Genomic DNA, 72,089 nt, shown 5'->3' with positions numbered 1-72,089 from the left:
GATAATTAATTTTGCCAATAAATCCTTAAAAACAATTTGAGTAACGAGAGGTCTGGTCAATCTACTCTGTGGGGAGCTGAAATATATATATATATATATATATATATATATATATATATATATATATATATATATATATATATCCTCGCTCAGTCTCCACTTATATATAGAAGTGCCTAGGGACGGCTAGAGATGTATTTGCTTCTAAAGTATCCACTTACTTATGCCGATACACGGCTCAATTTGGTCAGAAGCGCTGCCAACCTAACGGTAAATTTTAAATTTTAAATTCTATGTTGGTCTTTAAAATCATGTCATATAGACGAAAATACTGTAAGACTCAACGAATTTGTATGTATTTACATCTGAAATGCACCGTTACAAAATGGCACTCATGTTATGAATTGTAAAGTTGGTCCCTTCTTGATTTCTATGCTTCACGATTACGCTTTTAAGCATGCCCCTTTTGATGTGTTATTGACACCGAAGAAGGCTATCGCCGAAACGCGTCTGTTTTGTTTGCTGTAAGCCGTCAATAAAGAACGACTTCAATGTCCCCCGTGAGTGCGGTAATTTCTTCAACAGGAGAAGAATATTGAGCTATAATATATTAGCGGTTTCCACTACCGCAAACCGCAACCGCCCGAGAGTGCTTCGTATGGAACAGTGGAGACTGAGCGAGGATTATTCACGAGAGCACCGTCGCAACTGCTGGGCACAACGCATTCTGAACGCGGACTGAATGGAATCTAGGATTTCGATCGGCAACGTAAGAATGCAACAGCGGACTGAATGGAATCTAGGATTTCGATCGGCAACGTAAGAATGCAACAAATGGTGAGCTGTGCAACTTTATTTATCGTTTAACGGCAGCGTAAGGCGGCAGGGCGCAGTGGGGGACATTGAGAATCATAAAGCACGGAGTACAGGGACTTTTCAAAAGGCGGCATGTTTTGCGAGTCAACACGCCGCGAAGCGGCCAAAGACATTTTCAGAAAACATGGGGGAGCAGGAGGTGCTAAATTACCGGATCCCGACAAACCCAGAGACAAACTCAGTGAAATATTGTGGAAGTTAGAGCGACTATATGAGCGAGAAACCCGCAAGTGGTGGGAAGCCACTAGCTTCCAAAGCTACATAGATGAGAAGAGAGTACCGAGGGGGCTAAGAGTCTACACGGTCCCATCTTATGAGAACCCGGACCCTCAACTTCTCACTGACTGGGCAGAGCATACAGCACATTATTGTCAAGGAACCCTGGAACTCCTGGTCAAATACGCTTGGAGTGACCGGGATAAAGCTCTGGGTGAAATAAAGCTGTTGGAGGAAGACCTGGCAAAAGAAGATGAGAAAGACAAAGTAGAAGAACAAAGAGTGCAAATGAAGACAAGACTGTTGAAGTATGAGCAAAAAATCAAAACAAGAAAGCAAGAAAAATGTATTTGTGATGAGAATGATTATATCCAAGGAAGAATCCTAACCTTTGCCCGCAAATTTGACGGTCCGAGAAAGGAATTAAGTCTACGATCCAAACAGCCAACATCTCAAAGAGTGGAGACCTCGGAATCTGACCTCACAGGGAATGAGTCAAGTGATGAGCCATCAGGAAGAACAACAGAAGGGAGGAAGACAACTACCCCTTTTCACGACAAATTCCAAATAATCCGGCAACAAGAAAACGGGCAAACGGCAATAGATGCAATGAATCTTACAGTGGTCAATCTAACTGATAAGTCTCTCACGGATAATGAAAAGAAAGTATTAAGTCTGGGCTTAACTTTTTGTCCAAGTAATCATCTTGAATACACTCAGACTAGAATCGATCTTTTTTGCTTTATACGCAAACTCAAATTACACAAATATTTCAAAATAAGACCCAACATTAGAGACTCAAAAATCGGAGCAAGAATAACAGTCACGGATATACTCACGGGGAAAGATCTGCCAGCCATCGAACTATTGGAAAATTTGAGATCAGAAGGAAATGTAAACCCTGAAACTATGACAAGTATGGCAGAGAGAACAAGGAAGGTTGGCATAGAACAGGAAAGGGAAGAGAGCCCATTCAAACCTACCTCGATGTTTAATCCCCAAATGCCATTTGACGCTATTGATGTTTTCTCAGACACCATGGTTAACGATCTTTTAAAATTCAGATCGAGTAAAAATATGCATTGGAAAGGGAGCAACATAACGATTGCAGAACAAGCGGCATTACAAGACCTAATGAAAGATACGTCAACAATAATCAAACCTTCGGATAAAGGTGGGAACGTAGTATTACAGACCAGGGAAAGGTACTGTAAAGAAGCACTACGACAACTTTCGGATGGGAAATACTATGAAAAAACAACCAATGAGGCATACACTCAAAGCATCAGGAGATATGATGAACTAATCCAAAAGTGGTATGCGAAATCCATGTTGGGAACAGAAGAACATATCTTTCTCCGGAGTAACAATCCAATGATACCCACCTTTTACCATATTCCCAAATTGCACAAGGACAATATAGATCCGCCAGGCAGATCTATAGTGTCCTCTTTGAATAGTTTGACAGAACATCTATCTATGTTCATTAACCATTTTTTGTTCTTTCACGTAATGCAACTCCAATCATACATCAAAGACACTAAGGATTTTTTGAACAAGATAACTAAGATGGAGTGGGACTCAACCTATCTGTTAATGGTATTGGACATAACTAGTCTATACACATGCATAGAGCATGAACACGGCATCAGGGCTGCGAAAACTTACCTAGAAAAGCGTCAACTACGATATGTGGAACATAACGAAATGTTGATAGAGTTTTTGGAGTTCTGTCTGGAGAATAATTTTTTCCTTTTTGAAAATCAACATTACAGACAAAGATCAGGTACGGCGATGGGCACCTGCTTCGCACCCAGCTATGCAAATTTATTTGTGGGCTGGTGGGAGGAGCAGGTGCCCAGAACCTTTACCGGACAAAACAGTGGGAAAGTGGTGGAATGGTATCGGTACATCGATGACCTATTTATTGTGTGGCAGGGGACAATGGAATCAGCATATAGCTACATTGACATCCTTAATGACAACCATCTCAATTTGCACTTCTCGGGTACAGTGAGTCCGGTGGCAGCGGACTATCTGGACCTCCGAGTGTTTATTGATGGAGGAAGAATACATACTGCACTATACCGTAAATCCACTGCAGGCAATTCAACTCTGTTTGCCACCAGCAACCACCCACCCAAACTTATCCAAAGTATTCCATATGGGGAATTACTTAGATTGAAAAGGAACAGCACTAGGGAGATTGATTTCGAGGCGGCTGCCTCGGATTGCGTAGCTAGATTTGCTGTGAGAGGGTATAAACCTCAGACTCTTGAGAAAACCCTGCAGAAGGTAAGAAAGATCCCCAGAGATAAACTTCTGATGGAGAAACCCATACAGGATGATAATGATGGCAAGGGGAAATTCCGGATGGTTACCCCCTACTCCTCTGAGGCAAATCATCTAAAACGTATGCTGAGAAAAAACTGGCACATCTTAAAAACCGACAGTGTCATTGGTGAGGACATTCCAGCTTATCCTCTAGTAACCTTTAAGAAGGCTAGGTCACTACGAGATATGCTGGTAAAAAGCCACCTAGAAAAAATCCCAGAACGAAGAAGCACTTTAAAAGAAATGAAGGGATTTTTTCCCTGTAACCGATGCAAAGCATACTCAAACAGCAGAAGAGTTTTGTCATACAATATACCAGATATAGAAAGATCAAGGAACATAACTAAATTCTTAACCTGTAGCACTCCTTTTGCCGTATACTGCCTGATGTGTCCCTGCGGGTTACGCTATATAGGCAGTACCATACATCAACTTAAAATCAGGATCCTAGAACATCTGAGAGCCATAGACAAAAAAGATGCTGCATATCCTGTGGCGCGTCACTTTGCAGAATGTCACCAAAGTGACAGAAATCAACTACAGTATTTTGGCCTTGATCAGGTTCCTGTGAATATTAGGGGTGGCAATAGAATACGCAGATTAAGGAGACTGGAGTCACGGTATATTATAGATCTAGGGACGAAGTATCCGAAAGGACTGAACAGTGGGGAGGAACTGGTAGTCCACATAGGCCTGTAGATGACAATAGCTTCATGTAGAAAAGAGTTGGGCTATATATTTGAAACCTGAATATGTATTGTTTTCCTGCAACCTGTTGATTTCTGAAAATCTGTAATCATGTGATCATATATGATTAAAACAAATGTGTCATTGACATTAGCGTAACAAGAGGGGATGAAAGCCGATACACGGCGTGATTTGCATATATATAGAAGTGCCTAGGGACGGCTAGAGATGTATTTGCTTCTAAAGTATCCACTTACTTATGCCGATACACGGCTCAATTTGGTCAGAAGCGCTGCCAACCTAACGGTAAATTTTAAATTTTAAATTTTAAATTCTATGTTGGTCTTTAAAATCATGTCATATAGACGAAAATACTGTAAGACTCAACGAATTTGTATGTATTTACATCTGAAATGCACCGTTACAAAATGGCACTCATGTTATGAATTGTAAAGTTGGTCCCTTTTTGATTTCTGTGCTTCACGATTACGCTTTTAAGCATGCCCCTTTTGATGTGTTATTGACACCGAAGAAGGCTATCGCCGAAACGCGTCTGTTTTGTTTGCTGTAAGCCGTCAATAAAGAACGACTTCAATGTCCCCCGTGAGTGCGGTAATTTCTTCAACAGGAGAAGAATATTGAGCTATAATATATATATATATATATATATATATATATATATATATATGAACTACGGTTCGCTCACGGGTCCTTTCAATATCTTTATTGGCAGCAATTATCAAGGCATGACGTTTCGGTGTTTTGCCTTCTTCAAATTCCATCAACTGCCTTCTACAATGTGCATTACAAATGAACGGTTGAAATACCATATCTCCTTTCCTCATTGGTGGACTCTTGGCCAATGAGATGAGAGGGCTAGTTCTTAAAATTTATTTTTTGCCATTCCATCACATTTCCGACAACGTAACTCTTTCCACGATCTCATTAGTCTAAATATGGGCTACAATTATGGATATTAAAGGCAAGATGAACAAGAACGCAAAAGCACAGTTAGACCAACTAGAACCGGATATCCAATGACTAGAGGCAACCCATATCTCAGACTCAAAGAACGCAGGGGCACTTACAGAACTCACAAAGAAAAAATACGAATTCAACAGAATTCGGAGCGAAAGAGCGGGTCTGTGGATAAAAAAAATTAAAGCAATAAACCTTTGCGAGGCCAATAAGGCTGGGAAGATCCTGGCATCCTACCTAAAACACAAACAAAGACAGTACACCATCTCCACAATCACAGACTCACAAAACATCACACAAACACAACATAAAGAAATTCTACGCACATTTAGTGTATTTTATCAGGAGCTCTACAATAAAGACCAAACGCTGGATGAAAAGGGCTGCACGAATACCTTAACAGACTAAACCTCCCAAAAATAACACCAGAAGACGCTCTCACCCTAGGAAAAGAGATTAGTTCAGCTGAAATTGGGATGGCAGTTAAGTCCCTCAAAGCTAACAAGGCACCCGGGCCAGATGGATACACAGCCACTTTCTATAAGACTTTCATAACACAGCTACAACCAACTATGAGAAAAGTTTTTAACCATTGCGAGTGGGAAGGGATGGTCTCAAATACCATGTCCGAAGCGAATATTATAGTTATCCCCAAAGAAGGCAAAAACACCCAGATCCCCCAAAACTACAGACCTATCTCTCTAATTAACATAGATTGTAAGATATATGCAAAAATCCTGGCATCAAGGCTTAATAAGGTTCTTCCACAACTTATAAGCAACTCACAATTTGGCTTCCTCAAGACACGCATGTCGCACGATAACACCAGACTTCAATGCCATATTCTTGAGAGAGCGGCCAAGTCGATCAAACCTGCAGTGACCATCACACTAGACGCAGAGAAGGCTTTTGATAGGGTATCGTGGCATTTCCTAGAACAGTGCATGCGGGCTTTCAACTTGGGTAACTCCTTCACAAGGAAAGTTATGGCACTATACGATAAACCTACGGCTCGCATTGTGGTCAATGGGGCTGTCTCTGAGCCCTTCACTCTACAAAGAGGGACAAGGCAAGGTTGCCCCCTGTCCCCCTCACTATTCTTACTAGCACTAGAGCCTTTGATTAAAGACATCGAGACCAATGAAGAGATGAAAGGCTTCACCATCAATGAGGTCACAATCAAACTAGCAGCCTATGCGGATGACATCCTTGTTGTCACGGAAAGCCCTAGACCCTCTATCAAGGCCCTCATGGAATCCATAGACAAGTATTTGGCCAACTCCGGTTATAAACTTAACAAAGACAAGTCAGAATGCAAACCACTCAACATACATACCACTAGGGACATATTGGGGGATTCGGGTCTCGCTTGGCAAACCAGTTTCGTAAAATACCTGGCCATTTATTTTGGCAATGTCCTTAAAGACACACTGGAACAAAATGAAAAAATAATGCTGGACAAAATAAAGAAGCTGCTGGAGGGCTGGTCACCTACATTCATTACGTGGTGGGGAAGGATTGAGACAATTAAAATGATGGTCACCCCAATGGTTAATTACCTGGCAAATATGCTCCCTCTAATTCTCACTGACGACTTCCATCGCAAAATAGATAAGATGCTGAATAACTTCATCTGGCGAGGCAAAAAAGCAAGGATAAGCCTTAAAAAAACTAAGACTGGGGAAAAAACTAGGAGGATTAAACCTGGCAGATTTTAAGACCTTCCAAACGGCCTTTTTGGCAAAACAGGGTAGCTACTGGATTCTACCAGATCAGGAGTACACACCAGCCTGGCTGCGAGTAGAGAGAGCTATGCTAAACAACCTCGAACCTTTAGCACTACTAACAGCCAGTAAACATAAAACTGTAGTAAACCCAATGCTCAAAAATACTAGAAGCGCCCTACTGAAGGTAGACCAGAAGATGGAACATAGCGTAAAAAACTCGAGATGGGAATCAATATGGGCAAACAATAAGATAAAATATAAAGGCAAACCGCTCTCTATGGACGCGTGGAGGAAAACCGGAATCTCACTCCCTATTCAGTCAGTCAGTCAGAAAACTTTATTTCGGCAAAATTGCCATAAAAGTGCAGACATCACATTTAAAATGAATCAACATATATAACCAATAGTCTTAAAACCTCTCATAAAACAATAATTTAAGTCGTTGTATGTACATAAAAAGTAAATGATGTTTAGCACAGAGATACAGTAAAAAGATACATGGCTTGCAAAAAATAGGGAAAAGGCGTTACAATACTAGGTGTTTTCTTGTTACCCACATTGAGAAAAGGTATTTTGCAGTTACTGTGACGAATAGGGGTGAGGTATCAGATTTCATTACCCTGTATAGGTCTCTATAATTTCTTACACCAAGATTTTTGGCTAGTTGAATGATCCATTTTTTGCGTGGGTTAGTGTAAGCCTTGCAAAAAAATAATACATGGGCCTCTGTTTCTTCATTCAAACTACACCCTGGGCAAGAACGAATTATAGAACCTTCCCATTTATTCGTCCTGGAAAACAAAGGGAGGGATCCATGCCTAAATTGGATGTAAAGTTTCTTGGCAAGCAATGGTTGGATCAAATCCAATACGTGCTCAAAGCTATAATTTAATTTCATTTCGAGGAATACACTCCCTATTCAACTCGAAGAGGGAGGCAATCCCACCACTTTCAGGATGTTAAAAACCAAGCACAAATTACCAGACATTGAACTTTATAACTTCCTAAAAATCAAAACAGCATTGTTCAAATCGAGACTCTCTGCTACCAAGCCGTCAATCATCCAGTATATGTCCAACCTCAAAAAATTGGTCACCAGGTTTCACACATTTATAGACTCCTACGGCCGAACACATCTAAACTTAACAAGAAGACACGTAAATACTGGGAGTCGCAACAAGGAGTTACACTGAGCGAGAATGAAACCCAGGTTCTATGGTCCTCCCCCACACAAAACAGGATAACCCCGGTACTAGCGCAGACAAAATTCTGGATACTACACAAACTGCACTGGACCCCAGCGCGCCTGGTGAACCTAGGCTTGAACACCAATGACCAATGCTGGAATTGCAATGGCGGAAGGGGGGATCTGGCCCACCTCATATTTCACTGTCCCAAAGTCAATTCATACTGGGAGAAGATCTTTGCCTTTTTAAACGACTTGTTAGGATGTTCCCTCAAAACTGAGTTTGCAACCCTGGTAACAGCCCCTATTAGTACAGAGACAGCCCCACAACAGGATAGCGACTTACTTGATCTTCTACTAACAGCAGGTGTAAAAATGGTTCTAAGTAATTGTAAAGACACCTCCAAGGCATCGTTTAAGGGATGGCTCAACTGGGTGACGTACCTTAGAGGTGCAGATATGGTGGCCCTTCGGGACTCACCATGGAGACAGCCCGCCAGGAAAATATGGGCATCTCTGGACAAATACCTAGACCCCTATGAACCACCCAGAAGATGTCTAGTATTTCGACCTGGATACCAACCCTTTTAGACAAAGACGAGCAGGCTTCCTCTCACTCTGCTCTGGCCCCTTCTTCCCTGTCCCTATCAGTGCTTCATGTGATCTTTTACGAGAACAGAGGGTGGATAGCAGCCTAGAAATGAAACAAAAAATTTGTATCTCAACTAGTACATCCAACATGAGCTGCCCTGTAACATTATGCGATACAAAGTGCAGGTTTTATGTTTTATGTTTAGTTGTATTTATTTTGTATGGCTTTCGTATATGACAAAACTCAATAAAATTCTATTGAAATAAAAAAAAAATTATGTAATCTTTTATATCTTCAAAAAAAAAGTATATATATATATATTTTTTTTTACAAAACTGATGTCCCGTACCGGTAGTGTACCAAGCTCCATCAGCACGCAAATCCTATCTGCCATATTGCTAAACTCATAAATGATGTGCGATTTGTATCCGACGGGTTCGTGGCACCGCGTCCCGCATAACATCATATACATATGAGGTCGTGCCAACTGCTACTTTGGTATGTGATGGGTACGCAGTACCAAGCCGCACATTACGTCATGTACGTATGGGGTCGCGCCAGCTGCGCTTTTAGTATGCGACAAGTGCACGCAGCCAGGACCTGTGTTACGCCACAGAACAATGGTGTTGCACCTGGTACGCCATTCCCTCATTTTCTTTTTATATGTCTCAAAACTATATCTAAATAAGTTTAACCCCTTCGCCGTGGGAGTAATTCCCCCACGGCGCAGGGGGGAGGGGGGGCCGCGGCGCCGCGGTGCTCGTGATGAGCCCAGCTCATCATGAGTCACAGTGGAGCTGTGCTCATGACGAGCTGGGCTCGTCACGACCCCGCCCACTGATTAATTCTCGCGCACAGGCAGGGAATCAATCACGCGTTGGCGGGCCGCGGCCGTTATGACGAGCCAAGCTCATCAAGAGCACAGCTCCACTGTGACTCATAACGAGCTGGCTCGTCATGAGCATGGAAGGGGTTAAAGTGTATATAAGAGCAAGCGATAATCTAAATTATTTTAAACATTTATATATTTCTAACTGTAATACACTTATATTATGGTAAATATATTTTCTCAAAATCGCGTCGGGTACGGTCTCCTTGCGTGCTCGGTGCGCGATTGCCATGTGACCTAAAAAAAGCATTTGATTGGTTCATAACATTCCTCCTTGTAACAGTTGGAGGACCCCACCCATTTTAGTCATTCTCTCTACAGCGATTGATGAGCGACACCTCTTCTGCTTAGAGAGCTTTTTTGAAAAGTTTTTTGCTGTGTACACATATCTTATACTACACACAACATGCAACGATCATCTTGATCAGTATTCATGGTCTGTACAGTAGCCTTTCACGTGTGATGGCCATGCATCTGAAACGTTACATCAAAAAACAAATGTGTGTTACACGATACCCCTGGTGTGTGTGCGCATTATTGTGCTGCCTTTCGGCCTAGGTATTGGTGGCTCGAAGGGGTATCATCAGCCACGGGCAGAGTGCACATCCTAGATCACATGTGACAAACAGTAAAGAGTAATGTATAGATTTGTGTTGCAGTATGCTCTGTTGTCAGGCTTTACCAGTATAGTAGTGTGTCATATGTGAAACTCTCAGATTCACGTTTGACATGCATTGCTTGACTGTAATGAGCATTCTCATTGTGTATGACGTAGCCTCACTGCTGATTCTCCCTCAATCCGAGCACATTCACATGTGTGCACTGCACGATAGCAACATTTTCAATAATCCCACACACCATTGACATGCTTATCTGCGCATATCCACAAGCTTGACAACGACATGTCATGTTGGCCATTCAATGTTTTCGGACAGCATCTCATTAGCGATAGTTGCTGCCCTCCCGGTACATGCTACATTAATGGTAAATTGCAGATTGTGCGATGTCAAAACTTCAATAGGGACACACACATAAGTACAATTCCTGGCCAGGCAGGAACTGAACAACGCCCAGGTCCCTGGACTAATTATTCAAACCCCTACGCTGGCCTGGCGTATGCAAGCCCATCCCACTTTGCGTACGTATAAATAGGATAACGACGATGCCACATGTCCCAGTTCTTCCACACTGCCTGAGGAAATATGGCCGCATCCACGTCGCATATCACAATGAGCAATAAAAAAAGGGATCCATGAGGTATACACCATCCTCGCAATCGAAACTCTATCTGAATTGTGAACCCTGGTGGCCGTTGTGTTAGGACACACAACAATGACAGCAGGGGAGCAGTGGGGCCTGGGTGCACAGGGGCTGCAATTGAGCACAGTGCTGCGGGAGGGGTGGGGTGCATCAGCCTGGGTGCACAGGTGTGAACAAGCGATGTTGCTGTGCGTAATGATGTGATCGCTGACCTCATTCAGTCACATCTCTGTCTCCTTTTAAGGACCTGCTGGACCATACTGTAGGCCTGAGCCAGCGGGCAGCACTTCCCTACAGACACGTGGCGTTGGCTTTTGGGGCACTTTAGTGAGCTGATTACTAAGTGTACATGCACACAGGCTTGCACCACTGCATTACACGCACACATTATGCTTCTAGCATGCGCTCTGTTCCTTTGTATGTGAACGTTGGCATAACATATTATTATTTAACCCTGTGTACTCTCGTACACTCCAACTCCTCTTTGAACCACGATTACCGCTAACAGTTGATAGATCGTACTTCAAGAAGGAAGGATGCACTCAACTGGTGTTCTCTATTAAGCTTGAAATAAACCTTCATTTACCTCAAGACATTTCCAGCATTATAATATTTCTCCCTTTTCAGACACTGAGTTAGTTGCACCAAAAACGTCGGAGCAGGTACTCAGCCCGTGATGATGCCCTGGGTATTTTGACGTCTTCCATCGTGGTATCAAGACACCGTCCCCGACGGGAGACCTGCTGTGCCACCCTAACAGAGGCACCCCGAAGTTGGAGCTCGCACCGGCACGTCGTTGGACACATGGTGGTGGCAGGTGAGCAGTAAAGCCTCGGTGCGCAGGAGCTGCAATTGAGCACAGTGCGGGTGGAAGGGGCTGGGGTTCAGAAGCCTGGGTTCACAGGTGCAGGCTAGAGATGTTGCCGTAGATAATAATGTAATCTATGGCCTCATTCATATCTCTGTTTCATTTTAAGGACTTGCTGGACCGCACTCTTTCTCGCTGACCCCAGCGTCCCAGACACACGGGTGATGGGAGGTGAACAGTGAGGGCTGGGTGCAGTCGGCCGACACTCTGTCTCCTCCTCCCTCTGTTCATTTGACTCTCCCTCCCCTTCTCCCCTTCTCCCTTCCACCCACTCACTCTCTGTCCCATTCTCACTTTCTTCCTTTCATTCTGACTACCTTTCTTTTTCTCTTGGACATGGCATACATAATTATGTTTCTTTATTGTCTTGCAGGTTTTGTATGCTGCTTCCAGAGGAGTCCCACCCTCTTATTTCATGTTATACTGTTGTTTCTTCGAATAAAGTTGCGTTTCCATTTATTTGTGTTGTTTTAATAAAGGTTATTGTTTTTACCAATAAATAAGTGAGTGTGTGGGTCTTCTTTTTTTGCCAACACTTGTCTGTAGTTTATTGTGAAAATCGGCGGTTGATAGGAGGTAATGAGGGAAAACATTTGTAATTTTGCGGTGCACCCACCAAATATAAACCAACAGACTATTACCTAAATGAAGCCTGAGTAATTCTACAACTGCAAGGGTTCTATGAGTGTATCACTTTATAACACCAGGAGTACTGCCCGCATGATTACAGAACCAATAAGGCACTGCCTAGGGTTACCGAGGCTTCAGGGACTGGCGAGGCCCACCCTTTATATTTAAGTAAAGCCCCAGAGGGTGGCGATCCCCAGACTTGAGTTGGCCTCAAAGCCCATGAACAATTAGTAAACAATACCTGGGGAGGTGGCGATCCCCTAGGCTGCGAAACGTCTCTGTGCCCTCCCGCGCCTAACTTGCATGTGAGATTAAGGTCCCCAATGCTGCAGAGACCCCACATTATAATAATAGGATTGACCCCGGAACATTACCCAACAGGGGGCTCATTTAAATTAACGGGTGAGACCCCGCTTCATTTTTTTTTTCCATTTTTACCATCCGGATCTATTTTATTGAAGCGATACAAGGTTTTCCTCCTCTCGCTTCAATGAGGCAAAAACGATTTGCTATCACAGGGTGGAAGCCATGCTCCCTCCCTGTAATAGCAAACATAAATGTCCCACGGATGCACACCCCGGGACATTGTATGAGCTGCGCCTGGGAGGTGGCGCTCCATAGGGCCATGATGCATTGGTTACTGCATAACTATAGAATTAGTATAAACGCATACTAACACTACTTGCACATGTGTAGTACAGTGACCAGAGTATAGCGAAGAGGCAGAGGAAGCCCAAAATCAAAAAAATATATCCTACCAGAGGTCGGATGACATAGTTCGATGAGCCGACGACCCTGGGATGTGTAGAAACAGCTTCATGAAGAAAATGGGTCTTCAGCAGAATGCAAGGAAGCTCGAAATATTGGTGAGTGCTGCCTTCTTTTTACCTTCTCCCGCTTTTCGCCAAATTTATGTAGTGTAGTGAAAAGGCAGACAGCAGTGGATCCGATAAGTAGATTTATTGCAGGAAAAGAAGACAGCTTAAACAGCCACCAACAGGAGCAGACAGCAAGGCAACCGTCTTCTCCAGCACCGTGTATAAACTCCCCAAGATTCCCCTCATGACAGCCATACATTCTTACATTACATACTTACATTCTAGTAGCATTACATACTAACATTCTACAATGACTTACAATGGAATACTACACAGAGCACATGACTTTACAGCAATGAGCTCATGGTTTCATCCACGAGTCTTGAGACTGGTAGGGGTGAGTAGTTCGCTTCCCACTCCCTCTATTGTATAAGCACAAACTAATAATACTTCCACAGGTATGCTACAGCACCCAGAGCACATAACTTTACAGCAATGAGCTCACGGTTTAGGTTCACGGTTTAATACCCGAGTCTTCAGACCAGTAGGGATGAGTAGTTTGATTCCCACTCCCTGTATAGTATAAACGCATACTAACACTACTTACACAGTTATACTACAGAGGCCAGTATGCTACAGCGCCCAGAGCCCATCACTTTACAGCAATCAGCTTGGTTTGATCCCTGAGTTCTCACAACGGTAGGCGTGAGTACTTCGCTTCCCACTTCCGCTATGGTATAAACGCACGGTAGGGGTCAGTAGTTTGCTTCTGACTCCCTGTATGGTATAAACGCCTACTAACACTACTTGCACAGGTATGCTACAAAGACCAGAGCGCATCACTATACAGCAATGAGCTCATGGTTTAGGCTCTCGGTTTCAAACCCGAGTGTAGCAGCATCTCATCTCAGCACCATGTCACTCTGAGCAACACCGCACTTTCAGACCGCTAGGAGTGAGTACTTCGCTTCGCACTCCCACACAGAGGTTACAGTGCTCCTATCCTCCTGTTTCCTAATCTTTTCGCCCTTTTTTCCCCTTACTCGTTTCAACGGAATCACAAAATGGCTGCCAACACTTCCTAGTTGCAACAACTCGCAGCCAATAAGCAGCAAGCTCGTGCTCGTAACGCCTCAGCCAATCAGATGGCACAATTCCCAAATATCGATATCTGTAACTTTCGATATTTCTCCAAAACTACTAAACGGATTTACACCAAATAAACAAAAGCATGCTATTTACACTAAGACCCTTCTCCGTGCCAAATGTGGGGTAATTCCGTTCACCCGTTTGACCTGTAACCTTGTCTAAAGTTTCCTATGGGAATTGCATGGAGAAAACAGGATATATATATATATATATTCACTGAAAAAACCATAGGTTTCACACATGTTATAGTTAGCGGAAATTTTACTGATAAAAAACCAATGAAATTCCCCCGTTATAGTTAGTGCAGGCAACTATAACTCACGCGACCGCAATCCTCTGCTGATGCTAATACTGTATTTAGACACTTATTTGCCCATGTCTTCTTCCATTAAATTTTAGCTATACATATATTACAATTATATTTTTTTCATAAAGACGCATATGTCATCAGCAGAGGATTGCGGTCGCGTGAGTTATAGTTGCCTGCACTAACTATAACGGGGGAATTTCATTGGTTTTTTATCAGTAAAATTTCCGCTAACTATAACATGTGTGAAACCTATGGTTTTTTCAGTGAATTTGCAAGGTTTTTTAAATGCTAATTCCTAACTATAACGTGTGTGAAACCTATGGTTTTTTCAGTGAATTTGTACGGTTTTTTAAATGCTAAGTTACTTTACGCCATTCGTGGCGTGCGCGCCCACTTAACGCAGTTCGTTCCGTGCGCGCACGGTGCGCTTCGCGCACCGTGCGCGCACAGTGAGCACGCGGTGCGCTTCGCGCACCGCGCGCCCACTTTACGCAGTTAGTGCCGCACGGTGGGCGCGCGGTGCGATGACAAAGCAAGAAAGCACGTCAACAAATCTGTTTCTGCTTTCCTCCGTGACTATGGTATGGGTGCCATTTACCACAACAACTTGCGTTATGACATGCAAGACATTTATAGAGGAGATGGTGTGCACTTCAATGATGAAGGGAACAGAGTCTTCCTCTTGAACCTTAGACTCTGCATCGGTACTTACTTGTAGGTACCACTAAAAAATCATTTCATAAACACAACGGCTCTTTTTAGAGCCCCCTAATATCTAAACACTTAAATCTGATTTTCATTTTTTTTTTTTTTTTTTCTACCGTACGCTTACCGTAAGCTTACCGTACGCGTACCCCGTGATTTTTTTTAAAATCAATAAATGTTTTTTTTGTACTTTTCTGTCCTTCTTTCACCCCCTTACAAATGTTAGGGGGTCTGTAACTCTCCTCATTGCCCCCTTTCCTTGTTTTCACTCTTTTTTTTCAGAGTGAAATACACAAAATGGCGGCCGCCACTTCCTGGTTTCGGCCGATTCGAATGTTTACTAAGATCTAAGAGCCAATCAGAATCGCGCTCGCGCACGCCACCGTACGCTTACCGTAAGCGTACGGTAAGCGTACCGTAAGCGGGCTCAGATATATATATTGATTTAAAGGCTATTTTCTCAGAATCTACTGAACAGATTTACACCAAACCTACAAAAGGCACTTCCTTGACCTAGGGACTACCTCTCTGCCAAATTTTGAGTAATTCTGTTCAGCCGTTCGGGCTGTAGCTCGTTCTAAAGGTCCTATGGAAAAATGCATGGGAAAAACGCGTTTTGGGACCCCCCTTTTATCTCAGCCCCCGCTTGACGGATCCCCCCGAGACTTTCAGGGTAGGAGCGGAGCGTAGCGCCCCACCTATTTTGAGAAATTCGCGAGGATTCGTCGACCGGCGCCAAAGTTATTCAAAATAGAATGTTGAGGTTTTCCTATGGAAACGTGGTCCTAACTATAACTACCTACTGGCAACCGCCAGTAGGTAATATATATATATATATATATATATATATATATATATATATATATATATATATATATATATATATATATATATATATATATTTATATATTCCTCCCATTCCTGTGCCAAAAATAACAGCAGGACAGACACACCACGGTATCCTCTGACATTTATTTATGCTAACCATACAGTCAAGTGAGGCATTTCAGCGGTTAAACCAGCCTTTTTCAAACTTGGAGGGCTCCATTTAAAATACACCATTTATACATTGTAGCAATACACGTGGTATATAGACATAAAAGAATTATGTTAACGTCACTGCCCTTCACTTAAGATACACAAAATCATGACTCAATAGCTCCTTCATAAGCATTTTAAACTTACGAAAACTGTTGAAATTGACTGAACAAACAACGGTTACAGGGACATTATAGTTAGGAACTAGAATTAAAAATAACTTAAAAAGTAACTGACAAAAACAAAGGATATAGGGATGTTATAGTTAGGAAATAGAATTTGAATTCAATAGAAAAACAAAGGTTACAGGGGCGTTATAGTTAGGCTGACATTTCACTCTGCAAAACCAGAGAAATTCAGCAGTTATAGTTACCTGAGCTAACTATAACTTATAGCCCCACTATGTACTGTTTAAGACCTCACATATTACACAACTCATGAAATGGTCAGTGACATCACTGATGTCATCTCAAAAGACATCGCTGATAATATCACTGATGATATCATCTACAGAACCACTGACACACCCACCTATCCACATACAATATCTCATACACCCACTCGCACACAACCACTGACATACCTATTCACAGACCCATACAAACACTTATGCATCTGCTCACTAATCCACAGAGTCACTCACACATTAACTCACCCATATAGGCACTAATGCAACCACTACCTCACATATATAGGCCCTTATGCACCTACTCACTGATCAATATGCCCACTCACACTTCCAGTCATTTAGACATACAGACACTTACATGTCCACTCATACACCCATTGAGATTCTCACACAGTAAATCAGTCACCCATACAGCTACTCGCACACCTATCCACTTACCCATGCAGTCACTCATATAGCCACTCACTCAACCATACAGTTACTCAAACACACACTCACTTACTCATACATATTCTAACACATGTAGTTACTCACCTATATAGTCACTGAGACAAGCACATACTCTCTATGCAACTGCTCTCTCCATCACTTACTCACCTACACAGCACTCACACACTCATTCACTCACCCATACAACCACTGGCACTCACACACCCACTGACTCACCCGTACACCTATTCATGCACCTGTACAGCCACTCATGTACCCTGTCACTCACTCATACAGACACTTATGCATCTCCTCAGTCACCCATTTAGCCACTCATGCAGCCTCTCAGTCATCATTTACAGCCACTGACAACCACACACTTAACCATACAGCTGCTCAACCACCATTACAGGCACTTACACACCTATATATGTTGATATGTGTCTGTGTGCATATATATATATATATATATATATACACTGAAAAAACCATAGGTTTCACACATGTTATAGTTAGCTGGACATTTTACTGATAAAAAACCAATGAAATTCCCCCGTTATAGTTACTGTAGGCAACTATAACTCACGCGACCGTAATCCTCTGCTGATGCTAATACTGTATTTAGACACTTATTTGCCCATGTCTTCTTCCATTAAATTTTAGCTATACATATATTACAAATATTTTTTTTTCATAAAGACACATATGTCATCAGCAGAGGATTACGGTCGCATGAGTTATAGTTGCCTACAGTAACTATAACGGGGGAATTTCATTGGTTTTTTATCAGTAAAATGTCCAGCTAACTATAACATGTGTGAAACCTATGGTTTTTTCAGTGAATTTACAAGGTTTTTTAAATGCTAATTCCTAACTATAACGTGTGTGAAACCTATGGTTTTTTCAGTGAATTTGTACGGTTTTTTAAATGCTTAGTTACTTTACGCCATTTGTGGCGTGCGCGCCCACTTAACGCAGTTCGTTCCGTGCGCGCACGGTGCGCTTCGCGCACCGTGCGCGCACAGTGAGCAAGCGGTGCGCTTCGCGCACCGCGTGCCCAAGTTACGCTAGATGGGCCATGAACGCACGATGCGCTTCGCGCACTGTGCGCACATGGAGGACATATGATGAGCATCGTTGTGACAGGTAAAATATATGTTTTGTTTAGCTCTAATAAGCCATGCACACAAGGTGCCCTTCGGGCACCTTTTGCACACGGGGTGGGGAGAATGTGGATATTTTTTTTTTTTATTATTATTTCTTACCGTACGCGTACGGTAAGCGTAATCGGCGAAATTTTCGAAAAAATTAAAATTGCCTTTTTTCACTTGGGGGATCGTTGGGGACTCCCTCGACATGGCTAGGTGCTTGGGAGCTGTGTAAACAGCCCCTTTACATGTTTTTGCACTTGGTTTTTCAACCCCCTGTCAGAGTGCGAGAGAGAAAATGGCGGCCGCCGCTTCCTGGTTTCGACCGATTCGAATGTTTACTAAGATCTAAGGGCCAATCAGAATCGCGCTCGCGCACGCCACCGTACGCATACGGTAAGCGTACCGTAAGCGCACCGTACGCTGGCTCAGATATATATATTGATTTAAAGGCTATTTTCTCAGGATCTACTGAACAGATTTACACCAAACCTACAAAAGGCACTTCCTTGACCTGAGGACTACCTCTCTGCCAAATTTCAAGTAATTCTGTTCAGCCGTTCGGGCTGTAGCTGTGTCTAAAGGTCCTATGGAAAAATGCATGGGAAAAATGCGTTTTGGGACCCCCCTTTTATCTCAGCCCCCGCTTGACGAATCCCCCCGAGACTTTCAGGGTAGGAGCGGAGCGTAGCGCCCCACCTATTTTGAAAAATTCGCGAGGATTCGTCAACCGGCGCCAAAGTTATTCAAAATAGAATGTTGCGGATTTCCTATGGAAACGTGGTCCTAACTATAACTACCTACTGGCGACCGCCAGTAGGTAAAATATATATATATATATATATATATATATTTTTTTTTTTAGTGAGAAAACAACCACATATTCAGGCAGACCCAATGACCCTAGACCCATACGCAAGCATTTAAAAAACCGTACAAATTCACTGAAAAAACCATAGGTTTCACACACGTTATAGTTAGGAATTAGCATTTAAAAAACCTAGCAAATTCACTGAAAAAACCATAGGTTTCACACATGTTATAGTTAGCGGAAATTTTAATCATAAAAAACCATTGAAATTCCCCCGTTATAGTTAGTGCAGGCAACTATAACTCACGCAACCGCAATCCTCTGCATACTGTATTTAGACACTTATTTGCCGATGTCTTCTTTCATTAAATTTTAGCTATACATATATTACAAATATTTTTTTTTCATAAAGACACATATGTCATCAGCAGAGGATTGCGGTTGCGTGAGTTATAGTTGCCTGCACTAACTATAACGGGGGAATTTCAATGGTTTTTTATGATTAAAATTTCTGCTAACTATAACATGTGTGAAACCTATGGTTTTTTCAGTGAATATATATATATATATATATATATATATATATAACTTACTGCCAGTAGGTAGCTATAGTTAGGACCAAGTTTCCATAGGAAGAGCATTTTTTGATTTGCTTATAACTTTGGCATCGTTTGATGAATCTTCATGTAATTTTCCAAACCTATTATTTGTTCATATCAGCTACTATGTTGAAAGTTTGGGGGGCAGAGAAAAAAGGGGGGTCCCAAAATGTGTTTTCTCCATGTTAATTTCCATAGGAAACTTTAGACAAGGCTACAGGTCGAACGGGTGAACGGAATTACCCCAAATTTGGCAGGGAGAAGGGTCTTGGTCCAGAAAGCACGCTTTTGTTTATTTGGTGTAAATCTGTTCAGTAGTTTTGGAAAAATATCGAAATATACAGATATCGATATTTGGGAATTCTGCCATCCGATTGGCTGAGGCGTCATGAGCACGAGCTTGCTGCTTATTGGCTGCGAGCGGTGTGAGCGGTTGCAACTAGGAAGTGTTGGCAGCCATTTTGTGATTCCGTTGAAAAGAGTAAGGGGAAAAAGGACGAAAAGAGTAGGAAACAGGAGGATAGGAGCACTGTAATCTCTGTGGGGGAGGGCGAAGCCAAGTGCTCACACCTACCGGACTGAAAGTGCGGTGTTGCTCAGAGTGACATGGTGCTGAGATGAGATGCTGCTACACTCCGGTATGAAACCGAGAGCCTAAACCGTGAGGTCATTGCTGTAAAGTGATGTGCTCTGGTGTTTGTAGCATACCTGTGGAAGTAGTGTTAGTAGGCGTTTATACCATACAGGGAGTGGGAAGCAAACTACTGACCTCTACCGTGCGTTTATACTATACCGGAAGTGGGAAGCGAAGTACTCACGCCTACCGATGTGAAGACTCGGAGATCAAACCGAGCTGATTGTTGTCAAGTGGCTGTGGGCGCTCTAGCATACTGGCCGCTGTAGTATAACTGTGTAAGTAGTGTTAGTATGCGTTTATACTATACAGGGATAGGGAAGTGAACTACTCACCCCTACTGGTCTGAAGACTCGGGGATTAAACCTTGAGCTCATTGCTGTATAGTGATGTGCTATGGGCGCTGTAGCATGCCTGTGGAAGTAGTGTTAGTTTGCATTTATACAATACAGGGAGTGATAAGTCATAAGTGATGTCATGAGTGATGTCACGGACCATGTCATGAGTGATGTAATATGTGACGTCATCACCAGTGCATTGCGGGCACGTGATTTATGGTTGGCTCAACTAACTATAACAGGCGAATTTCTCTGGTTTTATATGAGTCAAATGTCCAACTAACTATAACGTCCCTGAAACCTATGGATTTTTCAGTGAATTTCTAAGGTTTTTTAAATGCTAATTCCTAACTATAACGTCTGTAAAACCTATGGTTTTGTCAGTGAATATATATAGTGATCAAGGCCGTTTTACCGGCCGAAACGCGTCATGGCAGACAGAAGGGAGTAAATAAAATATCATTTTATTCACCGACGAAGAGGAGTTTGTGCGTTCATTTCGGCTACGTGCTACGCGCTGGATGTCTATGAATGCTCTAAGTTTCATATATAAATATATATATTTCACTCTATTTACATCATTTCCTTTGCCACATATTTATAATGAGCAAGCGTATTAATGAAAGAAATGCTTGCTATAGCTTAACTTTTGTGCTCCAACATGGACATGCCTGGTTTAAATGTTTCACTTCATAGTACAGCTCATTGTTACACAATGGGACACTGAGCAGCTAATATACTAGGCTTCCAAAAAGGTTCTCATGAGAACCTTCATAGATGTATCTTTTTGTAATAAGCTGTAATAAGCTGTAGTCACATCTGAGTGAATTCATGACAATGTCGACGTTTATAATGGGAATTGGGGTTGAAGATGACATACCATAGGAAGAGCCTCCTCTATTGGACTTTGACTTAATTTTGCCTATTTTTGCAACATGTTCAGTGGCTTTTCTATTTAGTACATGTTCCTAGTATGAGAGTCAAGGCATTCTATGCACACCTACCCTGCCATGCCCCTTAGCACTTTAAGGTGCTACCTCAAATTACCCAAAGCTATTGCTAATGGGGATTTTCTTTGATTATCTTTGCTCTTAGTGAGGAGAATTTCACTGCCTATGTCAATCATGGCTTCTGCTGTGATTATTTCCTTCTGCCTGTCTTAAGGGTGCTGAGGGTACTTGTGGGCCAACAACCCCTCATATTACCTTCAGTAACTCTGACACAGCTGGATTGTTGAGAGCTCGTGGGAGACACTGCCCCCTTTCTCCAGCACTCGGCAAACACACCTCCTGGCGCAATACTATTTGGGAGATGAAGTCTATTTGGCAGCTGAGGGTCCTTGGGGGCCAACTACCCCTCCTATTAACTCCAGTAAGTCCCACACAGCAGGATTGCAGAGACCTCATTCGAGGCCCCACCCCGTTCTCCAACCCTCTGGAAGCGCTCCTCCTGAGGCAGTACTGGTTGTGGAATGAAGTTGCCTTGGATACGTACTAGACAACCCCTGTTTCACGCCACCGGCTTTCTAAATGTGCATAGAAGAACCTGCATGAATCATTTTTTTGCTCATTATACAGGTCAACCGGGTGTAAAGGTGTGTGTTCAAGTGATTTCATTATGCTTGCCTAGCTAAAAGAATGAAAAAGTGTCCCTTCTCATAGGAGTCATATTAGTTTTTCCATGTTTTTAGACACCCAAATTATTGGCTCAATGCCTTTTAGGGATGAGATAACACATGAAAAGTATACTATACATACAACACTACCTCTATTTCACACCTTATCCTGTGCAAATATGTGTGTAGAAGAAACTGCATGGATCTCTTTTTACTTACTATACAGAGCAGTCAGACATGAAACTGTGTGTTGAATTGATTTCACAAACCCTGTCTACCTAACTGATCTTTGCATGTGAAACGGAATGTTAAAGTAGCTCTGACAATATTTGTGGAGGGGTATCATAGACCAAATATTAATATAAGTTATGATCAATACCTGCATCACATGTGTCAAATAACACCGAAAACTACAAGCAAAACAGAGACATGGTACCACTCAAACATTCAACTTTCCCAAAATACACTTTTAGTTTCATGCACAGGTATCAGTATGTACAACCTATTTGCAATGTTCATTTCTGTAGATTCATATAGAGTAGAATACACGTTACTACATTTGGTAACATGTTTTAAACCTCACATTTCTCTAATGTTTCTCAACTTTTATAAATACTTTATCTCAAAGTTAAAAATGTAATTACAATCACTGAAGCACTCCTACACCATACATGACACACCTTACACATTTGTAACTTACCTCTAAAATCCTGTTGTAGAATATGAAAATATCAGAAATTCTTAAATAATTTTCTTTTCAACATAATAAATGTGATACACCATTCTCAATAAGGAAAAAACAGTTATGCCAAATTTTCCCTCTCATTTTTCACAGAAATGAATGTAAGTAACAAATCAAAATACTCCCTTCATTTTTACAAAATCTAAAACCACTTTCTATTGGATAGTCATAGTAACCATGTATTACTCTCTTCTAAAAAAGCCCAATATGGTTCTGTAAGTTAGTGGAGTCTGGACTCCACCGCGGCACCCCAGTGTAACGTCGCAATTGAGTTGCGAACGCTTAGGGGTGTTTAAAAACTAATTTCCAATAATACAACTATTATTGTTTAACAACTTATCACTTCTAAACATACTACTGATTTGGAAAACAATTTACAAACATATACCATATATATAACTCTCCACTTTATATTTTAAAACCACATTTTACTTTAAAACCTTTCCTCCATAGTGCTTTATCTTAGTTTCCATAGTAACAGTTTTGCGTATTCAACAGTACCAGTAGGTCAAAGGTTCATCATATTTTTAAATGCAGCACACTAGCTTCCAAGTCCACATAACCAGTGTGGTTGACTATTGCAAAATATTAACTTATCCAGTCTATTGTACCATTCAAACGGTTCTCCATAGAAACATGCTTGTTTTGCAAAGTAACATACAACCTATTTTTAAGTACAAAATGTTTAGGAACACTTAATGGCTTATCTGTTTTTTGTTAAACCACATTCTGTCCACCATTTTACATATCTCTCATTATACCAACTAACTTACTCAGCTAAAGACATCTTTTGAATCCTTGCACAAATCCCTTCTAAAGGCTTGCAGTATGGATTGTCGGACACAGCTATATTTTCAGAGGTATTGACAAAGATCTGGGTTTACATAATGTGGATGTTAAATGGTTTGGGCAGAGAGGATTAAAGTGGCACCAATTGCTGCCTTTGGTTAAAACCTTTTTGCATTTCCAACCCCCTGACTTCATGATTGTGCACTGTGGTGGCAATGACCTAGGCACACTGACTGGGGTAGGATTGGAAATCCAAATGAAGGATACCTTTGCACAACTGATGTCGCTTTCCCCTCCCACTGTCTTTGTGTACTCTAATATATGCCAAAGACAGAAATGGAAGTGATCAAATCAATTCTGTCCACAGATTGACAAAGCCAGGAAACATGTGAATAAAGCATTTTCTGCTTAACACAGAGACCATAACAAGGGCTCTATCTATAACAGCAATCCACATTTTGACATGAATAACATCTTCAGAAGTGATGGAGCTCACTTCACAGATGAAGGGAACAGGGTGTTCCTCAACAACCTCAAGCTGTGCATTTGCACTTACATGCAGCTGCAACAAAGTCATAATGAGCCACCCAATCAACCAATCGTGAAAAGTATATTTTCTGACACAAAATATATCTCTAAAACATATTTTGTGGATTTGCAAACCCATCACGCATGTGAAAACACATTTTAATTTTTAACTACATTTTTAAATGTATACATATTAAAATGTTTTCTAAGTCTGTAAATTTGAATGTAAGTATGTACTTCACTCTGAGTAGCTCTATGATAAGCTTCACAACTGTGTGAGTGGATGTGTGATTATTTAATATTCATTCATTTATTTAAGGTAGATCCGTGACTCCATTGCAACATTACACAGGGGGCCTGCTGAGCGCTGTGATGGGGTCATGACTCCTACCATGTCAGAAAAAAATATATATATAATTATAAATGCCCTCCCTTCTCTGGCATGATTTGAGTGACAGGGACCCTCTTCCCCGGGACCTACAGTTTATTTAATTACTTTTTTTAAATAGGAGGAGCTCCCGCTGTCCAAAAGCAATTCTGCTCGCTTCATGGAAGCAAGAGCATTTTTACTGCTCACACTTCCATGAACCAGAGAAGAGTTTGCTATGGCTTGGTGGGAGCGGTGCTCTCACCAAGCCATAGCAAACTGCAATGTCCCGGGGTGGGCACCCTGGAACATTGTTGGAGCTGACCCTGGGGGGTGGCGGTCCCAAAGGCCATCTAGGGCTCTTGGAGGGGGGCCACGTGCCCCCCCCCCTCCTTTTATCACATTTGTTCTAGGGAGGTGGTGCTCCCCAGGGCCTGGTGGTCCTCAATGACCCCCTTAGTGATTTTATTTATGCCCTGGAGAGGTGGTGGTCCCTGGGGCTTTTTTGGCCCAGCTATGTCCCAGGTGTTTGCTCTGACTTGGCGAGAGCTTTGACAGCTCCTGCCAAGTCATAGCAAACACAAACTCCGCTCTCAGTAAGCAGGAGCTGTGAAACCACCCCTTCTTGCTTAGAGCAGGGTTTTCGTCTGTTTCCCTGCCGGGTGGAAAGCAGGAAGGGAAATGGACAAAAGGATTGCTCTGACAGACAAGAAGTTGCATGTTTAGTAGTTGTAAGAGCAATGTCAGCTCCCACAGGAGGCAGGGAGCCAGCTGGGACTGTGGGGGCCCTGAGGCTCCCTCACAGTCCCTGGGGGAGAAGACAAGAAAGAGGCTAAATTAAGTTTAGAAACTAGCAGAAAGAGGCAGAATGAAGGACAGCAATGAGAAGAAAGAGGCAGAAAGAGGCAGAATAAAGGTCAGCGATGAGCAGAAAGAGGCAAGATAAGGATCAGAAATGAGCAGAAAGAGGCTGAATAAAGGTCAGAAACTAGCAGAAAGAGGCAGAATAAAGGCCAGCAACAAGCAGAAAGAGGGAAATTAAAGGTGAGAAAACAAGCAGAAAGAGGCAGAATAAATGTCAGAAGTGAGCACAAAGAGGCTAAATAAATGTGGAAAATGAGCAGAAAGATGCAGAATTAAGGCGAGAAACAACCAAAATAGGCAAAATAAAGTTGTGAAAAGAGTAGAAAGAGGCAAAATAAAGGTGATAAACAAGCAGAAAGAGGCAGAATAGAGGTCAGAAACTAGCAGTAAGAAGCAGAATGAAGGTCAGAAATGAGCAAAGAGAGGCAAAATACGGATCAGAAGCAAGCCGATAGAGGCAAGATAAAGGTCAGAAACTAGCAGCAAGAGACTAAATAAATGTCAGAAATGAGCAGAAAGTGGCAAAATGCAGGTTAGAAATGAGCAGAGAGAGGAAAAACAAAGGTCAGCAAAGAGCAGAAAGAGACAAAATAAAGGTCAGAAAAAAGGCAGAAAATTAGGGGTGGGTAGTAAACTCTTCACTGCTGCCAGAGTTTGAGGAGTTTCACCACTCTGCACTATGCTTGGAATGCAAAGTGCAGCAAAAACTTCACCAACCACCAACAGAGCAGAGTTTACCAGTGCGTTCAACCCTAGCCTTAATCCCCCAACAATTACTGTACCAGAAGGCCCGTTTGAAGAGTGGTTGAGAAAGGGGGCGGGGCCTCCGATGAGGTTTCAACAGTCCCGCTGTGGGGGACTTACTTGTGGCAATAATAGGGGTTCTTGGCCCCCAACGACCTTAAGCGGCCAAGGGAACTTCTTCCCCTAGCCAGTAGTGCACCAGAAGGCGTGTTTGCAGAGTGGTTGAGAAAGGGGATGGGGCATCCAACAAAGCCTCAGCAGTCCTGTTGTGTGAGACTTAATGATGGTAACAATAGGGGTTATTTGCCTCCAAGGACCCACAGCATCCAAGGGGACTTCATCCACCAATGAGTAGCGCTTTTTCTTTTTTCATATCAATGTTATCTGTCCCTGGCCTGGAAGGGTTTGGTGGGTTTGCTGAGTTGAAATTATATTAATCCATAATATAATAAGATGTTCTGGCAGCCTGTGTCCTTCCTGTCCCTGATCCAATATCCCCTTGCTGCCAAAGTGTGAGGTTTTTATATGACTGCTAATCTAACTGGTGTTTTTGCTGATGGCCTGATAAAACCATGTGCAAGACTGCAAAATACACAGGTGAGACCTTTGGACCCATTTACCACTGAGCCCAAGGTTTGTAACAAGTGGGCTCCACGTGTCAATTTTAGTCCTCCTAGGAACTCCCAAAATATTGGCCTGTGAAACACCCTCCTTGCATAGCAGTCATCCATAGGGGATCCTCTATTGCTTGGGTAGAGGCTCTTTATTGGGCCTGTGACCACTGCATGTAGATCTGCAACTTTACCTGGCCCAGCTGCAAGTGCTCTACGAGTCTGTGGGAGCCACAAGAGGAAGAGGAGTTTTTCATTTGAGCTGGTTGTTTTTGTTGCTTGGCATCAGCTCATTATTGTCAACCGCGGCTCTTATAACAGCCTGCCACATGGTAGTGCTGTTTATCTACTTTTGTGAGGAGCACAACACCAGTTGTTTAATAACTTAAAATACATTAAAATCACTAACACTTGCCAATCACAGCTATAAGAATAGTTTGGGCAGCATGTATGTATTAGTCACTTTCACTCATGTATGAGTGTGATGGTTAGTTATGATGGATCTGTCATTGGCAGCACTAGTGTGGGCAATGGATGGTGCAACCTGTAGTGATCTTCTGACAAGTGTCTTGGCACTTTTTTTTTTTTTTTACAAATTAAGTACTGAAGGAGAGGTAGCGCCGGGTGAATGAATGAGCTTTGATCAGACAGCACTCACACTGCCTCATGACGCAAAGTAAAGTCCCACTGAGGAATGTATCAACATAAAGACTGAACTTTACACCTGCTTATCTGTGGGCTGCCTTTCTTAATGATTGAGCTCATGACACAGAAAGCTATGGACTGTCCTTCTCAGTCAAAGAAAGGGCAGAAGCTGAATTACTACTACACTGTGGGGCTTAGTCTGCCAGGTTCCCGTAGTGTTACTATTTCCTGCTTATTGATTTGTGCAGTATATTTTGCCCTGTGTGTGAAGAAACAAGTACATCCTCCATCATCTGAGGCCTAGCAGCTCCTGGGTGTGTTGTGGCTCCTGAAGGAGTTCTGACCATCTCTAAACCAGATGTTTAAATCAGCATATATTTGTAAAAATAAAGTTTAAAAAAAGTTAGTATTCTCCAGTGAAGATTTTATGCTATCAGCATAAATGCACCGTTGTTAAGCCTGTCTTCTTGGTATCTACCTCACTCTTGTATTTGCTGCTAAATCATTGGGACCTTAAAATAACAATCATCTAACTTTAAAAATATGTATATCAAGTCTGAATGTATGCATGCCACCAATTCCACCTCCTCTACAGATCTGGGCCCCTTCTTCTTTCAAAGAGTTCATGTTAGTGCTACTGTAACTTTGTTGGAACCTCCTAATTGGGTTGTCAAAAGCCCTTGTAGCTCAGCCTGGGATACGTTTGACTCTTAGCATCCTGCCGAGTAAAGGTCACAATCTAATCAAACCATTTCACTGCTGTTAATATCCCACTTCAATGACTCCCCCCTTGTGCTAATATCACTTTAGTTTGTGTGCATTACCTCTAAAGCCCTACAACATTGCCACCTTCCCGAGCTCCATCTTAATTGTCAATCTTAATAAATTAATATGAAACCAGAAGCAAATCCCATTGGCTACTTGTGATTTTTCTGACAATGTAAACAAAGATTCTCAAAATGACATTCGCCTTTTAAGATACAATAATCAGGAGTGCAGTAGCAGAGGAAAGCTAGTTATTCCCTTCCTGCCCCTTCTTTCCCCTTTCATAATGTGCCATCCCACCCATCATAATCTCTTACCTAACACTAGTCAACTTTGACCCAACCCTTACACTCTGCAGTGGTGGCCGGCACTGATCAGGGCTGGGGAGGTGTTTAAAAAACACAGAAAATAAAGTACCTGATTGCAGCATCTCTCCTCTGTTGCCCCTCTGTCATCTCTCCCAGCCACACCAGGAAGCAGGAAGCACCAGGCTCCCCATAGCCAATCACAATGCTGCAATGCAGCATTGTGGTTGGTCTGAGCACCATGGTTCAGTGCTCAGACAGGCAGTGGGAGCCTGAACATGTTCTCCACCCTGCTGTAATGCAGCCTGGGTGGAGAACATGCAAAGTGAGCGTGACTGTTTGGCCAGCCCGAGACGGCCGGCCAAACATTCATGCGCACTTGGAGTGGAGTGGGCAAACCACTCCTCTCCCTGTTCCTGTGTGATTGGACCAGCCCGCCCCTCCTGCAAAGCTGCTACAGCAGTAAAACATAAAATGATAATACCATTGAATTATTAACATTTTATGTTTACTTTATTTCAATGCTGCAAGCAGTGGAGTGACGCTTATTCACCTTAGTGAAGGAGCCACCACGGACACTCTGTACCTTTCATTTCATTCTAAGAGGTTCTGTCAATTAATTTTAGTTTTCTTTATTATAATCTCTGCCTTTGTTGTTTATGCAAGCTGAGAAGGCAAGGTTTTCGCAGGTAAATACCATATAAATAGAGTGTGTAATAAATACAAATGTGCAAGAGAATGTTGAATGCCCTGAGTACCTCCCAAGTATATATAATATAGTTTCAGATCTTTGAAATATTTTTGCAAGTGGTTTGAAAGGGCAGTAAGATCACTCTTGCTTCTAGAGTCAAGTAGTTCAGCTCTGGTGGCACCCAAAGAGATTGAGGGTCAGTTTTACTAAACCTTGATGCAACACAATATCTCAAAAGGAAGTTTCTGCACTGTGTTGTGTGAAAGGGAGAGAGCAGAAATGTGTCATGTCTACTAAGATATTACACAGTTATTTTCTCGTGTAGCCCTCTGGCTGCCTGCTTTGTGGTCAAAATAATTTTTCTGCAGGAAAAGATACTTTATAAAATTATTTCTTCTCATCATGCCAGCTAAGGCAGGTGCACCATTTTGGCACAAACCCACTTTAGTAGATCTGGATTTGCCTCAAAATACATAGCTGGATGCACGGGAACACCCATGAGCCACCCATGTAAGGCCTGCTCAATGCAAGACAACAGTATGCACTGCGTTGCATTGCTTTTGGAACAAGAACCTTGGCTTGGTAAATCTCACTATGGATTTTGTGCAACCCTAACACAAAGTCTTAGTGAGTCTGGACCTGAATTATTACTGAATTGAATAGCTCACTTACCCGAGAGGCACCAAGTTGTTCTCCAAAGACTGGATCAACATGAAGACCAACTATGCGTATTTCACACAACCTGCCGTGTCCATGGTCCAGGAGGACTGAAGACCGATGCTTCTTCAGAGGGACTCCAGGGAACGTAGCAGAGGTGAGACTACTGCAATGAGGTTGGAAGTGAAAACATGAACAGAACAAAACATACTTTTATGTTGTCGGTGCCATGTAACCTTTTGCTAAATGCACACAGGTGCAGTGAGAATAATTACAAGGAATTTAGCACACAAATAAGTCACTGCAGCAGTGCAAAAATAGTCCCTACAGATACTGATGGCTACTGAATGAGAGGTGCCGTCTAAAATGTGGAAAGAGGCTGGGTAAGGTATCCAGCACAGTGCCTTTGTCCCAGAATCCTTTGCTCGTTTATTCCCATCCTTTACTACCAGGCATCCTGGAGGTGTTGCTGTGCGGACATGGCAGTATCAGCTCGAACGATCAAGGACTGGATACAGATTTGAAAACCCTTTGTTTTCCTGACATACAAATACTGACTTAATTAGGGCTTATATTGCAATCTCGCTCATAGTTAAGTGCAGATCATCCTTATCATGTTCAATGTGAGGCGTCCATTTCAATAGTGTGTACACTTCAGAATGGTGTCTAATTATTAAGTCATATTCATAATTCATGTCAATTAATCATCATTTAAATTGAAAGAGGTTTCACAATTGATTAAATAGGGAAAGCAATGTTAAACAATGAGTTGGCAAAATTAATTTGTATCCACTCATTAACCTTTTAAAAAAGAAGTCCATCTTGCACATTAGCAGAAAAGTCCAAGAATGACATTGGGTTGATGTGTTTCCTATTTAAATAGTGGAACTATGGTATTCAGAATCCATGATTTGTGTTACTTTGAAATATATTAACAGCCCATCCCCGAACTGTACAATAAAACTATTTTAACTTAAAACAAAACTGTAAAACATACTAATTGTGATTGACAGAATGAAGGTGCCATTCAAACTTTCTTTTGTAGTATTACTTCCCCTCATAAAAGTAATGAAAATGTTAGATAATAGACCATGTTTCTGAAAATGCCATAATTGTGAAATGTCACATACCAGTTACAAATCTATTTTTCCTGGTGTAATGGCATCTCCTTGTCTTGTATTATGTGATGAAAACCACAATCCTTTGATTGATGAACCTCCTTTAGGGTTGTATAAAATGTCACTATTCAATCAATCAGTCTAACAATCTCATGTATTTCCAACTTTCTGGCCTTAAAAAATCAATACAAGCGTCGCATACAATAATCTTTCTATATCAAAGCACATGAAGACTTAAAACTAATGAAATAGAAGGTTGCTTTATAGAGCAGATATGTTGGTTACATCGAAAATTAAAAAACACACTAAAGCTAAACGCTTTAGGAAAACTGAAACTCTCACTAGGAAAAAGGTGTATAATGAAAGGGCAAATTCATGAACCATTTTATAATTAAATACAGCAAATCTATTCAGCAAAATGTCAACACGGTGCATAACACCTCAATGGTGTACATCAGAGGGGCCACCACTGTCCCCAGTAATGAGTCCAAATCACAGTTCATGGACCAGGTTTTTTTGGGGAATCACAACCTCTTTTGTCTTCACTTTCACAGTCCTTATGTTATGTTGATTTGTATAGCTCACTAGTCACCCGAGAGGGTATCAAGGAGATTAGGCAGGTGTGTAGATGTCTGCTCCCTCTCAGTGCTTAAAGGAAGAGCCAGGTCTTCAGCTTCTTGTGTAACTGAAGTATGTTTATGAGTGTGAGTTATTACACAGAGAACAACACCCTAATATTCCTTAATGGGAATATGCTGCCTCCCATCAAATCCTACTCTGAATTCTTAACATTCCTTCCTATATAATATCGCTACCCCTGCCCGTGTCCTACCCACCTCCTCTTCTTTTATTCCTTTATACAGCTGCAAATTGTGCTCTTGTGCTTTGATGAAATGCTATGAGGTTGGCCTGCTGTGCCTAGAACCAACATGGCAGCATTCTCATGAGTGTGAGACTGCAGACATTATTTCCCTGAAGCCAGGCAAAATTAGATAACAGAAGTTCCTGGTTTAATAGGATTAGTTATTAACACCTTTTCCTGTCAGCGCCTAGCAAGAGCACACAAAAACAACACCATGATTTGCTGGGGCAAGCAGTCCCAGGAGATGGAATACAGGATTGTGCCACCATGAACATGAATTGCAGCTCATAGACACAGAGATGTTGCTTCAGTCACATAGTCTAAACGACCAATGGGAAAGGTTAATCCCGGACTGAAAACCATGAGAAACTGAAACAGGAGTAGGTGGACCTTCTTCATAAAGCATTCTCATAAGGAGGACGCTGGGCTTCAAGAAGACATAGCTTGAGGCAGTAGACACATTTTTCCACAGTTGATATTTAACAGATGATTGTGATGCTCTTCAGTACACTGCACTATTCAAGCCTTCCTCTGAAGGAATGGAAGGATGAAGATTATCTTGCATTCTTTTCAGTTCAAGAGAATTTTATTAAAAATAAAAAGGTGTCATCGTACAAACATGTGAACAATCAAGATACAACGTAATATAAATATACTCCAGCATAAATACAAGAATAAGAATGAAAAAACTTAGAACATATTAAAGAAAGTGTAAAGAATATACAATACATAATAGCATAAAAATAAAGAAATGACCAAGGAGAACTATGGGGGTTTTGGTACCCCCTGCTGAGATGGTTTAGGCAAAGAAGAATGTTGTAACGGGGAGCCATAACTGAGTTCTCTTCACAGCCAATTGGAGAGGGTGCGTAGAAAAAGTGTCCAAACGGTGGTGGTGGCAGACATCATACCACCAGGCTTTATAGGACATTTTACTGAAGTCCTTCCAATTTCTCGTTATTTGCAGAAATGCAACAGCCAATAATAGATCAACAACTTTGAAATTAAACTCACAATTATCCCAGGAGGACGAAAGACTTCCCCAAAAAGTTTCTTTTGCACAAAATTGTATATTGGTGCCAAAAATTATATTAATTTGGGACCAATCAAGTTTCTAAAAGTGAGACACAGGTGAACAAGAAAAAAGCATGTGAAATAAGTCAGCCTTGCATTCTTAAGGTTACAGATTGTCAGATTCCACTGGAGTCTTTGCAGTGGAGTTCTGTCATGTGTCCAAAGTAAATGTGCTACTGGTTAACACTGTGGATTCCTCACACTTGGTCTCAGGTGCGACCTCTCATGCACACCTGTTAACACAAGGGTGGAGCTGCGACTGATGGCTTACTTCCTGCCCATAGATTTCACCAGGAGTGCGAGAGTAAAAGCAGTGTATGTTGCTCATATTCCTCTAAAGGATTTTCTGATCTTCTTTTGCAAGATGTACATGTATGAGTAATAGTCAGTGTAGAATAACTGAGTTTTAGAACTGATGAGACACTGGTCATCTGATATTACTTTGTTGTATGATGGCCTTCAGCCACTGCTTCAAAGGCTGCAGAGTGGCACCTTTCAAGGAGGATCTAGAAATCAGATGCCTTGCAGAGAGCAATAATAATGCAGGCCTCAAGCAATCAATCTATTAATCAATCTTTATTTGGATTTATAAAAAAAATCATTAAAAAACAACAGTAAAAAGATCATGATTGCATATTAAAACATTCAGTGATTCTTTAGAGATGTCCAAGGATCCTGTTGGCTATCAACCTATTTCGGTTGGTTATAAAAGATAGTATAAAAAGTTCTCAGATATCATCGTGGGTTTGCTCAAAATGCAAATCATCCAAATAGGTTAAGGAATGCGGTCTACGAAGGGCCTTTTTGAAATAATCAAGAATAACACAACATTTGTATAGGTTTGTCAGGTCTTTTAGAAAGATAAGAGCCTCCTCATGATAAATAATACCTTGAGATATGAAGAAGGGGCGCAATGGTGTTGACCTAATATCACGGTAAAATCTACAAAACAATAAAAAAAATGCGTGGTTGTCTGACTTGCCTGTCCATCACACAGGCTCCTATGTAAATTTGGGTGCCTTGCATGTGACTTGGAGAAAGGTACTAAATGATGGATCATCTCGAGGTGGATTCTCATTAACAAAAATCTGTCATAAGTGTTCTTCAACCCGATCAAATAGCCATGTATCTTCTCTTAATTTATGTCCACACAGTATCTAGACATTGTAGGTTTCTTTTACTCTTGTGATTCCCTTCTTTCCAACAAAATGTATTTAATTTCTCTTTTGCTAAATTGCAAAATACTGTGAGGTCTAGGGGGTTTGAATTTATACCCAGCTCTAGTAATAAAGATCGGATGTACTGGAGCCAAGGTATTTTTCCAGAGTTGTCCGATCCAAAACAATCCTTAATGAATTGCCTCGTGAACTTAACACCCTAGTTTGACCAGCTACTTTAACATTTTGTTAGTGTAATAAGATCAATGGTATCCTCCATGAACTCTAATCCCAGTTTTTTATGAGCAAGAAATGCTCGTGTTGATTTGGGCACTGCCAAAAGCCTACGTAAATAGTTAATTTCTTGCCAACACTAGGGAACCATATAGAGCCACTGGGAGACCTTTAGATCTATAGAGTTTAGTGATCTCTCTCAGGGGTTCATTTCCTACATGTTTAGCAAAGCTAGATATTGCAGAAATAGCCCTTATGAATTTCAATTTGGCCGATTTCAGGTGGGGTGACCAATCACCTTTCTGGGAAAAGAAACTCAAAGATTACTAAAAGCTTTCACCTCCCCGAGCTTTTGGCCCTTTGCATAATGACTAAATCTCTTTTTTTCGCTTTTCCCACATAACATGGTAAAGGTCTTAGCGAAGTTCAGTTTTAAATATCTACTCTCCATGAAGATGATGAAATTTGTTATGGGAGCTAGAGACCAATTGTCGTCCCCGATATCAGTACCTCGTCATTTGTGTAAAGTAGAATCGGAGTGATCCAGGGGCCTACCTAAGGGCATCTGCATTTATGTTTTGCAGAAAGTTGTCCATACCACTTATGTACAGTGAAAATAAGAATGGTGCGAATACACACCCCCGCCTAATCCCCTGGGTCACTCGAAAATGACTTGTTTTTTCCCAATTTTTCCCATAACACCCACAGGTGGTTTGGGAGGCATATAACTGGAAGAGATGGTCTACAGTGTTAATTGTAACACCCACATCTATAAGCACCTGCCAAAACTTGGCATGATTTTCCAAGTAAAAGGGTCTAGACTGGTCAGCAATTCCTAAATGAACATGACCTTCCCTGTTCATACTATGTTAACTGAGATCTATAAGATCTAAGTTAGTTCCCTGTTCCACAGTCCCTATTTCCTTCCTGAAACCGTATTGAGAGTCTGTTATTATATCCTTATCTTGAGCCCAGGCTTGCAGGTTTGCCCAGATCACCCTACCCATGGTTTTCACAGTAGAACCCAGGAGGGATATAGGGCAGTAGCACCTAGCATCGCCCCTGACTCCTTATTTAAATATAGGTACAATCACACTTTCACTCCGTAAATTTGGGAAATAGTCATGAGATGGTGTATTAAAGCTATGGGTCAGGATTGCGACCCATAGGGAAGGATGGGTCTTAAAAATGTCCACATGGACCCCATTGCGCCCGGTGCTTTTCTTTGGGCATTCTCTTATAAAGCTGCACTAACCTCCTCCAAAGTTACTCCTTCCAGAGGCCCAGACTTAACTTTGTTTGGGCAGCTCACCGGCTTACCATTACTAAATTGCCTGGATTAAAAATACATCCAATATGTGCAATCCAGGCATCTGGCAAAACTGACGAGTCCATAGTAGGGGCAGTGTTCTCTTTAAGAAAGGGTAAATTTATAGTTTTCCAGAAGAGAATATTATTTCCAGTTTCAGTTGCCTGTTCTAAATCTGCCCAAGCCTGATCCCGTAATTTCTTCTTTCTTCTGTCTACCATGGTCAGATAATCCTTCCTTAATTCCTTTATTTTCTCCCCATCTCTAGGTGATTCTGGTACAGCCCTTTGAAGGGCCTGATTAGCTTGGGTGCAATGAGAATCAAACCACCCTTGTACAATTCTTCTTTTCCCACCACTTTTTACTGGCTTATGTAGGTTTGATGCAATTGCTGGTGTTATATGGTAAAAAGCATCACCCATCCTATCGTGGTTCGGCCCCCATTCCAAGCAAGTAACAAAGGAGTTCCATTGCTCCATGATGATAGCCTCAATATTTTGGGCTGGTTAGCGCCCGCCCATCTTACGGAGAACCCGTTTCTCCCTGATGTATTTATCGATGGTACAACTTCCATTTGCTCACTGTTATTGTCAAGGACTATGTTCAACGAAAAAGTTAATACAGCATGGTCACTTAACATAGTGCTTATTAAGTAGTAGTCAAATGTAACACCTTAACTGACACCAAAATATGATCAATTATGGACCTTTGGCCATTTCTATAAAAGGTCGGTGGACCTAGGGTGTTTCCATCTAACTTCTGTTCTATGATTTCAATACTCAATCAATTTATATATAAGTTCACTAAGGCATCCCCATAAAAATCAGTTATAAAATGAGGTTAAAATATATACTAAGTCCAAGTTACATTAAAAGTATCCCCACTTCCTCTACAACTTGGTTACCTGGTAAACCTCTGGGTTTTCATATCTGTGGAAACTGCTGCATATGTAAATTTGGCCTGAATAAGGCCAGTAAGTTTAGCAGCAGTGAATCTAGGGAGCTCTCAATAAATTGTTTTATCAACTGCAATATAAAATTCACAGTGTATATGATCATATGTCCCTGTCAGAAGAAATACATTGGCAGCAGTATCCGCAGTCTTAAACTACGGATACAAAAGCATGCGAGAGCCATAAAAAATTGTGATGTGAAATACCCGGTTGCTATGCACATACAAAGTGAGCATCCAAATGATAAGAATTTTAAATTTTACGGCATTGATCATATTAAGATGCCTGAACGAGGAGGTGATAGAGAGTTGATTCTCAGGCAACGTGAGGCGTCATGAATATGCCGTCTCAGAACCGTAAAATTTGGGCTCAATAATTATGATGAGCTGCATCATTTTCTGTAAAACAATTGAGGAGTCCTCTCCATACATGTCTAAATACATACATGTTTGTGTTTCATGATAACATGTTCTTCTAAATGAGTTACACTCTGTTTTAGAGTTATGGGACTATTATATGGATTGAGAGACCAACGTCAGAATGGTAGTATGTACTCAGTCGTTTGAATGGGCTGGGACCAGTTTGGAGGATTGATGCAATCTGTATCATTATTTTCACCCACATATAAAACATTTAGTATCCAAATAACATCTTGTGACCATTTAGTGTTTTTAACAGATTACTGGTATACACTGGTGACACACAACAGATAATAGAGAGATTTGCCTGTTGTGTAATAACCAACATAGGGATACCGTGAAAATAGAGCTAGTTTTGCTATTTACATTTTCAATTTGAGTCTTAAATAGCCGGGTTAACTAGCTAAATGGCATGGACATATAATAATTACCCAAGAGAATTATTGTAGCCCAAAGAATAACAGAGATAATTCTTTAGAATAAAACTGATTTGATCTTAAAGATACAAACTCTCCACTTATGCGGTGACGGCCGAGGTGATTGGCTGAATAGAACTGGTCATAATATTTCTCTGTGCGCTAACTCACTGTATCAGTGGCCTGTCTGTATAGACTTTTATAATGCTTTATGATTGGTGTGGCCACATACAATGCTCTTGAATTGAATCATATATTATATGATGTTGGTACAAGACATAGTTCCCCATGATGTTGCCAATATTCCAATATGGCCGCCGCATTTACTCGCTGTGGCAGGCCATGCTTATAGAAAGATACGAGTCACGAGGTATTTTTCTTCCGGGCGGGAGATTTAAAAACGCTCGTCTGTGAATGCTCGGTTTCGAGCTGATAAAACGTGGACGATATATGTTGCTGGTTATCATGCCACTGCTGGTAAGCAATAATGAGATATGCCAATGTTTATATACTTTATGACTATAATCAAGTCATTTTGGCTATTTTTAACTTAATTTCGATACGCTAGGTCAAATATATATTGCATAAAATAGAGATGCAGCCATGCAGTCATACTCAGCATTGCCTTTGCGTCTGTAGACAATAGCGCTATAAAATTCATGAAGTGCAGTGTTGCGCACATTGAAGATATAGAGTGAAGTGATTTTTAGATGGCCACCATTGTTATCAAACTGGATCTGGCTATGATCGCCCGTGCGGTTAATTAAATATGACTCGCACAATGCATTTTTAAACTTTATAATGTGGGTGAATGACATTGCGACACACTAACGACAATGCTTATATACTCTATGACTTTTATCAAGGCACTTTGGCGATTTTTAATTTAAATGTGATACGTTAGATCTTATACATATTTTACAAAATAAAGATGTAACCACATAGCCGTACTCTGTATGCCTTCGCGTTTATAGACAATAGCGCAATAAAATTTAAGAAATGCAGTGTCTTGCACATTGAAGGTATAGGGTGATGTGATCTCTTAGATGGCCGCCACTGTTACCAAACTGGATCTGGCTATGTTCGACTGTGTGGTGAATTAAAAGATGACTCGCACAATGTGCTTTTAAGCTTTATAATGTGGGTGAACGACATTGCGATATATTAACTCTATATATATTGAGCGAACACATATATAGTCGCTCGCACCTACCGGTCTTTATTTTAAGAAGGAATAGAAAAATAATTCAAATCACCTAAGTAGACTATTACACCCGCACAACAGAGATAAAGCTATATAACCTAGGATATTACGGGCTGCTGCGCGTATAAAACTTCACGTAGGATGCTTAATACGGGTCAAACGGGTTGTGGGACATCTAAGATGGCCACCAGTGTTGTTTTTGCATGTTGGCGAAAACGTGTGTTACGTGCCTGCCTTCATGACGTTTTTTGTTTTGCTCACGCTGTGTTATTTTGAAATATTTCAGACGCAGGTTTATTTGACAATTACGAGTATAAAGTCACTATTCAACTCAAAAACTGGCGGTCATGGAAACCAAAGCTCTGTAAATTGATAATGGGAGATGTCCTAGGATGTCTACCGTTTTTGATGTTCTTAAAATACAATGTGACTCACTATGCATCGGTTTCCTAGGGTTTCTGTTTTTTCCTATGGAAATCGGTTATTAGAACAAGCACTAGAAGGACACTTTAAATAAATGTTCTCCTTGATCAAAAAATATATAGGATTCAACATGAAATTGAGTTATATATGTATCATTAATGTTAAATATTAATGGGTGCACGAGAAAAAATAAGTTGTTTTTCATGTACACACATGTATATTGAATACATAAGAATGAGATGTTTTTTATACTCCATATATCTGTCATTTTCAGAGTTTTTGAATTTTATAGAAGCTTTCCGAACATTGGAATTTTAAACTGTTGAATTGTACGACCGACTAATGAACACATTTTATGCCATACTGTGAAGGTACGAGGTTTATTATAACTATATGAATAATCCTTGAAGCCTCTTTTGAAAAATCATATTCTTAAGTAAACTTTGACAACTGTTTAACATAGCATTTATGACCTCATAAATATTCTCGCTGGTAAATGTCACTTTTTGGGAATAGTGTAAATACATCCCTGTATGTTTAAAGGATTAATTTGTGCACTGCATTTGAAAGAAAAATTCTTTATATATTTTTGTAAAAATGTTTGTTTGTAAAAATGTTTGTTTGTAAAAATGTGTGTTTCTCTATATGTATTGGTAATGATGTATATGTCAAGGTTCACCTTTTTAAAATTATATTTGTATGTATTTTTTAATAGCCCTGAAGAAGTCTCTTTGGGAGATGAAACGCGTTGGCTATGTCTATGATCATTTGTTCATGGAATATTAAAGAAAAATCCTTTTAAGAAAAATAAAGAGGCACTACTTCAAGAAACACACATCTCGGATTTGCCTGTCTCCTTGTGTGCTAACTGTTCTCGAACTTTGATATGACACCTGCATATCATATTGTATAGTGCTGAACCTTTTTGCATTGAATATTGTTGTAGGACTGGTTCCTATTTTGGGGAGCACAGAGGGGATCGCTCCTTGGTTTCGTGCACTATTTGACACCTTAACACATTTTCCATTTGTTGAGTGCGGCCTCAAATAGCCTCTACCCTCAGCTTTTTGGTTCTTATAAAATGGGTTTGTCCAGCCCCAAAGCAATACAGAAGACCACATACAGTACTACTTTTAGCTTGGCATTTACCTGTGTTAAAATCCCGTATCCAAAGGAATATATGGTTCGGGTCCACCCTAGCTAAAAAGTCTCCAAATCATTTCCCAAATCAATACTAATTCAACATTTTATCATAAAAAATTATTAGAATAATCTCATACCTTTTTTCTATAGAAAGACAAAACATCTGAAAATAAGGGGAAATGGTCATAGTTTTCTTTACGGTGATAGGGAATTGATTAGCAATAAGTGCTGCCAAGCCTCCTTTAGAACCTATCTGCTGAAGGAGTAGCAGGTGTTATTATCGAATAAAAAACATCTATATAAAAAAACCTCCTTGCTCCAGGTCTCTTGCAGACATAAAATCTGAGCAGATGTGACATGCTTTTGCCAGTCTTGATTTAGTAATTTTGTTCTTACCCCGGCCACATTCCAACAGTTAATTATTAAATGGTGGTTTGGGGTATCTGAAGATGCAACCCCTCCCTGATAGCTCTTTTTTAATTGTGACATTCCAAAGACCTTAGGCCTTCAATTCCCCTCTCTAACTGCAAGGTCTGTTTTTTATCAATCCTGTTCAGCTAGCTGCAATAATGGAGTGTATCTGTTAGACATAGTCTCTGGAGCAAGTGATACCAACTGACCTCTACGTTTTTTATTTTATGTTGTAATGATGCTCCCATCTGAAGGACCTGGGACCAAGGTTTCCATTCTACTATGCCTGAAAGGTCTAGTAAAGCATCCTAAGGGGAAAGTTTCGATCCTACTTAGCCAAGGGGTCCTTTATGCCAAGCGCTCAAATAAATTTGCAACGATATGTGCATGGATGCCAATTCACCGAAATGACAGGGTTAGTGGAAGTAACATCACACCTTAATGACATCACATGAAATTACACAATTTGACCTTTGACCCTGAATATCCCCAGGAAATGGTATACTATGACCTGACCACATTGCAATATTTGACTTCGCTAAAGTCCCATAACTGTGTGATTACTATAACACAACATAGGCAAATGGCCATTTTAGGAACCCTTTACATTAGGGGATTAATATGATCTTTGAAAGTGGTGGGAAGTAAAATTTGTCTTGTATTTGTGCTAGCCAGTCCTCTTCTAGGATGTCGTGGGTGTTCTACTCCTGAAAAAAGTTTGAGTTAACTGGGATCAAATTGTGTATGTTAAAGCACAATTTTCACATAATTTTGCTAAAAAGGCAAAGACTCTGAAAAGACACTCATTTATATTCAAGTCCTTTTATGTTGTGCCAAGGCAAGAAAGCCAGATGCTAATGACGAGAAGACCCCATTGTTTTTATGATTGTGCTATGTGTGCCCCCACATGTCACAAATTGCCTCCATTATGCCAGGGCTAGCAGTTTATCATGCAGGTATCCTGGTGCCCCCCCTACCATATGACACAGTTCTCCTCTCCTATGTCAAGAAGCATCTTGAATGAGCTAGCTCCAAAGGTGCCCCAATGCCTAAATCTTCCTCAAGTATGCCAGTGCCAGTATTTTTCCATGGGTGCCCCGTATTCCAAGAATTAATTCTGGTATGCCACTACCAGTATTTTACTTACGGGAGAGCATTATGCCAATAATTACCGGCAGCATGCCAGTGTCAGTATTTTGTTACTGGTGCCTGTAATGCTAATAATTGCCTCCAGTTTAGCAGCAGCAGTATTTTTCCTAGGTGCCTGTAAAAGCCAAGAATTACCATCAGCATGACAGGACCAATGGTAGACACTATATTCTTACCAACGCTCACTTACACTCACTCACACTTCATCATTAATTCTCACTTACTTGCACTCATTCACTCTTATTCAGTATCTTCCACTTGCTCTTACTCACTTCTGCTTCACTCATACTCACTGACTCTCATTCATTCTCGCTCGCTACCAGCCACTGACTCTCACTCACTATCTGTCACTGATTCTCATCCTCTCACTCATACATACTCACACATACAGACACATGTTCACAAACCCACACTCTCTTGCACACAAAAACACTCTCGTCCACAAGCATGCACACAACACACATTTAAAACGTTTTTTTCACTTACATCATCTGCAACTGGCAATGCTCCATTTTATATTAAACTAATAGTGAATAATAAACTATTATTCGCTACTCATATAATAAAACATGGACAGAAAACAAGGATAGAGCGCCGACAACCCTAAGCACAAGCTGCCTCAGTCATTTTGGCACTGACTTAGTGGCCAGGGGTCGCAAAGTTAGTGCCAAGGGTAACAAAGGGGAAGCCAGGGGTCGCAACTGTGACCCCTTATGACCCCTAAATGACATCCATATATAAATTTGGTCTCATAAAATAAACAATTATGCAGTCAGCTCTGGTTTCTTTTGGGTACGCTCTGAGCCAAGGTGTTCTCTTCATGTGTACCACCTCCCGCCCCAGGTCCTCCAGCCAACCCATATTTGATGTCAACCAATGCACAGTTTTATTTTGCAAGATATGGTCATCTATGATACCCTTTTTTGGAAGTGTTGGCGCATTCTTTAAAACAATGATGTATGGGGTACACTAGGGGTGGGGAGCAGCCATTAGCATAATTTTGGTCCCTCCCATCTGCCTTTCCCATTTGATATTTGTTGCCTTTAAGAGTATCATTGGTACATACTGGTGCTGAGTGTGGAGAGTGTGTAACCATAGAGTTATTAGTAACTAGTGTTTTTTTCAGTGTTCCAGGCCCCTACGTTCCTCTGTTCCTCTATCTTTTTATGGTTTACCTCTACGGGCAGTTTAACGGGGTTGGTGCTCTCAAGCGTATCTTTATATGTCCTCTGTCCTTTTAGCTGGTTCTTCAAGGCTTTTATTTGATAGAACATATCTTCTAGACATGAAAAAAGAGGGGCAAGTTCCTGCCTAATTATATCCCTAAGGAGTTCTTTACCTTTATTACTAAAGGGATCAAAATGAGCTCTGGAAAATGGATAAGATGCAGGTTCTATAAACGTGGATACATATGTGGCTTGGCATACCCTTCAAGTATCTGTTTCCTGCCCCCCCAGTACCATCTGAAGAATTATCCTGTAGGATTTCCCCATGCGTCTTTTTGATTTTAGAATTGGCAAAAGCTTTGACTCTTGTTCCACCACAAACTTTATTTCTCCTTTGGGGGCTCAAGTCTAAGTCTGTACCCTGTATATTGTAACCCTCAACCGTGTAAAACATGGCTGGTAGATCACTTGCATGAGGAGGTGAAGTACTAGGTGAATTTATCAGGACGCTACCCCTTCGGAAGACCTGAGCTGAGCCCCAATGAGAGCTTTCTCTCCAAGAGTTCTATCTCGGTATTTACCACCCCTATTGCTCTTTCTAACATTCAATCTATCACAGTGGCTTTAACATTTGTCGGGCTTTGTGCGGAGGTTAAGCCTGGTAATATTTTCTTCCCCATGGTCTCATCAATTAAGTAACCTTGAGGTACCAGATTGTAGTTAATAGCCCCTTAATACAATATAAAGCAAAACACCACTTCCACTCTTCCAAAGTATATTGGCAACCAGGCGAGCTATCCCAGGGACAAAATGATGCAGGATCCAGTGTACCTTTAAGCACAAAACCCCCAGCAATGATCTACTGAATCTTGACTCTCCCCCGTCAACGTCCAATTAAATTGTGCAACAAACCAAACCAAACAGTCCCTTCTAAAAAGGCAAGCCAAATAGTATGCTGCCTCTGGAGCTTGCATTGATGTATCCCCTTAATTCCAACTTCTTTGAAAAGCCAACCTGTTGTGAAAGCAAGGCAAATTGAATTCAAATTTCTCTGGCTCATAAACAGGAAGTCACTGTGGAGAAGGTCGAGGCAATTTATAGTGTATTGCTGGCAGTGGGAGGCAGTTGTCACAGGTCCCTCCTCACAAGGCAAAGCATGCTGGATAATGGAGTTCTAGGCATTTGGGTTGAAGCAGGACCAGCTCAAGCCGCACTGGACTAATGCCACCCGCTTCCACGCTCCCTGCTATAACCCTCCTAGGTCTCACCAGAATCAAGCTCCACACCAATCATCAGTGCCCCACATGCCAAGATTTTCTAGTAAAAAAAGGAACAACATCCACAGCAGATAGCAAGTGGCAGATACCTTGCTGCAGATAGCAGGGGTCAAGGACAGGGGAGCAGGGGTCGAGGGGAACAGGAGAGGCTTTTGACCCAGCTAAAGACTTTCTGGATTTGTGCAATATCCCACTTGCTGATTCCCTTGCTCTTTTGCTGCTTTGACCCTAATTTCCTTGGCTGCAGCCTCCTTATGGTTTCCACCGTTGCCCTGTAGAGCACTGTTCTTCTCACAGCTGCATGGGACGACCGGGACCAGTTTCAGATCCTTCCCAGCTCCCTGTGGTTCCCCAAGGCATGCTGCAGCTGGCACAACAACAGCAGCAACGAGTCCCAGGTCTGGACTTCTAGACCCCAATGCTGAACTGCCACACACGGCTCACACCTATGCAGTGGTCACTGTACTTTTGAAGACCCTGGTACAGCTATTATGTTCACTACTGCGGCTGGCTCCTCATTCCACATGACATCCTCATGGCTCCTCTGCAGCGTTTCTTGCCACGCCCCCTCCTGAGTCCCTCATCAGCTCTCATTCCTGGGTCTTAAGGTGTATGGGTCAAAACTAAATAAGTTCATATATCCAACAGCAAAGAAAAAAGGAATCCTGCAGGTCTTTCGGAACCCGTGCTACCTGATGTTAGCATCTGTGCCATGATAAGATCCTTAGAATATTGTCCATGGTTGCACTGGATTACTTCAAAAAGGTTTCCCTTTCATGCTTGGACCCATGGCTGCAATAAGCGCATTTGCCTCAGTTTACTGGCCCTACATTCCACAATAAGGTCCAAAGACATGACTGTGCTTTCCAGATATTATAACCAGATCATTTTTTTAGTCCATTCCAGCAGTCCTATGAGGCATAAACTAACAGGAGTAGGGAGTTTTAGTAGCATCACACATGCATATTGATTAATCCTTAAAGTTTGACTCCATGTCAGCTAATATCTGGTACAATTTTAATTTTAAAACCATGTGTTTGTTTGTCGAAATGGAAGGCACTATCCAATGCATTAAACAATTGCTTGACCAGAGAGCAGTAGCTCCAGTTCCACAGTGACAATGGGGTCTTCAACAAATTCCTCGCTGTTGAAAAGGTATCTTGCAGACATTGGTACATCAAGATGGCCGATGAGTAGGAGCTCTGCCCTAGAGCTCCCAGTTGGGGATTACCTAATCGGTAGATATCCCCCTGATAACCAGCCATCTGACTCCAATTATCTTATAGTAACATTTTGGCACCACTTACCTGAAGAATCACTCTCCCAGGACCCATCGAGACTCGACCCGGCTGCCTCGACGCTCTCGGCAGGATTGTGCTCCCATGATCGGCAGCCTTCATTCCCCTGTGGATCACGACAGTAAGGTTCTCCCGCGACGGATGTGCCGGACCTGCATGAACCTAGACATCGATCCATGCCCGGTGCTGAGGGACCCTCCTTCCGCACATCAAACAGGTGAGAGATGAGACGATGCAAACTGGGACAGAGAAGATGCACCTCTCACAGATGCCTCCTGCCGTCCATGACCTCGCCACTGAACGGTAGACGTGACCAGCTGCCCTCATTAGACATTCCACTATGCCTCATGTGAGGCGGTCCCCAGAGAGTCTAGAACTGACTCCCGGGAGGCTGAGGCTCTCTCCCTACACGACCCTTGTCTCTAATGGATGCTTCCTGCCATTAACGACCTCGCCATCGAGAGGTAGACGAGACCGCAGTGCTCTCTGACCTGACCTCCCTTGCCGCTTCGGCTCTCCTGTTTGGTTCTGCAATGACTGTTTCTGTTCTGGTCTCTTGATGGTCTCTGAGCCCCCCTGCCTCTCAGACCTCCCATGCTGTAACATCTCATTTTGAGTGGGTTGTGTTTGTCTCTGAGCCCACCAGCCGCCGGCTGCGTTTGAGAAGCCCAGTTGGACTGCCGTTCTTCAGGGAGAATAGGGTAAGTGCTCATGCCCTTCTCTACAAATCTGTGGATAACATGACCGTCTGCACAGCTGCCATTTCATGAAAATTGATCCAATTAAAATGGCCGCTACCTGCATGCTTGTACATCCTCAGGAGGCCTCCTTCTCCCACTATGCTCTCACTTAGCTCCAATCTTAGCATTGTTGAGCTGGGATGACGCTTCACCCACTCTCTCATGTTTGATACTGCCCCTCTACATTCCCAGTGGCAGATACAGAGTCCACCTTATCCTAAATCCTGTCCCACTTAAAATGGGCGCTCCTTGAACTCCCATCCCCTGCCCTAATTCTCAGGCTAAAATAATAGGCCCTGCACTCATGTGGAGTCAATACTACTATCACTATCTTGATATGATGCGGCCCGCTACTGAACCCACCATGTCTTACAAGACCCTGGAATCCTGCACTCTCTTACATCTCATCTAACACTTGTGACATATCACCCTCCACCATGCCCTCCTTTGCTCAGTGCAGACCTTACTGCAGACTAGAGAAGCTAGGCATGAATAGTTACATGATTAACTACCATACCAACCTCTCCAAAAATGCGATTAAATCTATGAAACATAGACTACTCAAAGCTAATCCAGAGACCCATATCTCTGACCCCTACTTCTGTTACAAAAAAGGTGCTACTACCAGTGACCTGATCTTTTTTATACTAAAAGAATAGCTCAGTGGAGAATGGCGTCCAACTCTTTGCTCAGAATCGCCACGTCTAAGAAATGTCCTCATGGGCTAAGACTTTTAGCAGTTACGTCACCCACATTCATAGTAAATGCTACCATATCAATCTATAACAATGGGACTATCCTAATTCAGGCCTCCGATCGCAACCTGGGCATCTTTGATGACTAATTCGCCTACATTAAAAAATCGCTGGAACAAAGTGACACGCCTACCCACTCGAGGAACGTCCTTCATCTTACTTTGTCACAAGACCCCCTAATGTGCCACAACCACACGCCGAACACCACACCTACACCGAACAACACGCATAGGGCTCTAGATCTGCCAAATCTAGGCTCCACAGACTCAACCACCATATCCCAACCACCCAGTCCTAACCAACTCCATACCCGGATTTCTGGAATAAATGTTATCCCTGGCACCGACCACCTCTCCCTCACCTCCTCTACTCACCTTCCTCCTTGCCCTCTCCTACATATCTCCCTTTCCCAACAGCTGGCTTGCCCACTCTCCACCAGGGAAACTGCTCCCCCTCACCTCCTTAAAACCAAGAGACCCCACTCCCTATCTAATCCTCAACTCTCAAACCCGTCCCCCCAACCGTACTCCCTACTCACAACAACTATAGCACCCACTTACCTGGCTCTCCTGTACAGCAGAGATGGAAATCCCCCTCAGGGGAAGTTCCCCCTCTACTTTGACCCCTTTCCTGGGATGCACCTACCTCCACACGATTGAATAATTCGACTCCTCCCCTCCACAGGAGCTCTGATCATCGATCAGATCCTGCATCTAAGCTCAAGGAAATAAACCGTGAACTCCTAAAACTCATATCTGACACACAAAACCTCATTAACATCACCTTGGAACTGGCCCATAACCTCTCTTCCAACAAGAACTCGCAGGAGATCCTGCCTAAGCTCCAACACCACCCCAAACTACCATCTCCATCTACTAGGCTACCGAGTGTCCTCTGGCTGAAATCCCCAGAGCAGAACTGGAATACCACTCCCTACCCCAACACCCCTACTAGGCAATCCAGATACATAAATTATCTATCAGAACCAGATATTCTCTCACTCCTCCAAGCTTACAACTCCTCTCATTCGGTCATCCCAGGTCCCTCTAGAACCTCAAAAGCCGCCTCTTTAAATGCGCCTGGAGCGACTCCCAAGCAGGGCCACGCGAAGGCTATACAAAGCATCACATCTAACCCCTATAGAGCTCCCAGACTCAATGCCAATGACGTTAACGTTAATAACCTCATGAAGATCCCCATTACACAGCACTCTCTCACTGTCCACAAATCTCACTTGAAATGCATGTTGCTCAACTGTAGATCAGCGGTAAAACATGCCACGGACCTTTCTGATCTCATCCTTGCTCAGGAACTTGACCTCCTTATCCTCACCGAAACTTGGCTTACCGATTCCTCGGGTCCCATCCTTGACATTCTAGTCCCTCCTAGCCACAAGATTATCAGACTAGATTGAGCTAAAAGAACGGGAGGTGGCATAGCCTGTATCCACCACAACTCCCTCTCAGCAAAACAGTCTCCTTCAGCAAGTCTCTCATCCTGTGACTATGTATGCGTTGACATCACTAGCAAACATAGACCCCTATGCAGCCCACACATCTTCTGCCACCCTCCAGGAGACAACCTCCCCCTAATTGAACAAACCATGGAACCATGGAAACCATCTACTCCAACCAGGGACGACACTGCCTCCAAATCTTCCTTGGTGACTTCAATCTCGATTGGAATGAACCACATGAGCAGGGGGCCTAACTCAATTCTGTGACAGTCCCACGCACAACTTAGGCTCAACCCTTGATTTAATTATCTCCAATCCCAACTCCATAAAGCTTGAATCTATTCGCCCCTGTGACTGGTCCGACCATCACTATTTCACCTTTCGTATACTAGAAAGCTGGAGCTCCAAAAGATCACAACCACTAAAACAAAAACAGTGGAAAATAACGCTCCAAAATACTAACGTAAATGAGCTAATATCCCGCTGCAATACCGCCCTACCTCCGCCTGCAAACATGTCCGACGTCCACGACCTCACTGAACATTACAACAAATCCATGTTGTCTGTCCTGAATGCAACTGCCCCCTTCAGCTAAAAAGAAAATCCATCAAAGACTCTAAACCATGGTTCAATGACAGCCTGAAGGCGGACAGACGCAACCTAAGATTAGAAGAACGCACTTGGGGATCCCCTCCATCCACTGGTCTACTAAAAACTCTAAGAATAAAAAGGAGTAGATACAACAAACTCATCAGAAAGGCAAAAGAAACGTTCAAATCCCAACTTGACAAAGCCAAAAATCGCCCGAAAAGTTTGTTTGAGCTGATTAAGCTACAATCCAATAACACTCCTACCCAATCTCCTCTCATCACCTGCCCTCAGCCAAACTGCGATGACGTTGATGACTTCTTCCTAGAAAAGGCAAGTAAGATCGAAGCAGATCTAAAGTTGGCCCTGATTGATCCCTCTCCTTCTCCTGACTCCTCCTTACCCGCTCCCCCTCCTACACCGCCTTGTCTCTCCCCTAAAACAATGCCTCTTGGAGTCAATTCACACCCATCAATGACACTTCCATCTTCAACATACTCTCTACCTTGAAACCTTCAAATCACTTTAATGACTCCCTCCCCCGATGTCTTTAAAGAAATGATGGGATCACTAGCCCGCTATGGTCCAAGATCATCAATGCTTCCCTTCTTCAAGGTGAGATCCCAGACTGCCTGACGGCGGGCCTATTTCTCCCTATTCTCAAAAAACCAACGGCAGACCCTGAAGACCTGAATAACTATCTACCAATCACAAACATCCCTACCCTGGCAAAACTCCTTGAGAAATGTGTACATGAGCAACTGCGCAAACACATTAAGCAATTCCAAATCCTTGACCAATTCCAATCGGGTTTCCGTTCCTGTCACGGCACCGAAACGGCCATCACTAATATAGTGGACGACGCTCTCACTCTGCTTGACCAAAATGAATCCTGCCTACTAATATTACTTGATTTCTCTTCTGCATTTGACACTGTCAACATGAGAATCTAATTAACCTTTTGGAACATTGGATGGGGCTCTCAGGCACTGTACTAAATTGATTTGCCTCTTTTCTCAACAACAGAATGCAGAGAGTCAAATCCAATCAAACACTCTCCAACCCCAGTCCCTGCGCTCTGGGTGTCCCCCAAGGGTCCTCGCTCTCCCCCACGTTCTTCAACCTTTTCATTGAACCACTTACGGTAATCCTCAAAGCATATAACATCCAATACCACATGTATGCGGATGACACACAACTGTACATGAAAATCTCTTCCCCTGAAGATATCAAGTAACTCAATGGAACCCTGCATTAAACCCGTAATTGGCTAACCTACAACCACCTCAAACTAAACGCCCTTAAAACAGAATTCCTCCTCATCTCACCCTCCAGGGAAACACCCATTGTGGAGAAATATCTAAAAAACCTCACCGTCCTCAACTGCACACCTCACATCATTGACTCCACGAAATCTCTAGGAATTGTGCTAGACAAGAACCTAAACATGCAAGATCACATCAGAGCATCTACCAAAGGAGCGAACTATCAACTGAGCATACTCAGAAAACTCAAACCCTACCTTCCCCAAGAAGCACTGGTCATCTCGAGACTAGAATATGGCAGTGCTACTCTATGCGGGCTGCCGAAACTCAGTTTAGCCCCCCTCAGAGCATCTTTGAATGCCACGGCTAGACTAATGACTGGTTCCAAGAAAACCAACCACATCTCTCCAGACCTGAAATCGCTCAACTGGCTTCCATTTGAGTCAAGGATCAAGCTAAAAATTTCATGTATGACCCATAGAGCACTACATTTCAACACTCCTCTTTACGTGTCAAGTAAGCTCGAACTATGGGGTGGCTCCCGGCCCTCAAGAAGCACCAGCACATTGCTCCTCAAGCCAAAGAAGATTAAATAAATGAAACCATACAATCACTCATTCTCTGGTATTGCCCCGAGAATCTGGAACTCCCTTCCTGTGGAAACAAGACTGATTCCCTCAACACTTGCCTTCAAAAGGGAAGTGAAAGCGATACTAATGAACACTGCGCTGAACTAGAAGTCCTTCTCCTTTTGTCTCCTATTCTGTTTAGTAGGCTAAACTGCGACTTGGGACTTGATACAGCCTCAGTGTTGCCAGCTAATATGTGTGCATGATGTATATTTATCTGCTTTTCTCCAGTAGCTATCTACCCATGTCTTCCGCAACCTTATGTAAAGCACTGTGATACCCGCTTGGGTCATGTTCGTGCTATACAAAACTATAAATAAATAAATTGACCTGTATGTGAAAGAGATCCATAGGCCCATGGAATACATTCTATTTAAGATGGGTGTATTGCAGTTCATCATCCCTGTACTTGATGACATGCATCTCCTGGTGTCAGGTGGCGAGAACCAGTAGCGCGCTGCTCGCATCACCACAGCGCCTTCCCCGCCTTCCCCGCCTTCCCCGCCAAACGGACTCCAAGGGAACTACCTTTCCCAGAACGCCCGGCAGAACACGCCCCGCGTGACCTGCGCCGAGCGCGACAGCGGATAAAGACCCCAACGGACAACGAGCGGTGCCGATGATTCCTACCTGCCCCGTCTAATCCATTGTGCTAACGCAACGTTCCTGTCCTGTATCCTCGGCCTCGCCCTCGTCCTTCAGACCCAGACTCCCCTGCTCCAGCGGTGTGACCTCGCCGACAGCCCCGGCGCCAGGAAGACCTCAGGGAGCTCCCTGCTCTCAGCGGCCCAGCCTCCCAGAAGACACCTCCGGCGCTCCTCTGCCCACGGAGTACCGGGTCCAGAGTGGAAGCGCGACGGTGAAAACCTCGCCGGCGACCCCCGACGCTGGTAAGACGTCTGAGAGATCTGTGCCCTCAACGTTCCAGTCTGCCTGAAGAAACCCCAGGTGCTCCTCTGCCCACGGAGTTCCGGGTCCAGAGTAGCAGCGCGAACAGGTGCGCTCCTCTGCCCACGGAGTGCCGGGTCCAGAGTCGCAGCGCGAACAGTGGCGCTCCTCTGCCCACGGAGTTCCGGGTTCAGAGTAGCAGCGCCTGCTCCGTTCTCAGTTCTACGTAACTGTGAGTACTGATTTACCTCTGCCTTCAGGGAGGCGTCTTTCTTTGTTCTCCGTGTGTGACCCTGAACTGTGGACGCGCTCTGGAGCATTAAGCACTGCATTGGAAGTGCTGGTCTTTGCTCCCAGAGAGGTCGCGCCCCACAGACCTTCCGAACCAGTCGCAAGGGTCCGCCCTGGCTCTGCGACGTTAGCCAGTGCTCTCGTTCAACTGGGCTACACGTCATCCCAGGCCAGGGGACCTTCCCCCATAAGGGTGGGGAGGTAGCAGGTGAGAACATGACTGCAGAGTGGTGGGGAGGTAACGGGAGGGTCTCAAGTGACGTGTTTCTTATGGTGTGCTTATTTCGTTCCAGGTCCCTCTCCCAGCTGCTCCTTCCCTTCCTTCCCTCGCCCATAGTCCGTGTGTGTCACACGTTTTCCGGACTGGGGACGGATGGGAGGTGGACCCCATTAAAGCATCAGCGTCATCCTGAGGAGAGATTTCCCCAGCCGCCCTGACAGAATCATCGGCCCACGAATTAACGCTCCTCCCGATCACGCTGACCTAGGGGATGGCCACCTTAGAGGATGTGCTGGCATCCCTGGCCCTTGTCCAGGGAGAGCTGGCTGCAGCACGGCAGGAAACTGCTGCACTACACTTCCGTATGGACCGGCTCCAAAGGAATCCCTTTGATGCCGGGCCCATAGGGCCTGCCTCGCGCCCCAGGTAGTGGTTGAGATGCCCACGCACGTTCCCCTGGCCCCTCCCATTCGGTTCCATGGGGATATACAGAAGGTGCAGGTCTTCATGACGCAGATCCTATTACATTTCCACTGTAAGCCCAAGCTGTTCGCAACCAACCAGTCCAGGGTGGCGTTCCTCATCTCGTACCTGTCAGGAGATGTGGCTCAATGGGCAGTCCCTATCGTCAGGAGAGACGACGCCCTGCTCTATGATTGGGATACGTTCCGCGAGGAGTTCGAGAAGACATTCGATCGACGGGCCGACACCTTCTCCGCGGACCGCGATCTTCTCGACCTCAAGCAGAGCAGCTCCGATTTCCTCGGATACCTCAACAGTTTCAGGAGGCTGGTGGCGGAAACGGACTGGCCCGAGTCAAAACAATCGGCCATCTTTTACCGGGGATTGACGGAGGAACTGAAGGACGTCATCGCTCAAATAGACCCCCAACCACGCACCTGTGCCGCGATGGTGGAGCTTGCCTCACGGTTGGAATATCGCCTCCGAGAGAGAAAGGGGGACCATAGGAGGAAGGAAAGACCCTCTCCGTCATCGGACCTGATGCGAACACCTGATCACGGACCGGCCCGGCCCGAGCCCATGGAAATATTAGCGGTAAGAGCGTCCCTAACGCTGAGCGAGAGAGATTATCGCAGAAAACAAGGCCTCTGTCTGTACTGTGGCAAAAAGCCATTATCTCCGAGAATGTCCCGTTAGGCCCAAGGTCGGGAGGCCTCGCGCAGGACAAGCCGCGGCAGTGACAGGAGATGGGGAGGCGGGAAACGCCCGGGCTTGAAGGACCACGAAGGGAAGCCTTCAAGCTACCATTCCATCCCTTCTGTGGAGGCAGACGTTGATGCAGAACCGAATCACTTCTTCCTTACGCTTCAAGTAGAGATTGACCAGACCACTCGGACCATTCGGGCCATGATCGATTCAGGTGCCACTGGCTGCTTTTTGGACGAGACAGAAGCCCAGAGGTTGGGAGTTGCTCTTCTAACCAAACACACGCCTGAACTCGTCTATGCAGTAGATGGCAAGGAGTTGGACTCAGGGCCCATTCGCTATGTCACGCCGGCCCTCTGGATGACCATAGGGAACACCCACGGCGAATGGCTGGCCTTGAACATCATCAAAGCTCCCCGGTGCAAACTCATTCTGGGGCTACCGTGGTTAAGAAAACACTAACCAACCATAGAGTGGTCCGCGAACACCCTTTCCTTTTGTTCCACCTTTTGCCGTCAACACTGTACCCTGACCGAGTCGTCGTCTGCCCCTCCGTTGGCCCCTCCGCAACACATCGCCACGCAGCGGAGAAAGACGTGGTTCTTCCGGCTTGGTATAGCTCCTATTCGGACGTCTTCAACAAACAGAAGGCCGAAGAGCTGCCACCTCATCGGGCCTACGACTGCCGCATCGACCTGGAACCCGGAGCTATCGTCCCCTGTTGCCGAGTCTATGCTCTCACGGGCCCCGAAACGAGCCACCTCCGAGAATACCTGGACACTTACCTCGCGTTGGGATTCATTCGCCCCTCCCGGTCACCCGCGGCCTCTCCACTCTTCTTCATCCCGAAGGCCAACGGCGAGTTGCACTGCTGCATTGACTATCGCGCGCTCAATGCAGTAACAATCAAGAACCAGTACCCCTTGCCGTTGATCCCGGTGCTACTCGAACAGGTCCGGGAGGCGGCCCTGTACACCAAGCTGGACCTGCGTGGGGCGTACCACTTGGTTCGGATGAGAGAGGGGGACGAATGGAAGACGGCCTTCAAGATGCTGTATGGGTTGTTCGAATACCTTGTTATGCCCTTCGGGCTCTGCAACGCTCCTGCCACCTTCCAGTTCTTCCTCAACGAGGCCTTGAGAGACTACCTGGACAAATTCGTCATAGTATACATCGACGACATCCTTATCTTTTCGTCCAACTCGAAGGAACACGTCGTCCATGTGAGACAGGTCTTACAAGCCCTTCGTGCACACCGTTTGTACTGTAAACTCACTAAGTGTGAGTTTCACGTGACTACAGTGGAATTCCTGGGCGTTCTTCTAACCCCCGCCGGACAAGTCATGTCGGATCGGAAAGTGCAAGCTGTGGTGAAGTGGCCTCCACCTCAAACTGTCAAGGACGTCCAGAGTTTCCTCGGCTTCTCAAACTTCTACCGGCGCTTTATCCACCATTTCTCCCAACTGGTGGCCCCGCTCACGAGATTAACTCGCAAAGGTGTTCCGTTTTCCTGGCATCCCGAGGCGCAGAGGGCGTTTGAACAACTCAAGACAGCCTTTACCACCGCCCCTGTTCTGCGCCACTCCAAACCCAAACTCCCGTTCATAGTAGAGGCGGATGCCTCTGACATCGCAGTAGGGGCGGTTCTGTCGCAGAGACATCCAGACACGGGCCATCTCCATCCCGTGGCCTACTTGTCCAGGAAACTGAACCCTGCCGAAAAGAACTACACCATTGCCGAGAAAGAGCTGCTGGTCATAAGGGAAGCCTTCCTGGAGTGGAGACACTGGCTGATGGGAGCTCAGCACCAGGTGACGGTCTACACCGACCACCGCAACCTCCAGTTTTTATGGTCGGCTCGGCATCTCACTCCCAGACAACAACGGTGGATGCTATTCTTCGCGGAGTACCACTTCCACGTCACGTTCCGACCAGGAACACAGAACCAAAAGGCGGACGCCTTGTCCCGCCAGGGGATGGCCTGTCTCCCCTCGGAGGACACAGAACGATCTATTATAGCCCCCGACAACGTGGTGGGAAGAGTGGAAACAGAAACGTTCCTGGATGGAGTGAAACGAGGCATTAGGACATTCGTTTGGTCATCCTGGTTGCGCAGCCACAGGGAGTGGCGAATGCAGCAAGGCCTCCCTCTGTGTGGATCCCGGGTTCTGGTCCCTACTCTCCGCCTCCGAAAACTCGTGTTCAGCTGGTGTCACGACGCCCCCAGCGCCGGTCACATGGGTGGCTCCAAGACCCTGGAAAAGGTTCTGCGACAGATCTGGTGGCCATCGGTTCGGCCGGATGTCTTGCGCTGGGTCAAGAACTGCTCCATATGCGCCCAGATGAAGACAGATCACTGCAAAAAACAAGGCCTTCTGCGTCCCCTGCCAACCCCTATGACTCCGTGGGAAAAGATCTCAGTCGATTTCATAGTAGGACTGCCTAAAGACCAGAATTGCACGGCTATCGTGGTAGTCATCGATTACCTCACCAAGATGGGGCACTTCATAGCGTGCAAGCAGATACCCACGGCAGGTACCTTGGCAAAGCTCATGTTAAAAGACATCGTGAGGCTACACGGCCTTCTCTTGGAGATCGTGTCGGACAGAGGGTCCCTATTCACCGCCCGTTTTTGGAAGGTCTGGTGCACCGAGTTGGGTATTCAATCTTCCCTGTCCACAAGCTTTCATCCCCAGTCCGATGGCCAAACTGAGCGCCTCAACCAAACCCTGAAGCAGTACCTCCGATGCTACGTGGACAAGGCCACTGAGGCCTGGGTGGATTGGCTATGGGTAGCTGAGATAGCTTACAACAGCACCATCCATACTTCCACGCAACACACTCCCTTCTACCTCTCTTCTGGGTTTCACCCTCGTTTCACCCCTTTTTTGCTCCCACGCTCTCGCGTCACTCTGCCCGATCTCCAACATCGACTCACACAGATACGCTCGACCCTCACGTCTGCCCGCGAAAACCTTTGCCTTGCAAAGGAGAGGTACAAGGCGCAGGCCGACAAGCACCGTATGCCCAATCCTGTATACCACAAGGGGGATAAAGTATGGTTGTCCACAAGAAACATCACCTTCAAAAAACCCAGTGTGTTCAACCCCAAGTACATTGGCCCCTATTCGGTGGTCCGTCACGTCAACCCTGTAGCCGTGCAGCTCCGTCTCCCGGTGCACATGCACATACACCCCGTGTTCCACGTCTCGTTGCTCAAACCCTCGCTCTGTCCTGTAAAGCGAGTCCCTCCTCCCGTATGGGTGCAACACGAGCGGGAATACGTGGTGGAGAGGGTACTTGATTCCAAGCTGGTGCGGGGCCGGGTGTGGTATCTCTTGGCATGGAAAGGGTATGGTCCGGAAGAACATTCATGGGAGCCGGCTACGTCGATCCACGCCCCTGCCTGGTGGCTGCTTTTCACCGCCGCTGCCCCGAGAAGCCCGGCGCGGCTCTCAGCGCTTGAGTCGGTGGGGAGAGGGGTGTACTGTCAGGTGGCGAGAACCGGTAGCGCGCTGCTGGCATCACCACAACGCCTTCCCCGCCAAACGGACTCCAAGGGAAAAACCTTTCCCAGAACGCCCGGCGGAACACGCCCCACGTGACCTGCGCCGAGCGCGACAGCGGATAAAGCCGCCAACGGACAACAAGCGGTGCCGATGATTCCTACCTGCCCCGTCTAATCCATTGTGCTAACGCAACGTTCCCATCCTGTTTCCTCGGCCTCGCCCTTTCAGACCCAGACTCCCCTGCTCCAGCGGTGTGACCTCGCCGACAGCCCCGACACCAGGAAGACCTCAGGGAGCTCCCTGCTCTCAGCGGCCCAGCCTCCCAGAAGACACCTCCGGCGCTCCTCTGCCCACGGAGTACCGGGTCCAGAGTGGAAGCGCGACGGTGAAAACCTCGCCGGCGACCCCCGACTCTGGTAAGACGTCTGAGAGATCTGTGCCCTCAACGTTCCAGTCTGCCTAAAGAAACCCCAGGCGCTCGTCTGCCCACGGAGTTCCGGGTCCAGAGTAGCAGCGCGAACAGGTGCGCTCCTCTGCCCACGGAGTGCCGGGTCCAGAGTCGCAGCGCGAACAGGGGCGCTCCTCTGCCCACGGAGTTCCGGGTTCAGAGTAGCAGCGCCCGCTCCGTTCTCAGTTTTATGTAACTGTGAGTACTGATTTACCTCTGCCTTCAGGGAGGCATCTTTCTTTGTTCTCCGTGTGTGACCCTGAACTGTGGACGCGCTCTGGAGCATTAAGCACTGCATTGGAAGTGCTGGTCTTTGCTCCCAGAGAGGTCGCGCCCCACAGACCTTCCGAACCAGTCGCAAGGGTCCGCCCTGGCTCTGCGACGTTAGCCAGTGCTCTCGTTCAACTGGGCTACACGTCATCCCAGGCCAGGGGACCTTCCCCCATAAGGGTGGGGAGGTAGCAGGTGAGAACATGACTGCAGAGTGGTGGGGAGGTAACGGGAGGGTCTCAAGTGACGTGTTTCTTATGGTGTGCTTATTTCGTTCCAGGTCCCTCTCCCAGCTGCTCCTTCCCTTCCTTCCCTCGCCCATAGTCCGTGTGTGTCACACGTTTTCCGGACTGGGGACGGATGGGAGGTGGACCCCATTAAAGCATCAGCGTCATCCTGAGGAGAGATTTCCCCAGCCGCCCTGACAGAATCATCGGCCCACGAATTAACGCTCCTCCCGATCACGCTGACCTAGGGGATGGCCACCTTAGAGGATGTGCTGGCATCCCTGGCCCTTGTCCAGGGAGAGCTGGCTGCAGCACGGCAGGAAACTGCTGCACTACACTTCCGTATGGACCGGCTCCAAAGGAATCCCTTTGATGCCGGGCCCATAGGGCCTGCCTCGCGCCCCAGGTAGTGGTTGAGATGCCCACGCACGTTCCCCTGGCCCCTCCCATTCGGTTCCATGGGGATATACAGAAGGTGCAGGTCTTCATGACGCAGATCCTATTACATTTCCACTGTAAGCCCAAGCTGTTCGCAACCAACCAGTCCAGGGTGGCGTTCCTCATCTCGTACCTGTCAGGAGATGTGGCTCAATGGGCAGTCCCTATCGTCAGGAGAGACGACGCCCTGCTCTATGATTGGGATACGTTCCGCGAGGAGTTCGAGAAGACATTCGATCGACGGGCCGACACCTTCTCCGAGAACACGACTGCAGAGTGGTGGGGAGGTAACGGGAGGGTCTCAAGTGACGTGTTTCTTATGGTGTGCTTATTTCGTTCCAGGTCCCTCTCCCAGCTGCTCCTTCCCTTCCTTCCCTCGCCCACCTGTCTCCATAGTCCGTGTGTGTCACACGTTTTCCGGACTGGGGACGGATGGGAGGTGGACCCCATTAAAGCATCAGCGTCATCCTGAGGAGAGATTTCCCCGGCCGCCCTGACACCTGGTCACATGGTCCTGCATGGTGAATACTGCCATATCCTGATTCACCAGGGTAATTGTAATTTCTGAGGTTCATGATGCGGGCCCATATAGCACACACATGTATTCTTGAGGGCATTGGAGCAAGTAGTGGGCTTATTGCAACCAAAAGTTATGCAGATCTTCCATTACCTGGGTGATTGGTGTCAGGGTTTAATAACATGCTCCAGAGCAATAAAGAGTAAGTGCGTATCAGGAAACATCCAGCCCATGAAACTTAGATGAGTCTAGTTGATTGATTTGAGGAAAATAATTTTCAAGAGAGTATCAAATACTAGTATTATGGATCCTCATAAATTTTTTTAATAAACTAGTCTTTGTTCCCCCAACAATCCACTATACTTTAAATGTGGCTATTATGCACCAATTACGTTTTTTTCTTGGCACCATCCTGGTGGCACCGGATTAATAGATACTGGATTAAATTATGCTCTTAATTTACAAATAACAGTCCCTCATCAAAGCAACAATGTGTACACAGATTTGGAATTGATAGTCTACTCAATGTTTAGTAAGTATTTAATTCAAATGCTGACCCTATTGCACTAATATTATCATCTCTCCTCTTGAAAAGATTTTGTCGGGCAGATATTCATTTGATATATATACAGTTTAATTGCTTTGCTGAAATCTCAAGATGACACCCTTGTTGCCAAAGTCTTAACCATATAGTTCTGATGTTATGCACTTAAATCTTTAATTACAAGAAAAACAATTTTAATGATGGAAACCCAGTTATTTTCCTTCGTAGACCTAACATAAGTGACTCGTCTTGTGATTCCTATGTCTTAGGCCTCTTGAATTGCTTTGGCTTTCAATCAGGCTGGCACATGGACGTTATTTGGAGGTATTCAGGGATCGCAACTGAGACATCTAGCTTGCTCCCTGTTACTACTGGCCCTTCCATTGTGACCCCTGGCCTCATTGGGAGCAACAAAACGTTTGCCTCCTCTGAGGCTAGAGATCACTAAGGAAGTGGCAGGATTATCGAGAGAAAGCTAGAGGTCTCAGGTGCGACCCATGACTACCCACTAATGACATCCATGGCTAACACCAGCAATTGGAGCATAATTTGGAGATTCTCCTTGTTGCTAGCTCGTCTGCCAACTGCTCTGGAAGGGCTCAAATTACCAGGCCTCATGGAATGAGCACGACTTCCTTATATCAATCCACATTTGAAAAATGGTGCCCTAATCTCGAAACAATTCCGGCTTTTGAAATGGCCATAACATGACTATTGTGAACGGAATGAAATATTTAATAAAACTGATGTGAGAAAATGCCTGTTTTTGTGTGTTCACACAGATGTTTGCTGACTGGTATTGCTAGTTTTTTAACTCTGCATAATGGGGCACTTCTGTCCAGTCCCCATTGTATATGTCCTGACCCTTCACACATGGCAAAATGATTTCTAGTAAAGACTGGAATCCTAACAGGGGTTCAACCACTATATTCCATATAACGTAGAATACGAAAGATATAGAATATAAATCAAATCGAAAAAAAACCCAAAATAATAAAAAATATCTACAGTATAAAACTCTCAGCAAGTGATACCCCTACACAAAATTGAATAAGACAATAATGTAAAGTCAGAAGACAATGGCACTCACGAGGTTACCCAACAAACCATGCGGAAGATAAATAGTGTAAACATAAACTTTCTAGTAAGGCCAAAGTCTATGGTGCAGGTAAAAAAATCAATGGGATGTAAAGTTAAATGTCGCCTGTGATCTACAGAACCTATTATGCAGTCCTTTAGGCTGACAAAGAAAAACATGGCTTTAGGCCTACATGTGGACCCTGACTACCACAGCTTTCAAACGTGCAGGCAAACCTGTCAAAATAACCCTTTTTTGATGGGAAGGAACAATTCTATCAAAAATTAAATATGTCACCCCTATGTATACTTTGTATTATACAAAGTGGAAGTGGAGGCTAGTATTTTAAAGTGCAACTAGTTAGCCACAAGAAGGTATTTTCACTGTAATAGGCTGAAGCTGATCCTATGAAAATAAACAAAGTGAAAGTAAAATAAAACTTTTACCAACTTTGGTTGGAAAAGCCTAAAGACATAATTTAACCACTGTTTGTAATATTTATGAAACATCTAATTCAATGTTGAAGTTGAATCTTTTATAAATATACAGAAAAAGTAATTTCTCAAAAGGAAAAGTTTGCCTGCCTGAAGCTCCAGTAGGTTAATAAGCATTAGTCTGCTAGCATCTGCCCCAGTCAGTAGTTTCCACTTACTGATTTGTGAAAACTGCTCACAGAGCAGAAACAATGTCTTAGCCATTTTGGCAGGAGGACATAGGTTTGAGTTATTTACTCTTTTCAGCTCAGGAAGGGCAGTTGAGGAGGTTGAGTAACTTCCTGAACTTTTCCAGGGAGCAGGGTGAGGCTTACACATTTGTATGTGTATGTATGTAAGTGTACGGATTTCTAAAGCACAAACCTAGTCAAAAAGCAGCAGAGCACTGTACAGGGTCAAAGACAAGCATAAAGTCAATGAGTGAGTGATGGCCATTGATAAATACTCAGTTTAACAACTGGGTGTCTTCCTGCAGTACTTGTCTGATTTCTGGCAAACACTGAAAGCATTGTAATGCAGTGTTATATAAAAAGGTGAGTCTTCAACTCTTTCTGTAATTGAAGCAGCATTGGGCATTCCTGATATACGGTTATGTTGTTTTTGTTTGTCATTTTTACACTTTTTAGGGCCTTAATTATTTCCTGGTGCAGGCTATCCAAGATGCTGGCTTACCCAAAGATAAGTACATGTTGCATTCCTTCTTGGGTCTTGGCGAGTATTATTTTTGCTTCATAGATGGTTATGCATTTGTGGAACAACCTCTTTGGAATCTTTCGAAAAAAGGTGAAAAGTATGATTGGTCTGATGGTGCAAATGAAACATTTAGTAAGGTAAAGTCTTTGATCATTTAAGCCGCAGCTTTATCATCTTTTATAGCTGGCAAATCATGTTTGTTGACGGTGGATGCTAGTCAGTTGTGATTGGAGCTGTTCCTTCTCAGTGGGTTAACAACAAGGAACATACCATTGCCTTTGTTTCACGCTCACTTATCCAGTCCCATTAAAAGACAATAGAGTGTGAGGCATTGGCATGCTGTTGGGTTGTTGAATAATTTAGACATTTTTTATGAGGTATGGAGTTTGCCATTTTTACTGACTCTAAACTACTGATTTACATGCTTATGGGTAATGGTACAGGAAAGGCATCTGCTAGGTTGGTTCGATTGTTCTCCAATCTTTGAGAGTATAATTTCACAATTAAGTATTTACAGGGGGAGTTGTGGCTTAACTACCAAAGATGTTGGATGCATGATCCCGTAGCTCCGCGCCGGCCTTTCATTTAACTGACGGTATCCGGTGCGATACCAGACCCAAATCCTGTGGAGGGTGCCCACTAACAGAGCTGCTGCCATGACGGGAGTTGTCTGGTGATTGCAGGAGCTTAGGAACTCTCAGAACTGCTGAATCTAGAGACGACTGGGGCCCGCAAGTAAGCGGCCCAGTCTGTTCAGAGCAGAGCTGTGGGGCGAGCCTTGGGGATCGACTTGGCTGGCCCCCTCTGGGAAGTGCAGCTGCTGAAGTAGCCTGCCTCGAGGTCTGATTCAGCGGTGAACTGAGTGTGCTGCTGCCTGGTGCGTGGCCGTGAGGATGGGAGTGGAGCTGGGCCAGATCTGCAGGACACTAACAAGGCCTTTGGAGGCGGGGGAGCTGCGCACTCCAGAGGCCGCAGCTTGGGCCCGGAATAAGGCCCGATGACTGCTGCAAGGAAGTGAAGACGAAGGAGTCTTTGTGTGGGACACGATCTGCCCCCACATCCGGCCTGGGTGATGCAGAGGCCTATGCTTGAAGGCCCCCAGATTGCCTGCATGACGGAGGTGCGAGGCACAGAAGGTCCAAGCCTCAAAGTAACCTGGTGCTGCTACCGGATGGCAGAGGGTCATCCGGCTGTGAGGGCCCCACACAAAACATTTACCTGCCGGAGAAAGGTTACCTCAGTGGGCAGAGATACCAGGTGACAGCGCGTGCTGGGTACCCCAGGAGTGCCCCTGTCCCAATTGAGGGTCTAGGTAAAAGGAGTTTGCTGAGTGGCATGGAGGGAGCTTAGGGCCCTGCTGGCTTGGGGAAGCAGTGAACTGGCGGAGGACAGACCGGTGCAGTGATACAGCGAGAGTAGATGGCGGTGAGTTCCAGCAGGTGGGCCCGTATCCTGGGCCGAATTTGGGCTAGGGCAATGGAAGGGACGATATGTAAGCCCCCCACATTGGATGTGTCCCACTCACTGCTGTGTGGCTGAGGCAGAGTGATAATTCCACCTGCTGCAAATAACCCATGGGCACTACAGCAGAAGACATAAAAGTCCAGGGTAAGTCCCACTGTGGGACGAGTCAACGAGGCAGAAAGGACTTGGGGGACGCCGCTTTCTGGTGCTGGTACACACGCTCCATAGAACATTGCCGCATTCTCAAACTCTGGGGAGCCCTCCTTAACTCTCAGGGAAGCCTGAAAGGGAACACTAACTGCAGCCACGCTTGGAAACTCTGAAGGCACAAGCAGTCTGGGGTTTGAGTATGGGAAAGCTAGACTAAAGCAACCGGGGGCTGGCCCTACCCAGGATGATGACCCACGGGACCACATGCATCGGAAATCAGAGGTCCCACCTGAGGCAGACTCAATGCAGCAACAGCTGTAGAAGATCCTGGATGCTATCACGGACACTAAAACGACACTACACCAAAATATCAGTGCTGTATGAGTGGGATTGGGGCTCCTCTGAGCAGAACACATGAAGTTAGTTGAACAGGTAAAAGAGGTGGAGTCTGACATTGTGTAACTGGCACCAGTGCACCAGACAACGAGTAGCAGAACTCACGGATAGGGTCTGGATCCTGGGGTGCAGGACCGAAGATAGATAAGGCTGTAATAGGCACAATAATATCCTAATCCTTGGGCTACCGGAGGGTGAAGAGTGAGGAGGCATGATTGCCTATCTGGAGCTCTGGCTTAAAACGGTGGTGGCCCCAGGATGCCTGACAACCTTCTGTACTCTCAAAAGGGCCCACCGATTGCCGGCTCGGGCTTCAGGCTGCCCGGTATTGGCCAGGTATCTACATTATAAGGACAGGGATATTCTACTTCACAAAGCACGTACGATTGGCTTATTTGTGGTGGGTAATAGTAGAATCTTAATATTCCCCGACTATGCACTCGAAGTCCAACAGAAGCGACCCACATTTTTGGAGGTCTAAAAGGCTTTGAGAGAAGAGGGCCTCCAATACTCACTGATTTACCCTGCATGGCTCCTCATAGTAGTGGATGTAAAGACCCACTTGTGCGATGACCCCAAGGTGGCATGGGAATGGGTGGGATCATACAAAACAGAGGGCCCACCTCTGGGGCGGTGACTAGCTGCAAACCCCGAAGCCAGAGGCCCAAGAAACGATCAAAGAGATGCTCCGCTCCACGCTCATCAAAGAAACCAAGTCCCTCCCAAACAGAAAAAGAAAGCGCGTCTGCACTACAGGCTGTAGCGAAGATAGTGCGTGCTGAAAGCCCTGCATCGGAGGCGTGGTTGCAGTCATTGAGGGGAACTGAGGGCTTGGACTCTGATTCATCCTGAGGGGATAGCCTGCAGATGCCGGCAGTGATCTCAAAAACAGCAAACGAGATAAGATGATGTAGGTCCTTTACACGAACAGTCACTGCTCTACATTAGATAAGAAGTGGTGGCACCCCCACCTCTCTACCTAGGAAGATATGTGAACTGGACGACTATGGGGGCTGGCCTGCATCGGATAAGTTGATCAGAAATTTATAGGCTCCATAACACACACAGAATACCTGGGGCGGATTTTTTCTGACCACAGCCCGCTCCTAATGCTCCATAGACCTCATGGGCAGAGACCCGTTATCCCCACGTGGAGACTATACCCTTGGCTGCTGGAGGATGTTCCATTTGGGGAATCTTTGCATTTTCTCATTAGAACGATCTTCCCTGACAATGTACACTCAGCATCTTTTGCATTAGCGGAATGGGAGGCATTTAAGGTAGTAGTGAGGGGACATTGCATGGGCCAATCAGTTGGAATATGGAGAGAACTCCATCATGACCTGAAAATTATAGAGGATGAGCTTTGAGCACTGGATAATGCACAAGGTACAGACACTCAAATGCAGGGCAACCTCCAAGACACTCACATGCGACACAACAAGGCGTTCGAACGGTTGAGGTGTCATGATTATGATGAATACCTAAATAGAGCCCAGGGGGAGGAGGAGAAAGCCAGTCATTTACTAGCATGGCTGGTCAGCCTAGAGACTCGAGGGATGCCAATTATACAGATTCTTATGGACATGGGACCCTGGGCCCTCTCCATGCTCAGTTTGGAATTCAAAATACTCAGTAAATTATTGGCGCTCCGATTTCTACTGTATATGAAGACCTTAATCCATACCAACCAAAATGGTTTTAATCCTTCCCGCAATGCCTCCTATAACCTCTGTAGACTTTACTCGGGCTATAACATATAGCGGCACGGTCCCTCACTAAGGCGGCTATACTGTCGAATCATCTGGAAAAGGCCTTTGACACGATAAGCTGGGACTACCTCCTTGTAGTGATGAGATGCCTGGGCTTAGGAAAGGGGTGTGTGAAATGGGTACAATTGTTATATTCATGCCCTACGGCCAAGGTCCGGATGGGCAAAACTATATCTCCAGAATGCAAAATAACACGTGGTACTCATCAAGGCTGCTCCCTGTCACCACTTCTATTTGCCTTGGCCATAGAACCTTTGGCAGCGTTGTTCCGGCAGGGCAAAGAAGGTATGGGGCTGAGGGTAGATGGAAGAACACATGTTATCTCTTTATATGCGGATGGTCTCTTGATCTACTTGAGCAATGCTGAAAGGTGCTCTAACATGGCCTTGCAATTACTAGATGGGTTTGGAACACTTTCGGGTCTACAGGTTAATAAAAACCTACTTGTTTCCTGTGGCAGGCCCTCAAACCTACCAGTTGAACTCAATTGGACATCCAACACTTTCAGATATCTGGGCATTCATGTCTTCCACTGGTTAGGTGACTTGAAGGAGGGCAGTCTGGATAGAGCATTAAGATCACTCAGGTCCAACGGAGTATATTGGCGCTCCCTGGCACTTCCCATAATGGCTAGGATCTTATTGACCAAAATGGTCATGCTGCTTTGCCTGCTATATTTCTTTGCTAACTTACCAGTGCTAATGCCAGCAAGGTGGTTTCAACAATTGGATTCTCTACTGCGAGATCTAAATTGCGGAGATGGGAGACGAAGTCTCGCTGTAGACCCTGCGGTGACTTTGACAGACGGAGGTCTTGGAGTGCCGGATTTTGAGCTTTACTCTCTGGCATCTCAGTTGCAACAGTTAGCCCAATGGCTGGAAGGAGAGAAAACGGAGAGGACCTTTTTGATGGAGCCTAACAGATGCCCCCATCTGTCTGTGGCAAATTTGTTAGATAATACTACCAAGGTCCAGTATACTTCGACCCTACAAACCACCGCCCTGCAGTGTTGGAAGCGCTGCATGGCTAGGATAATTGTAACCCCAAGGTACTCTCCGGGATTGCCTCTGGTGCGGCTACAATCGATCATCTCATCAGACCAGATGAAAATCTGGCAGGAGACCGGGCTTGACACAGTGGGTGATTGCTACCAGGAGAAAGTCTTGATTCCCTTTGCAGATCTGATGGAGGAGTGTGGTCTCCCACCCAATCAGTTCCTGCAATATGAAGCTCTGGCGTGGGCGTTTGCACAGCAATGTGGCCTGGGAAGTGAGGAACCAGAAACACATGACGTGTTACATTCATTACTTACCCTGGGCTCAGCAGGACATCACATTATATGTATTTATGCCTCCCTCCTCTGGGCGTCCCTTTCCCCTCTGAGGATTTTACAGGACAAATGGGAATTGATCCTGATCAGGGAACTAACTGAATTGGAATGGGGTAAAGTGTTGGAATACCCCATGAAGATATCCCACAACACACTACTGAAGTACATTCAATTACATTTTATTCCCATGTCGTATATGATGCCTATCGCCTTTTCATTGCTTATGGGGGTGAACCTAGACACTGACCGAGATGTAACATATTTGATACAGACTTTGTGCACATGACCTGGGCCTGTGAAAAATTGAAACTCTCTCTTCAAATGTACCGATACATCGCACTCTTGCATCAGTTCAGTTACGCTGTTCAAGTTAGTTTATTCCCACTTAAGTGGTCAAAAGCAGTCAGGACTTATAATCACAATATACTATATGGATAAGATGGGAACAGTCATACCCCCATACAGAGCCCTGAACCAGTATGAACAACCTAAATTTGAGTACTCACCCGTTAAATGCAAGATATATAACTTTCATAAAGGATTGGACTCACTATATCAACAAAGAATTTGTTATTATGTATATGTTTATTGATGAAATGTCATATGTTTGAACAAAATGCCAATAAAGATAATTAAAAAGGAAAGTATTTACAAGGGGGAAGGGATGCGAGAGCAGATTGTCTCTCAAGAATAACATTAGAAATTGATTCTTTTAATGAACAATTGTATGATGTTGAATGTGTTGTGGCCTTAGTTGTGACGGTGATGATAAAGTTTCCAGCAAAGGTTAGTTCGAAATCATTAAATGCTGATGCCTTATTGCAAAATGTGGTGAAGTTTGTAAAGAATGGCTGACCCAAGGAGAAAACCTTGGAGAGTAGCTCAAAACCATTGGGTTTTTTTATTACTCCATGATGTCATTTTTCCGCCCATGGTGTCAGGAGAATTCTTGATTAAAGTTGCTCATGAAGGTTAACTGGGGAGGGGGGGTATTGCAACAGTCCGATATATCAAGCAGTTTTATTGGTGGCCATTCATAGATGCTCAGGTGAACACCTGGGTGTCTTCCTTCAGTACTTGTTTGATTTCTGACAAACACTGAAAGACCTATGAGGCACCATTGCACATGGTTCCTTTACCCGGTAGTCCTTGGGAAAAGTTACACTTGATTATGAAGGACCATTTGATTTATTGCGTTCTAACAAAAAGTATATGTTGGTTCTTGTAAACTACTTTTCCAGGTGGGTATATTTTGATTCTGTCTCTTCACCTTATAAAAAAATTTAAATAGTTTTAAGAAATTCTAGCATACAAATTCATTAGGTGGAGACTTAAACACCGTGATTAGATCTTGAACTAAAATAGCGTTGCATCTTAAATGGATTAGCTTTATGAATTGACACCGAGCTTCTACCAGAGTCGGATTAGGACAAATTAGTATAACATGAGAGAGATCTTGTGATCCACCATTGCACGAGTCACATTTACCTAGAGACTTTTCGGTGGAGATCCATCTAGCGGAATATGCTTTTAAAGGAAAAATTCCTAATCGCAGAAGAAGGATACAGCGCCTTACTCTATGCTCTAACTGGAACTGTAGATAGTGCTCAGGGGTTTTAAATACTATGTTTTCCGCAAATCCTTTATAATACTTTAATTAGATACAATATTTTTTGTACCGTTCATAGCTTATTCTCGGCATCATATGTTTTCAAAAGAGCTTCAGATGCGCTGGGAACCAGGCCTTCAAAAGTGCTATAGTGCATTGAGACACCTCAAGGGCTTTTATGAGGTTCCTATTGAAGGTGTACCGAGCCGATTCATCTTCACCTTATACTTCCTCAGTGAATAATAATTGATAATGGGACTTGTTTTAAATCTATTCTCAGATGAGAAAATGTATGGATGATTTACAGATAAAGCATGTGCAGGTCGCTTTGTACTCCTTCCTTCCAATGGATTGATGGAGTGCATGAATAGTTTTTTAAAGGCAGGAGTACAAACTGCTCTATATTCAGGTGTGATTGTGAAAGTGTTTTTATGCAAGAAGGTATTGAGTTATGTGATGACTCCTCACAGTACCACTGGTGAGTTTCCATTCCGGGTATTGCGTGAAAAGAATCTCCAGGTGTGCTTAGTGACCGATTGGGTTAAAGACGTTAAGGGTGGATGAAATAGTTCAGGAGCATAGTCAAAAGCATATAAGATGCCATAAAAGTTAACTTAAAAAAGCCAACATGTTACCAAAGAACTTGTCTTGGAAAGTGGAGATTGTGTTCTGATCAAGAAGCTAATAGACTTAAAAAAAAGGAGAATCCAAATATATGTTGCATTTCTAAGTATCCAGAGTGTCTGAAGGGGCTGTGCTTTGGGATGGGAAAGGCTAGTGGAACAGAAGAAGCTGTGTTAAGATCTCACCTGATCAGGCTAATAAAATTTGCCATGCAAAGAAAAACGGATGTTGTAGTAATGGTTCACATCTTGATGGCTGAGGGTGGGATAACGGTGATGTTAACCATCAACTTGCTACTTTATCAATATCTGCTCATGGTTTTTACAAGGATCACCTTCGTATGAGCGATCCTGTGGTCACACAAGTGCAGGGTCAGCCAGTGCTGGCAATGATAACTCTGTTTTGGATGACACGTCTTCCTGTAGAGCATCTTCAGCGGGTTCTCCAAGAACTAGTTTTGCTAGTTAGCTAGAGCCCAGGGTTCCTCACAGACCTTCAGGCAGGTCTAATTGAAATATTACTATTCTTAATAGGTTTAGAGATTATTATATACTTTAGTTCTATTTTTGTGTTCTATTGTATGCATTTATTCTGCTCTTGTTTTCATGTTTATGTTTAGTTACATTTACCTTTTTGTTTGTTTTTGATGTATTGTTTTTGTTTTTTCAATAAGAGAAAGATGATGTAATGGTGATGTAATGTTCTTACTTCTTTGTGGGCATTGCATGCTTTGATGTGTTCATGTTTGATCTATATACTAGTTCTTCTTCTTTTGTATTTGGTTTTCTTGTTGAACGGTGATTCAGTTCTTCAAGGGCACCAGCGAGGCAGGAGCTGTGGTTGTGTGCTCCCTTCTCTACACTTAAGAATAAAAGTCTTACCTTGGTCTTCCTCAAGTCTGCTGCCTCATTCCTTGTCACAACCTGCTTGTCCCATGTCCCTCTGAAAGGGGATCCCACAGAGACATATAGTAGTTGTAACTTTCTGTTTTCAAATAACACAATATAATAAAAATAAATAGTTGTAGAATGAGTAAAAGATGCATATGGATAAATGTAAATTAAAGTGTTAAATAAGATCAATACCATAATACTGGAAATCTTATTCAAAACACTGTTTAGCTCAATGATAGCACTCTTTCATGAGCTCAGTAGGAGAAAATAAGGGCCTGATTATTAATGCCCCAGCATTTTTGCATGGTCATATCATCAGAGGAAACAGTGATACCTTGGCTAGGGGTGTTTCCCTATTCAAGATCGCTGACCATTCCCAAGCTGGGGAGGTGGGAATAAGGTCTAACATGCGGTATTTGAGTTTTCACATCTGAGTACAACATGATTTAGCTTTTTCTAAAGCCTGCACAATTTTCTCTAGTTTTTGGACACATTTCCACAGGAAAACATCCAGTGGTGGCTGGCAAGTATGTAGAGTGGTGGGGTGGGTGGTTCTAAAATAAAAAATACATTAAAAAATGGCACTTACCTTCCTGGTTTGCTGCACAATGTCCTCCTCATCTCTCCTCAAAGCTCCGGGACCCAGGAAACTGCACTACCCAATCTTCGAGCTGCTCTCATAGCATGAGAGAAGCGTCAGTATTGGAGGGAGTGGCCTCTCTCAGCGCTTGTAGGAGCACTGAAGGTGTGTGCTTCTCTAACTCAGCTGTCTAAGAAAGCTGGATTACATAAGTTTAAAATGAGCATGTGTGCCTGGCCCTCGAAAGACGCCCGGCCAAAGAGACATTTGCACTTTAAAGATAAGTGCACAGATCCCTACTGCCACTCAGCAGCAGTTGCCCTGCCCCATCCTGACACTCTGTTCAGGGTGGGATGCGAAAAAATAAAATGGTTATATAATATACTTTATTATCATTTTATTTGTCAGCTCTAGGGGCATTTGTTTAGCAGGGCGATGCTCTTCCGCTCTCGTGGAGGAGCCGATCCTGGAACATCTAGGAAATAGTGTCAAACTGCACAATTTGAAATCCTGTATCCACCTGGGGCATTCATTATGAGTCCCTAAATTTGTCAATTACCCCTTGTTGCTCACATATCTTTACCGACAGAGTTTCTGATATACATATAATTGCTGATTCTGGTGACTAATAAGGTCTTCAGTGCGGAGGGAGATACAGCATAGGGAAAGTGTATATATTGGGTTTATTGCCTGGGTCTCCTGCAGACTGATGATTATAATCATTGAAAAGAATCACTGCTAATTGTAAAATCCTACTTTATTCATGGGTAAATACTTTCTGCCTTATTGGGGTTGTACTAATCGAATGTCTACACATATCTACCCTAATTTCATTGTCATATTCAATACGTGGTTATCATGCCTCTCCACACTTCACTCCCCATCCCCACATACCACATACTTTTTTATTCCTCAAAATCACTTCTCAGTTAGTCATTTTTTAATCTCAAGTTGCCTTGTCCAATTGAACTTTGACTCAGGCATCACAATAGGATTTTCCAAACCGCTGTGTTCATTAGATGTCAGATGACTTGATTTATATGACGACTCGAGGTTTCCTTACAATCTATATCAATTAGGCCCAGACAGTTTATTTATATGGCTTTCTGCATGGGCAGTTTTAACTGTAGTTTTGTTTTGCTTGTTGATTTCTTCATTAACTGCCTCCATGAGCACCGTTTAGCTCTTTGCCTTTACAGCCATGTGCATAGAATCTTTAATTCCGCATATTAGAGGATTAATTTAATTAATTTTCATTTGGTACCAATTTCTTGAGCTGTAAACATGTCATGTTACATTCCAGACTGTCTACGCTTTTATTAGGGTATCCTGTGCTTGCTATGTTAATGGGAATAAAGATACAACATCTAAAGCTGTCAGTCAGGCTCGTGAACATCTGCGTTGATTATGGGTTAACCCGTTCCATACAAAACAGCCCTGCCGTGAAAGTGCAGCGCTGCAATGGCTGCGTTACTTGTTAGCAATTGA

This window comes from Triturus cristatus, chromosome 1_2 (assembly GCF_964204655.1).
Source record: "Triturus cristatus chromosome 1_2, aTriCri1.1, whole genome shotgun sequence".
Taxonomy (NCBI): domain Eukaryota; kingdom Metazoa; phylum Chordata; class Amphibia; order Caudata; family Salamandridae; genus Triturus; species Triturus cristatus.
This window is presented reverse-complemented; position numbering follows the sequence as displayed.